The 72,089-nt window shown below is 42.3% G+C and overlaps 2 protein-coding genes across 2 annotated transcripts; one reads left to right on the plus strand and one right to left on the minus strand.

Annotated features, from left to right (window-relative positions):
• Positions 1-7,819: 7,819 nt before the first annotated feature.
• Positions 7,820-37,274, minus strand: LOC124272000. The gene is given in 13 exon segments (XM_046707171.1): positions 7,820-8,566; positions 10,442-10,606; positions 11,548-13,348; positions 13,350-13,725; positions 13,941-14,495; positions 17,007-17,250; positions 18,252-18,419; positions 21,727-21,783; positions 22,264-22,383; positions 29,807-29,906; positions 31,233-31,374; positions 33,888-34,313; positions 37,190-37,274. Coding segments are annotated over 12 exon segments (4,308 nt in total). The 5' UTR covers positions 34,294-34,313; positions 37,190-37,274; the 3' UTR covers positions 7,820-8,392.
• Positions 37,275-47,690: 10,416 nt separating this feature from the next.
• Positions 47,691-57,702, plus strand: LOC124272001 (E3 ubiquitin-protein ligase TRIM56-like). Its single transcript, XM_046707172.1, has 6 exons — positions 47,691-47,741; positions 50,712-51,769; positions 52,035-52,093; positions 52,273-52,321; positions 52,824-52,883; positions 56,988-57,702. The coding sequence occupies exons 2-6, from the start codon at positions 50,713-50,715 to the stop codon at positions 57,671-57,673; spliced, it is 1,911 nt and encodes a 636-aa protein (XP_046563128.1). The 5' UTR covers positions 47,691-47,741; position 50,712; the 3' UTR covers positions 57,674-57,702.
• Positions 57,703-72,089: the final 14,387 nt, after the last annotated feature.

Here is a 72,089-nt window from a genome sequence, read left to right on the forward strand (position 1 = left end):
TCGAATATAAGGGTCCTTTATATGTAATTCACATACTGAAAGTATACACTACGGCAACCATAAGGCTTGGATACAGAGGTTAAATATAATGCACAGGTGACAAAACCATACTATCTAAAACACAAAATCAACACAGGAAAAGATGACTAAAATAAAATGAATACAAAATAGAAGCATGTAGATGAAAGGCATATGTGATCACATTCAAACTGCAAACAAAATAGTGTAACCATGGTAACATAACAAAAATAGTCTAAGCGAAGGTGTACTACATATAAACAGTAACAGGTTTAACAGAGCTACTAATAGGTCTGTCCTGGTGTGACAACATGTGATACAGCCTATAGCACGGCTTGCAGTGATGCAGGATATGTTTCCTTTCCTCTGACTAGGCAATATATTTGGGGGATCCCTCAGTTCAGATGACCTCAGGGCTACCCTCTGTTCAGATGACCTCAGGGACATCCTTCAGTTCAGATGACCTTCGGCACAAACCTCAGTTCAGATGACCTCGGGGACATCCCTCAGTTTAGATGACCTCGGGGACATCCTTCAGTTCAGATTACCTTCGGCACAAACCTCAGTTCAGATGACTTCGGGGACATCCCTTGGTTCAGATGACCTTGGGGACATCCCTCAGTTTAGATGACCTCGGGGACATCCTTCAGTTCAGATGACCTCAGGGACATCCCTCAGTTCAGATGACCTCGGGGACATCCCTCAGTTTAGATGACCTCGGGGACATCCTTCAGTTCAGATGACCTCAGGGACATCCCTCAGTTCAGATGACCTCGGGGACATCCTTCAGTTCAGATGACCTCGGGGACATCCTTCAGTTCAGATGACCTCGGGGACATCCCTCAGTTTAGATGACCTCTGGGACATCCTCAGTTCAGATGACCTCTGGGACATCCCTCAGTTCAGATGACCTGGGGACATCCCTCAGTTCAGATGACCTCTGGGACATCCTTCCGTTCAGATGACCTCAGGGACATCCCTCAGTTCAGATGACCTCGGGGACATCACTCAGTTTAGATGATGACCTTCAGTTCAGAGGACCTCGGGGACATCCCTCAGTTCAGATGACCTCGGGGACATCCCTCAGTTCAGATGACTTCAGGGGGCATCTTTATATATTTTTATTATAGGATATTTATATAGCGCACGTATCCACGCAACTAGTGCATGCTCAAGGCGCTGGTATTTTTCCCTCGATCACTGGATGTCAATCTCAACGGCACCATCATATTATCAATCTCAACTCCCTAGGCCCACCGAGTTATTGTGGCTTTCTCATTCTAACGAGGTACCCATTCACAGCTGGGTGGACTGGGACACATAGTCACAGTACTTTGTCCATGTTCACTGCACGTTGCTGTACCCGCAACTAGGTGTTTGTACGTATTCATGTGGCCACCATCTGGTCATATACCAACGGATTCGTGGGTTCTTTTAAGTGCACAGGGTTGTGTACTGTACACTGGGGGTTGTGACAACACTGAAAGAGTCTGCACACAAAGTTGACTCTAAGGTTTTCACACCCGGTCACAGGTGGGCTTGATCCCGACACTTCAAGCTCGCTGGATCACTAGCCTGGCACCTTAGCCAGCTCGCCCACCGCGCATCCTTCAAGTCAGATGACCTCAGGGACATCCCTCAGTTCAGATGACCTTGAGGACACCCCTCAGTTTAGCATATAGAAAAATCTACTCCGCAATAAAGCTGATGAAAGCAAATAAGCTTCTTCTTAGAAATGGAAACAAGTTCGACTGACTGACTGACTGAGTTTGGTTTTACGCCGCTTTTAGCAATATTCCAGCAACATCATGGCAGGGGACACCAGAAATGGGCTTCACATATTGTACCCATGTGGGGATTTGAACCCGGGTTTTCGGCGTGACGAGCCAACGCTTTAACCATTAGGCTACCCCTACGCCCCAGAAACGAGTTCGATGTTACATCAATTAAAGTGTGATGTTACACTGATGTGTAATGTTTTAAGTTTGATGTTACATTGATTCAAGTTTCATACTTGTGTGATGTTACACTGAGAGAGTGATGTTACTTTCATGTGTGTGATGTTACATTTTTAAAGGTGAATGTAATGTTTTAAGTTTGATGTCACATTGATGTGGGCATGATGTTACATTGATTCAAGTTTCATACTACATTGATGTGTGATGTTACACTGAGAGAGTGATGTTACACTGAAGAGAGTGATGTCACTTTCATGTGTGTGATGTTACATTTTTAAAGGTGAATGTAATGTTTTAAGTTTGATGTCACATTGATGTGGGCATGATGTTACATTGATTCAAGTTTCATACTACATTGATGTGTGATGTTACACTGAGAGAGTGATGTTACTTTCATGTGTGTGATGTTACTTTCATGTGTGATGTTACATTAATGAAAGCATGAAGTTACATGGATATGAATGATGTTACATGGATGTGAATTATGTTACATGGATGTGCATGTGTTGTGATTCAGTTTTCCTAAACAAGGCCCGACTGTCTCAAGCCTTAGTACTGGTTGTGTGATACTGTAAATAATTGCTCTATGAAGGATGACATCAAGAGTTACCCCCCTTGATAGAAACAGCTTAATAGGCAACTACAATGCTATTTATAATAAAACAAACAAAATAACAACAATAACAAAAATAGCTTACAGTGCAGAACAAAAAGATCATCATAAATTAAACGACTTAGTCAACATAGGCATTATTGTATGACTCAAATACTATTTGTCTGAAAACATGTACAAGCAATCACGTTCATCATGTTCCAACCCCACCGGGATAGTTCCTAACCTTGTCAAAAGTTGAGTAGTGTATACAATGAGAAGTAAGTATCGTCTTGTTGTGGCCTTGCTCCATGCGCACCAATACCAATGACCACTTGTACAAAGCTTGTGTCTAACATGACTAAACTAAGACCTGGAGTCTTCCAACTCTACGCCCAATTTGAGGAAATACGGAATGTCAGGGACACTTGGAGTAAGAAATTACTAAATTGAAAGATACAAAATCATCAAAATACAGAATATTTTCTGCTAAAATGGATCCAGATTTAATTAGAGTTATATATATTTACATCAAACAGCAACATTAGTTTGAAGAAATTATTGGCTTTAATTTATGACAGCCTCTTTCTATCTTTCTTACTGGAGTTATTCTCAATTCTAATTTCCTCTACAAAACCAACTCATACATATCAAACAAAACAAGTTGTTCGTGAGTAGTTGGGGGGAATTTTTTATGAAACTGTATTCTCAGTCTTCACTACAAAGAAATTTCCCCCAAACTATCACTAACTTTATATGCTCAGAATAAATACTTAAACTAGTTAGTAGTAACTGTTGTCATCAAACCAGGTTGAGTTATCTAAGCTGAGAGTATAATACAACAGGTGACAGGAAAGTCCACAGTAATAGACACTGGACAGATTTGAGAATCAACAGCCTGTCAAGAACACTTTATTCTGAAAACTGTCCTGTCTGAGTGTTGACCTTGCTAAATCAGCTGAACAGAATCAACAAGGAGGTTAACTAGCGTGTAAATGTACAGGTAAGGCTGTAAGAAGGTTCTGCCACAGCTGACGGAGGCACTGGGAAATCTGGTTCCAGGCAATGAATTGGGCATGACAATATTATCACAAATATCACAATTAGGGCATCACTTTTTTTCATGTGTTTCAAGTATCCACCAAATTCTGAATATGGGTCGGTTGGGCAGGAAATTTTTTTTTAATAAAGATAAAATTATCTGAATAAGGTTCTTGATTCTCATTTAGAGTAATTCTTATTACAAGTTCTTGCGTTCTTTGGACTTGTGGCAGCCACTGATTATAAGATAAACATTTTATATGACAAGGCGGTACGGTTTAGGTTCAAGTCAGTGGCGTTGGAATGAAAAAAAAACGTTGGGGGTCGGCAATAAATATTAGAAGGGTCGGTCGGGCGATGAGAAACACAAAAAATAAAAATGCTGTCCTTATTATAAGGCAATGTGGACATGATTGAGTCTGGACCTGACAAACCACTGGGCGATGGGAAAACAAAGTATGTCCAGTAGGCATGACTGGGAGAGCAAGATGATTTTCTACATGGAATAAAGCTGAGATTTTGTTACCGAAAATACTGTATTCCAGTACTACAGCATACTGACTGAGAAAAGCCAGCAAACATGCAGGTTGTAAACAGCTTTCATCAACCACAATTAACTTCCACATAAAATCTCACTCAAACCAGCAAGGTAATCAGCCAATTCACAGAGCATGTCCACCCTGTCCAAATGGTTGCCCATTATGGCCAGCATAGATAGCTGTAGATCACTTAGCACTTTTGTGCTAAAGAGGTAATACCGGGAATTCCCATATTTAAGCCCCATTGTTCTAGTGATGAAATATTTTAACCATATTTAAGCCCAGGGCTTAAATTCGAAAATGTGCAATATATTGATAAAATAAAAAGAATCGTTTTTTTCAAAAACTCTTTTATCAGGAAACTGGTCTATAAATTCAAAATTGAATGACCACATGGTTCAATTTAACTGCAACTGCATGCACATCATAGGGGTTAAGATGATCAATTTCTGTCTCTAATAACTGCCCTGTAACCGGTGTCCAAAATGTTCTGTAAACGTGAGAACCTAGCAGAGACACTACTAATGTTAACAATGTCGAGGTTCACCATGCACTTGGAAAGGGGTGTCACTCTCAACACCAAAGAATTAATCCAAATTTAAGCCCAATTTAATTTTGTGTGGGCCTAAATACGGGAATTCCCGGTAGGTAGGAGATATGGAGGTCATTGCATCACTTCCCAAACAAAGCTAACATGGCAGACATGCCAATGGTATTGAACATTCTAGAAAAGAGATGGACACACTGGATAATCAAGGCTGGGCATCAACTGCTATGTCCATGTGTAAACTGCTATGACCCTCCTTGGTATGATCCTGACAATTTTATACTACCAGGATGGCTTGCATTTCATCGACAAAACACACTGTCAAAGAAAAGACTTTAGATAATTAATAATGTGTCAGACTGTTGGGACGAAAAACAAATGTCAGCTTCAAATGCTTTAAGATTTAAAAAAAGCAATAATTCAATCTTATTGTTGTAATGCAAAAGAATTTGGTTAAGCAGAGTAGATGAAAAAATATACAGCCTCCATACAACTTGACACAAAATCCCAAGCCTCCAATCCATGTCTTTGGAGTCAAGCATCTTCTGAATCTGTGAAGTCTTCACATAATGTATAACAGGTAAAGCATGTCCTCCCACAATCACAAAATATACTTTCCAAATCTCATGAAATAGTACAAGAATGGTCAGTTCAATCTTCAAGGCAGGCAAATCATTTGTTGACAAAATGCAGTAATTTCCATTAAACATGAAACATACATTTTCAAAAGTTTTCTTTTGCTAATGATCAAGGCTACACAGCAAGAACTCACATGGATATGATCATAGGAGGGACAGAAATATAGATAATACAAAGAAAGATGTGAAGTGAGTGAGTGGGTGAGAATGGTTTTACGCTGCTTTTAGCAATAATCCAGCAACATCACATCAGGGAACACAATAAATGGTCTTCACACATTGTACCCAAGTGGGGAATCGAACCTGGGCCTTTAACATGACGAGCAAACCCTTTGACCACAAGGCTACCTGACCACCCAGAAGATGAGCAGAATGATAGAGTAAGTAAATACTGCTGAGTGATACATGGGCAAAAGCAAATCAAAATCAAAATCAGAATGGGAGCCTTTGAGCCATATTTAAACACTTCCTGGGCTGGCATCCTACTTGTCCATATACTCAGTGACAAAACAGCTGTACACATTCATATCACAAAACACTTGTTAAACATCAGGCTCTGCACATTGTCTACCATCTACCAACCTAGGGGAACCAAAATCATGCTGAAAAATTATTCCCAAACTCTATTCAAGGGAAGTTTCATATTCAAGGGAAGTTTCAAAGTCATATTGATGTCAAGACCCCATTGGTCACAAACACAGATAATTTCATGAACCAGTCGTGTGACAGAACGTTTCAACAACAATGATCATTCCTTCCCAATTAAAATCTTCCGATCCAAAAAGCACAAGCAGATAAAACTATAAGTGGTAAAACTCTAACCATGGACTTTCAATTCATTTCCTAAAAGATTCATCAACCTAGTTCCAACTGGAGATTCCTATTAAAAAGGTTGCAGAGAGTTGACACTTATGTTTATGGCCTCTCAACCAATGAAAAGAAAATCTTCTGAACATGGCTAAACACACTTTCCTATACATAGTTCCATTCAGTCATCCTAGTGCCTCTGCCACAGGGCAATTTGTCACTTCTTACTTAGTCAATTCAACAAGCTGAAAAAACTGCAATGTTTCCTTTCGAGACAAATTTTTGCTAAAGATAAAGATAAAGAAAATATCCTACACACAAAAAAATATTTCCATTTGTGCATTTATGTTTTGTTGACGATGACTGTATTGCTCTACATTCTGTCATTGAAGACATACAGACAGCTTGCAATACAGTTATTTTGATGTACAAGATAAAGAGTCTACATGGTTGTGTCAAAGTTACTGAGGCCTACATAATTACTTTGATGATAACAAGGTGTACATCGCACAAACTGATTGCATTACACCAATCTTTACTGATTCCAGGAAAAAGCGTAATTGCATACAAATAAGAGAAAATGTGGTGATGTAATATGCAAATTTGCCTGTGGCAATGGTGTAAAGCTAAGTCATCACCAGGGTTTTACGTGAGGCGCAAATGGGAAAACAATTCACTGCATCCAGACTGACTGAGTTTGGTTTTACGCCGCTTTTAGCAATATTCCAGCAACATCAAGGGTGAAAACCAGAAATGGGCTTCACACAATGTACCCATGTGGGGATTCGAACCCGGGTCTTTGGCGCACTGTGTCCAGAGAGCTGCAAAATAATATTCTGTGTACCCACAACACATCTATGACTATGCTAAGTCTTTGGTTGTTTCTTTCAGAGCAGTTTCAAGCATAATTTCATCCACCAGTCCATCAATGATTCACTCAATGTTCTAGAGAGTTATCGACATGTACAGTTCTCTACACTGCTTACTACACAGGACCCTCACATTGCCTGCTAGGACCCTAAAACTAATAATTGGGGTCTCCCGGACCCCATGTTTGTGAGTTGAGGGAAAACCCTGCATCACTGTGTCGCAGTGAGGGCAACACAAAGATTTCAAAACCCTTTCAAGCTTACATTACTGTACTAATTACTCAGATGACACACACTTGCAAACGTAACCACTATTTTAAGCATATGTCTAGTAAAATCAGCTATTGTCTATCCTTATGTAGGTTGGTTTGTTGTTTAATGCCGCACTCAGCAATATTCTAGCTAGATGGCAGCAGTTTGTAAATAATCGAGTCTGGACCAGACAAGCTAGTGATCAACATAAAGAGCATGCATCTGCGCAATTGGGATACGATGACATGTGTCAACCCAGTCAGCAAGCCTGACCAACCAATCCTGTTAGTCACCTCTTATGACAAGCATGGGTTGTTGAAGATCAATTCTAACCCGGATCTTCACGGATTCTATCCTTAAGTTTAAATTCTACCTAAACTGATGTTGAAAGACAAGTCAGGTGTAGCAGACCCAAAACATTTTGGCGCAGAATGTTTGCATTAAATATATTATTATTATTTTATGAACAACCACAAGAGCACCTTGGAGTGGTTACAAGGTAAGCAGGAACAAAATATGTCCACAATTACGTGAAATAAACAAACAACACACCATCAATCCAGGTGTTTTGTTTAATGTCTCTGGAGACAAGAAAGGCTCATCACAGACTGATATGAAATCATCGGACTCCATAATGTGCCTGGTTTGACAGCACAACAATCATAGCAGGGGCACGAGGAACCAACAATGGGATTCAAACCCACGACAGCAGGAAAGAACATTAACCACTGGACTACCCGACACCTCTTAATAAGAGACAAATCTCAAATTGGTTTTACAGCAGAAGTACACAGGCATTTGTGTGTCCCCAATAGTTTTAGAGAATGTTTGGCAATTGAGTAAACGATTTGAGTAAACAATTTGAGTAAACAATGTGTGTAAACAGATCATCATTCCACCACTTGTACACACATTTCAGTTAAAAATAAACTATTTATTCTTTGATCAGGAACTAGCTGTAACATCAAGAATTTGATCAACGATCGAACAGCAACATACTTGAGTCGACATTAGCAGTCTGGTTACAAATTTGGTATAAAAAACGTAAAAACTGTGAGGTTGCATTGCTTTGCCGCCCAGTACAAAATCAAGGAGAAAAGACAGGGTATTGTGTTTGTCATGGGCAATGATTCACATGTATATGTTTGAGACAATATATTCGAACAGGGTTATTGACGGATAGCCGTCGGTATCACCACGTTTCTCCATCTCCTCGCTTATCATATTGCAGTAACCTTTGACCTCTGACATCAGTCGCCCAACCGTCCAGCCCAGTGACTGGATGACGGCCACGATCTCATCAAACTGTGGGCAGAGACAAAAAGGAAAACATTAAATCGACACAAACCTTTTTTCATAAAACAAGAAAATCATTCAAACAGTGTTTCCGTTATCTGGTATATACGGGACTTAGTAAGGTACAAAGTTAGAATGTCCGGTAATTTCAAAGGCTGTCGGTCATAGTGTCCGGCAAATTTGAAAATCAATTTTCTAATTACCTCTGTCAATTTTATTTCTCCTCGAAAAAGATTATGTTTTCACATTGACATCGAGGTGTTGTCAAATAAAAAATAGCAGTTTCTGAAAAACCCAGGCTAAAAATTGTGGCATTGACGCATTGTGGTACCCTCTACATTTGTCATTGGTTGTTAGAGTGGAAGATCTCGCGCACAATGAAAAGAGAGATGACTTGACCGATAACATTTACAAATGACCTGTATTTGAAATGCAAGCCTTGCCACAATGTCCAGCTGTAAAAAAGCCAGCGGAAACACTCATTAGAAATGGTCAGTGCACAAAGAAATAGAGGTTGAGTGTGTTCCTTTCTAAATATCACACAGCAAAATGGATAATACGTATTTTCCAGACTTGTTTGTCTACACAAACAACACCACTAGCTGGGCTTAAGGAACTTATTTAACTAGCACCAGGTGTGTGTGGACATGAAAAACAGATTACACCCTGTGCCCATAAATATACCCGAAAACAGGCACCGATTCATACCACAATTGAGGTGAGGTGAGGTGAAATTGGGTTTAACGTCGTGCTTGAGAATATTTCACTCATATGACGACGTGCATGCGTGTGTATGTGTATGTGCGGCTGCTTGCACTAGCCCAGACTGAAGCTGGTTTTATAGTGCTAGCCCACTGAGATACCATGCCGCAGTGAAGCATGAATACCCCACTCAGACACATTATACTGACTCCGAGCCGACCAGTCCTTGTTGTACCTATTAATGCCGAAGCGCCAGGCAGGGACCAACAAGTACCATATTTTAACGTCATTTGGTATGACGCGGCCGAGGATCGAACCTGTGACCTTCCGCTCTCCCGGCGGACGCTCTAACCACTACACCACAGAGGTGGCCGATACCACAATTGAGATGATCAAGGATGCCTCCTGTTGAGATTTGCATGTGAGTATGTTGTTTACACTGGAGTTTTACGAGTCAGGAAACTGCCTCAATTGTTTATATATTGATTTAACAAACAAAACAATAACAAATATACTTTCTAAAGTTGTTTTGATGTTTCATTTTTCCTGAATATCTATCAGTCTCCCAAGCCTATCAATAATCACTGATGCAAGCGAGATTGATCGACTCAATTCACGTCAACTGGGTTCAAATACACGTGATCAACCGAGCCTGACCACCTGGTCGCCTCTTGTAACCACATGCTTTATGTGACCAGAGTTACAGATAACTTTTGGGGTCCTTTGAGTAACCAAATAAATTGTACCCACCTCACTCAAACTTAATTGGGTATTTTGCCATTTTCCTTTCATTTTACTGTAAAAATGTAAGAAAGTTTAAATGTTGAGTTACGTGTTTGTTATTTATATTTGATCTGTAATATGAGAAACGAAAAGAAAGACTGCAAGTTGCCAAGTTCATGTGCTGAAATAGAACCTCTCAATATACCTCAGTTACTTTCTCTTTCCTCAGTAACATCTAAACTAACATTTGACATTTTTGTGTGTACGCATGCAAGATCAAATTTATTGAGCATTTACAAAAATTCAAGCGTACTTGAGTTTTCACATAAATGTTTGCGTAATTTACGCAGATACACAGCTTATCTGTAACTGTATGACTGATCAATACTGTTAACACAATCAATTGAAAGATAAAACATTATTCTGGCTGCTATTTTAATTGACGAATTTTTGTCTCACCTGTATCAAGCGCCCATCGTTAAAGGTGTAGTAGTGCAGTCCAGGAGCCTTGACAAGGCTAGCTGCCATCCACTGGAGGAGGGACTTGAGTTGCGGGTCGCCACCAAATGCCCCACAACCCCAGTTGCCAGTAGAGATTGGCAGTCCTCGGGATTTGAGCCGACTCTGTAACCGGTGAGCTTACATTAATTCCAGTTTTGTTTGAATGTCACAGGTTGATGCATTGTTACTAAAGGACATTTGTTTTTTAGATGGTTTACTAATTTCCATCCCTCGAGGATAGTTCAGTTCAGTTCAGTTCAGTTGGACTGACTGACTGACTGACTGAGTTTGGTTTTACGCCGCTTTTAGCAATATTCCAGCAACATCACGGTGGGGGGGACACCAGAAATGGGCTTCACACATTGTACCCATGTGGGGATTCGAACCTGGGTCTTTGGCGTGACCAGCCAACGCTTTGACCACTAGGCTACCCCACCGCCCCCAGTTCAGTTGGAGATATTATTTGTTGAAAAATTCTGACATGAAAAGAATATGTTGCTAGAGTTACTTCCCTTACTGTCCTCACTGCATTGTCAAGTAAATCATTGCAGACGCAAGTAAATATTGCTTAACGTGTCATCAGCAGTTTTGCAGATATTCCTGGTAACTTGCAGAAGCAATTCCTTTTGCCAAGTAGTAAAGTCTGGTGGCTAAAAAGTAATCTTGTTACCAATGATTACTTCAAACTTTTTCCAAGTCAGCAGTGACCATGGTGATAAATGTCTTTTCAAAATATAATGATTAAGAGTTAGATTCTTTTCTTTTCCTCATTATATTTGACCGAATTAGCTAATCAACTCTGTATCATGTTGCAGTGATGGCAGGCCTTGCTGACCCTTTTCAAGTACATAATCAAGTTTGGCTTGGGATAAAATTCATATTGTGACAGAAAGACTTGGTGTTTTGATTTCCGAGTAGTGTTGGTGTGTCTTTCATAACTGTGAAGCGGAACCAAATATTGATGGCATCTCTGTACAAAAATGACAAATATCTTGAAGAGTTTTTGCTTAACAATCAGTTAATATTATAAAATAACCATGAGAACCTTGACTGAGTCACCTTACCTTGCATTTGGCATGCTTCTGCAGCACGTCCATGGCTTCCTTCATGAGCTGTCCAGATAGAGTGTCAGCAAAGTGCTCCACATGCGTAAACGGGACATCCAGGGCGTCAGTGAAGTCAGGATTATCAGCCGAACTGTCCCCCATAGCCTTCGAGGAGTTGGAGATGACACTGGAGGCCTCGTCAAAAGACATCCCTTGTAAACTTTCCAGTGCTGAACGTATCACAGCTGTAGCCAGCTCCTCTGCATAAGAGTGAACACGTTGTGACCCGGCCAGCTCCTCCCGTTCCATGTCGATACAGGCATCTCTGTAGATGATGTTCACAGCCTGGTTGAGGATGTCATTAGCAAACATGTCCGCGAAGTCTTCAATCTCATCAACGCTGTGATAATACCCTGACCGGTAAAGCTCTTCTTGACACTCAGTCCCAACCTTCTTCGGAAGTGGAAACCAATATTCCGTTTCTGAACTTTCTGAATGAGTCAGTTTGTCACGACCCTTACGGGACCCCTTGGACCTAATACTATGGCGAGGGCTGGACGGCTGGCAGAAGCTGCTATTGAGGAGCTCATTTTCCAGATTAGCCAGAGTCGTGTCCCTGAAACCACTCAAGCTGCTCCGTCGAGACCCTGTTGTGCTGGTGCTGGTCTGAGCGCCCATGAACAACAACGGCGGCACGGTGGTGTCAGCCTTCATCAGCTCCTCTGCAAACTTTGACAAGATGGGATCTTTGAACCCACAGGAACTCCTTCTGCGAGATGTTGGAAAGCTGCTCCAGGAACCCCTCCGTGATGACTCTCCTCTCACCCTTTCCAGATCATCATCCGTCCGAGAGATCTTCCTCCTCTTGTCCTCGTCCCTGGAAACTAGTTGATTGGAATTGTAAGCTTGAAGGGAAAGTTCAACACTTATATGACAGGGCTCACTGCTGCGACGTTCATAGCTCTTGATGTGTCTTCGGTCCTCAACGTTCAGGAATGCATTAGTTAACATCTCGCGACTCAGTTTCTTCGTAAGAACCCCGACATTCGGCAGACCAGCACGAGACATTTTCTCTGATTCCTCGGGTTTGACTACTTTCATGGAATCCTTCCCATCACTCACACTTGACAAAGTATCACTCAATCCTTTGAAAGACCCTCTGGTGCTAAGACTACGAATGCTTGTGTTCCTCCCATTGATGCTGTGGTTGCCTGTACTTGTAGCTGCTAGAGATTCGAGGTGGGTGGGAAGGGTTTGGAACACATGGTCAACAATTATTGCAGCAGCTGCATGATAATCAACCTTGATCTCAAAGTCATTTGGAATAATCTTGTCTAGTTTACTTGGAATGCCGGAGTCTGTTTCCTCCCCGTGGTCCGGTTTCTGGGTGGAGGACCGAGTATCACAGGACAATGACTGAATGTTTTGTACCTCTATCACAGAACCAGATATACAACCTTCAGAGGGACTGATTTCCAGATTGCAACCTTCAGATGACCTCCTTCCAGAAACACAATCATCAGGAGGATCTTCTTCATGTAGACCTTCAGAGCACCTCTTATCATTAGAACAGCCTTCAGAGAGCCTCCTGTCGGATGTACACCCGTCAGAGGACTTCCTATCAGAATATGAGTCTTCAGGGGTCCTCCTATCAAAGGTACAACCCTCAGAGGTTCTCCTGTCAGAAGAGGAGTCTTCAGAGGTCCTTCTGCCTGACAATGACAAGGAGCAGCTGGAGGAGAAAGAGGCTGAGGAATTGTTGTGGGATGAGCTTGAGGAGGAGGCATCAGCAGATTGAGTAGCAATGGCGGCAGTGGGCGGGTCGTCGAGCAGGAGAGTTGGGCAGCTCCTCCCCAGCCAGTTCCTGAGACACATGGAGGAAGACCTGCTGTACGATCTGGTCAGCATACCACTCGTACATACGGTCAGTTGGAAGATCTTGATGGGAAGGTACTGGGCTAGGTAGGGGAGATAAGGCAAGTTGGACCACATCCTGGAAGGCGTCAGGGAGAGTTGCATCCAGTAGGGATTGGGCATAGTGTTGTAGGTGTGGTAGAGGTTCTGTTGTGTCATCTTCACTGTCTGACACTGATGCAGGCACGTCATCTGCTTCAGTGTCTATAGATGGATCAGGGTGTAGAGCACATGGCTTCACAGCATTATCAGGAGGAGAAAGATGGCTGAACATCTGCATCCCTGAAACAGGAGGTTTGAGTGAGTGAGTGACCTTGTGATTGTGAAGTATGTGAAGTGTGAAGTGAGTGTGAAGTGAGTGTGAAGTGAGTGAGTGTGGTGTGTGAAGTGAGTTTGTGAGTGTGAAGTGAAAGTGTGAGTGAGTAAGCTAGCTTTAACCACAAGGTTACCCCATCACCCCATCGCCCCAAAGGGAAAAGAAGAAGGATAGAACATACCTGGCATCATCTGAGCTGCCGTGGATGTGCCTTCCTGCATCAAACAGGCCACCAACTTGGTAGCAAAATCTGATATCCCAGGCTGGGCTGTCTCCTCTTCAATAGTGCCATGACGTTTCTTTTCATTCTTCAGGTATGACTCATAAATTTCTTCTAAATCTGAACTCAAGTCGGAACTATGTTTTGTACTCGAACTACTTCTCCGGGATACGTCACTCAAGTTGGAGCTCCGCCTCCGGAAATTGGACAGCCAGTCAGCATAGTCTACATCCAACAGATCGCTGCTTCCATTAGGAGGCTGGGATGGGATAGTTCGGGAAAACTGGTTATGGTTTCTATCACAGGACCTGCCAGGATCATTGACACCCTCTGATTGGTTCACTTCAGGAATGCTTATATCTGATTGGCTGACACTGCCACTACTGGATTTTGATTGGTCAGAGTCTTTGGTTTCTTCTCTGGACTTGTGTTTGTCCACCGATTCTTTCACAGCCTGGTGCATAGCTTGTGATAGTAATGTCACCACAAAATTAGACAAGAGCCTTTTTCCTCCATCTGAAAGCAGACAAGACATAACTGACAGCTTGTTGATTTTATACATTAGATCCTAAAAGTAGTTGAATTTCCAGTAAACATGGTAAACTGTGTTACATTTTTTAAATGAAACAATATGTTAACCGAGTAAATTGTATGTAAAGAATTTATAGTGAAACCTAAAAACAACAATAAATGTCCTAAATTAACAAATGTATTACGATATTGATGTTTACAAATCAATACATATTTCTGCAGAGTAAGTATGATGGCAGTATACAACAGAACCATAATATACAACAGAACCACGGTACACTGGAGAGCCACAATACACTATGGAGCAGCAGTACACCAGAGAGCAGCAGTACACTGGAGAGCAGTAGTACACTGGAGAGCCACTATACACTGGAGAGCCACTATACACTGGAGAGCAGTAGTACACTGGAGAGCAGCAGTACACTGGAGAGCAGTAGTACACTGGAGAGCCACTATACACTGGAGAGCCACTATACACTGGAGAGCCACTATACACTGGAGAGCAGCAGTACACTATCGAGCAGCAGTACACTATAGAGCAGTAGTACACTGGAGAGCAGTAGTACACTGGAGAGCAGTAGTACACTGGAGAGCCACTATACACTGGAGAGCCACTATACACTGGAGAGCAGCAGTACACTGGAGAGCCACAATACACTATAGAGCAGCAGTACACTGGAGAGCCACAATACACTATAGAGCAGTAGTACACTGGAGAGCCACAATACACTATAGAGCAGCAGTACACTGGAGAGCCACAATACACTATAGAGCAGTAGTACACTGGAGAGCCACTATACAGTGGAGAGCAACAGTGCACTGGAGAGCAGCAGTACACTATACAGCAGCAGTACACTGGAGAGCCACAGTACACTGGAGAGCAGCAGTACACTATAGAGTCACAGTACACTGGAGAGCCACAGTACACTATAGTGAGTGAGTGAGTTTGGTTTTACGCCGCTTTTAGCAATATTCCAGCAACATCACGGCGGGGGACACCAGAAATGGGCTTCACACAATATACCCATGTGGGGATTCGAACCTGGGTCCTCGGCGTGACGAGCCAACGCTTTAACCACTAGGCTACCCCACTGTCCCAGTACACTATAGAGCTACAGTACACTGTACAGCAGCAGTACAAATACAATTGTAATACAATAACAATGGCAGTATGAGTGAGTTAGTCAGTCAGTTGGGTTTTATGCCGCTTTTAGCAACATTCCTGGAATATCACTGTGGGGGACACCAGAAGTGTGCTTCACACATTATACCTATTTGGGGAATCAACCCGGGTCTTCAGCATGACGAGCGAACACCTTAACCACTAGTCTACCCCACCACCCCAATGGCCGTACGAATAAGATAGCAGCAGTAATAGCAATATTCACATGCAGCTAAGTGGTCAAGTTTCTAAAATCGGTTTAGGCCAGATATCCAGACTGATAGTATGACCTTCACCCAACAGCTAGTCTTTATGGAATGCAGGTTAATAAAGGCATGCAGTTTCCCCCTTGTATAGTCTTAAAATATTCCAGAAATTTCAATACTATCCTGGATCAATCTCTGCTTTTCTAGAATATTCCACACCACCCTTGACCCCTGAAGCTTCAAAATATAGCAGGGTGGTGGGGTAGCCTTGTGGTTAAAGCGTTCGCTCATCACGCTGACTGACTGACTGACTGAGTTTGGTTTTACGCCGCTTTTAGCAATATTCCAGCAACATCACGGCGGGGGACACCAGAGATGGGCTTCACACATTGTACCCATGTGGGGATTCGAACCCGGGTCTTCGGCTAACAAGCCAACGCTTTAACCACTAGGCTAACCCACCGCCCCTCCATCACGCTGAAGACCTGTGTTCGATTACCCATTTCTGGTGTCCTCGCAGTGATATTGCTGGAATATAAAAGCGGGTAAAACCATACTCACTCACTCTAAATATAGCATCCAGCAAACCACTGCCCCTACTGAATAATTACAGTGCAAGATCAATACAATTACAACATTGTTTAACAAAACATTGCCACATCACAACTGTCAGACTCAGTATTTCACGGGGGCTGTGATCCACAGTTAGAGACTCATTTTCAATCCAAATTTGTAAATGTGTTTGTGCTCATCTCAATTTATTCTTTGTAAATCATGTTTGTCTGTCTATCTGTCTTTTCTCTTGTCTCTCTGTCTGTCTCTCATTTAAAACTGTTTGAAAATATTCCAATGAACGAAGCCTGTAAAAACATCAAGTCAGTACCAGACAATACGGTGATTGTTATCATGAAAATCCCCCTTCCCCAACCCAAACAAAATGGGTGAACGACATCCCCCCCCTCAAATAAAAAAAAAAAAAAAAATCACCATCGGCCCCACTAGCCATAAATTATGAACGGTCCCTAATGGTCAATTTTAATTCAGAATCCCCACGGTTCCAAATATGTGCAATACTTTTATTTCCCCCCGAAATTTAATGCCGCATAGTGATGCCCGAATTTCTCCTACCTTCTTCTGTGGGGCTCTGGACCGCGGTGTGATATTCCTCATCTGTTGATGTGTTCAGGCCGTGTGATGACGACATGCTGAGTCGAGACGACGTGTCCAGGTCAGCAACATCACAGAAGCCGACAAGAGCCTTGTTCAATTCCCTCAAGACACAGGTCTCCTTGTACTGACGGAACTTGTTGTGCTTGAAGGGAGTCGCATCTATTGCACATAGCGTCCTTTTCATGTTGCCCCACTCGTCTACCTGCGAAAGGGGGAAAGTATTATCAGGACAACTGCCTTGAGCATTGGACATCTTCAGCCAATAATATAGTTGGCTGTTTCGCTGCTTTGAACGACATTTCAGGTATAACACAGAGAGAGGCACCTTTATGTCTGACAGAAGAGCAAAGTCTGCTTGAGGCAGGTCTTACAAGTTTACCAAAAGATTGAGTGAGTGAGTTTAGTTTTCGCAAATTTTAGCAATATTCCAGCTATATCATGGCAGGGGACACCAGAAACGGGCTTCACACATTATACCCATGTGGACAATCGAACCTGGCCCTTTGGCGTGACAAGCAAATGCTTTAAACACTAGGCTCTTCCACCGCCCCGTCTACCACAAGAGTACAACCGCCTCCATGGTGTAGTGGTTAGAGTGTCCGCCCGGAGAGCGGAAGGTCGCGGGTTCGATCCCCGACCGTGTCAAACCAAAAAACGTTAAAATATGGTACTTGTTGGTCCCTACCTGGCGCTCGGCATTAATGGGTACAACAAGCACTGGTCGGCTCGGAGTCAGTATATTGTGTCTGAGTGGGGTATTCATGCTTCACTGCGGCAGGTATCTCAGTGGGCTAGCACTATAAAACCAGCTTCAGTCTTGGCTAGTACAAGCAGCCGAACATACACATACACATGCATGCATGTCGTCATGTGAGAGAAATATTCTCAAGCACGACGTAAAACCCAATTTCACCTCACCTCACCTCACCTCACCTCACCACAAGAGTACAAGCTAATGTACCTGGACAAAAAATCAGGGCTAACCAGATTTTAAGCCCCTATCAGAGTCTTCTGGTAGAGACTCTGTTTAACAAACCCCTGCAAGTCTGATGACAGATTGATAAGAAATCACAACAACGAAGTCTTACTGTGGAAATTCCCTGTCAACTAAAGGGAGGTAACTTGTCTGAAATTGCTAAACCTTGCTTCCTATGAAAGGCACAATATTCACAACAATATGAGTGTTATTTGTGGACAACTCACCTCTGTATCATCCCTGTAATCACTGACATATTCAAGTCCTGAGGCGTAGCCGCTGTGTTGGGAGAACTGCTCAAAGCCGCTGATCAAGATGGCCTCGTTGTCCAGCATGTTTTCCATGAACAGCATGGATGCTATCAGCTCCGGACACGTACAGAACCGGATCTCCTCCTACATGACAAAACATGACGTGACATGACGTGACGTGACGTGAAATGGAGTGAAGTGACATGACGTGACACAATACTAAAGAGAATATAATATACTGTATACAGGGTTCCAGATAACTTTTGAGGGTGCAAGTGTACTTACACATCATATTGCAAGTGGAGGTGTACTGAGAATTTTGAAGGAGTACTGACATGTTTTTGTGTGAGCGAGTTGGTGATGTGGTTTGTCTGGACGATTCATCGATCACTATTTCCAACCATGAATTTGTATTTGAAGACGCGTGAGAAATAACTGAGCGACCGTGTGATGCGCGAAATGTCAGGTCTATATAAATAGGAACAGTGTAGTTTTTAGCCAATCGAAAAATAGTGATGCATATCGTTGCATGGCAACGCAAGTGATTCCTACTGTCAGGGTTTCCTCATGTGTCAAATCGTGTTTCGCAAAAGAAACTTGACAAGTATTTATCCGAAATAGATTTCCATTTGCACGATATGCACGGAAACTAAATGTTAGACGTACAAAGGTATTTATGTGCGTATACGATACGCTTGAAATCTTATATTATGTCGTACTTAATTGATTTTGAGGCGTACATTACACCCATATGCCCCTAATCTGTAGCCCTGCTGTATATCACCACTCTAACTCGGTAATCACATCCTAAAAGAAAAGATGTACCAACAACAAACAACACAATACTGATATTTACTACCCACAGAGTCTGTCCATTAAAACTGTAAATGCACAAGTGCAATCATCACTCAAAACACGAGGGCTGAGTATTGGCAAATAAATTTATTGGAATATATTGCAAGTATGGTACCAGTATTCCGATACGCATTGCGATATATATTGGGAGTGAGTGAGTGAGTTTAGTTTTAAGCCGCACTCAGCACTATTCCAGCTAGGCGGCGGTCTGTAAATAATTGAGTCTGGACCAGACAATCCAATGATCAACAGCATGAACATTGATCTGCGCAATTGGGAACCAATGACACGTGTCAACCAAGTCAGCAAGCCTGACCACCCGATCCCGTTAGTTGCCTCTTATGACAAGCATAGACGCCTTTTGTGGCAAGCATGGGTTGCTGAAGACCTATTCTACCCTGGATCTTCACGGGTCCGATATATTGGGAGGTTCAATGTTTGACAGTGAGTGACTCTCATTGTACATGCATAGCTTATTTTCAACATACAAAATTTAGATTTGACTTTGAGGGGTTGTATGTTTCTTTTTTATAAAATTTATTGTAAGTAAAGTATGCAGTTTTGTCAATTACAATGGACAGAGTGAATGAAAGTATGTGTACATTTTAATTTGAACCATAGAGATAATCACAAAACTTCTATATTTTTATTACCCAATATACTGGTTCTGATGAAAAACATTGCAATACATATCGTTTGAAAGGTGTTTGTGATATACCCAGAGGCCCAGATAAGCTGCGTATCTGGGTAAAATATGCATAGAATTACGCATTAAAAAATAATTGTTGCGTACCAATTACGCATTTAAAATGTTAGATACCCAAAAAGTTTAAAACAAATGCGAACGGAATATATTTATAAAAAACGCTTGCATAATGAAAAAGGCATCGATTGCTATCAAGTTGTACTGTTAGCATAGGACTAGTGTTGTACTGTCAGTATAGGATGAGTGATTTTTATGAAATAATTTCCATTATATTTAAGTTGGTTTTGATTAGGTATGACATAAGGCAGAACATACCTGCTTAGTAAACTTACTCAATGGCGTAATACTTAGGTGAAGGAAATATATTTTTATATGTTTAATATTTCACTGAATCTTAAAAGGTCACATGCAACCAAAAAATCAAACATAATTAAAACACAATTATCACTTCTTCATGACATATTATATGCATTGCTGATTATGAAAAACAAATAAACAAAATTATGGGTACATTATACCAAACATGAGCTAAATGGGTTTATCCCTGGAGCTCGGGATACCGAACCCAGTGTACGGTGGGTGTGCATTCAGTGCTACCAGTTCACAACAATGCTCATTGTGTATTATTATAGAGCTGTTGGGTCATTTACTTGCATCTTGTGTAAATGACAGTGTATCCCTTCATGAATTCAATTCAAGTATCAATGCCCATGTCTGTGTAATCAACAGAGAGAATCGGGCCATAAATCATGATTTCTTTTAAATAGGATTGGTGTTTGGTTCAAATTGCATGTGTCAATTATGCGAGTTGTGTAAAATATGAAAAATGGAATATATCCAGAACACAGGTGGGATATAAAACACTGGTCACATTCAATTTGAAAGTGTGTGTCACATGTTATATATACCTCTGTCAGACATTGACAAAACAGATCAAAGAATACAGGGATCGAGACTGAGAAAGTGACTCGGTAAGAAGAGCGTGCCTTAGGGCACCACACAAACATTTTAGATTATATAAACAGTTTATTTACATGTTTTTAGAATAAATGACTGTAGCTGTGATGATGATCAACAAAACATTATGATTGTTAGAAAACAACAAATGTAACCTGTTTTCTGTTTTCACTGATATGTTTTCACCAGACAGATGGCTTTCTTAAGCTTCAGTTCGCGAACCCATTTCACTCATAGCAAACGAATTTTATGACAGGTTCACTTGTTCAGCCCAGCTAGCTTGAACAATTTTGTGTTCATTCCCCAGAAAAGTCTGGGAAAAATTAGTGAAATTTCTTTGAACTCCGATTCTGGGCTGGGGTTTTCATCGCGTTATTTTTCAACTTTATAAGTTGAATTTGCATTTGCACAGCTTTGTTTTGGTAAGTCCATACGAAGGTATCAGAATCTGCAAAGTTGTGTTTTAGGTTGCATGTGACCTTTAATACAAAAATACATCGAACCCTGGACCTATTTTTATATATGTTTAAATTTCCTGAATATTCGTATCTGTTAACCAATATTTGTGATTTGTATCTTATCTCATTGTAGTTTTCTTCCTGACCTATTGTTTACACATTCATTTTCAACGTTTTTTGTATATTATTGTGAGGTAAGGCAAGAAATGACATCTCCCATATAAAATGATGTCAGAGCTGAAGTGAGTAAAAGATTGAGTTGGGTCTTGGCAATATTGCAGCAATATCACGGAGGGGACACCAAAGAATGGGCTTCAAGCCTTAGGGATACAATGTGGATGCAATTGGGATACATGACATGTGTCAACCAAGTCAACCATCCTGACCACCCGATCCCGTTAGTCGCCTTTTACGACAAGCATTGGTTGCTGGTGACCAATTCTAACCTGCATCTTCAAGGGTAAATAAAGCATACCTGTACACGACCTCGGCCAAGCACTCCACCTCCTATCGACCTGTTAGCAAAATCAACCTGGAAGAAAACATACACATTTGTATGGCATATACTTCCCATCTATTTTGTCAGATAAAAACTCAATTATAGCTCCAGATTTAAGGAATTATGTTTGTCATCCTACATGAACTTCCAGGCTTGTCCCTTACTGAAACTGTTTTGTATCCAGTTAACTGTTTTCAGATCAAATTATTCAAAATATCTACAGGACTAAATAGATAAGTGAGTATGGTTTTACACCATTTTTAGCAGTATTCAGCATTATCACAGTGGGACACAAGAAATGGGCTTCACACACTGTACTCATGTGGGGAATCAAACCCGGGCCTTCAGCTTGACAAGCGAACGCTTCAATCACTTGGCTACTCCACCGCCCCTCTACAGGACTAAATTCGACCGTTCAAACCGTACAATTCCCGCCACCATGGTTCCTGTTTTGCATACATGTATATATTGATGTAATCACTAAAGATGTTAGGACTGCATGTAAGCTGATACCTCAATCGCTTCACTACCAAGATCTTCAATGAAGCCGTCAGTGTGAATGAACATAGAGCAGAGCTCAGCATCTGATGACATCACGTCTTCCATCGTCAGCAGCATCTCAGTGTCTATCACCTGCACAAAACAACATTACATATTGCAGACTCACAAACAAGTTACATCATACAGCAGTTTTGAAATTAACCATGAATGTAAGAAGGTCCACCTCATAACCTTATTGGACCGCCTCCGTGGTGTAGTGGTTAGAGCGTCCGCCTGAGATTTGAAGGTCGCGGGTTCGATCCCCGACCGCGTCATACCAAAAGACATTAAAATATGGTACTTGTTGGTACCTGCCTGGCACTCGGCATTAATGGGTACAACAAGGACTGGTCGGCTCGGAGTCAGTATGTGTCTGAGTGGGGTATTCATGCTTCACTGCGGCATGGTATCTCAGTGGACTAGCACTATAAAACCAGATTAAGTCTGGGCTAGTACAAGCAGCCGCACATACACATACACACGCATGCACGTCGTCATATGAGCGAAATATTCTCAAGCACGACGTAAAACCCAATTTCACCTCACCTCACCTCATAACCTTATTTGTTTGTTTGTTTGCTCTCAGCAATATTCCGGCTATATGACAGCCAGGGCTCTAAATAACTATTGGGGTTGTGAGTGTACTTACACATCATATTGCAAGTGGAGGTGTACTGAGGATTTTGAAGGAGTACTGACATGTTTTTGTGTGAGCGAGTTGGTGATGTGGTTTGTCTGGACGATTCATCGATCACTATTTCCAACCATGTATTTGTATTTGAAGAGGCGTGAGAAATAACTGAGCGACCGTGTGATGCGCGAAATGTCAGGTCAGACTGGATATAAATAGGAACAGTGTAGTTTTTAGCCAATCGAAAAATAGTGATGCATATCGTTGCATGGCAACGCAAGTGATTCCTACTGTCGGGGTTTCCTCATGTGTCAAATCGTGTTTCGCAAAAGAAACTTGACAAGTATTTATCCAAAATAGATTTTCATTTGCACGGAAATTAAATGTTAGACGTACATAGGTATTTATGTGCGTACACAATACGCTTGAAATCTTATATTATGTCGTACTTAATTGATTTTGAGGCGTATACATTATGCCTGTATGCCCCTTATCTGTAGCCCTGAACAGCGATCTGTAAATAATCGAGACTGGACCAGACAATACAGGGAATCACATCATGAGCATCTACCTAAGCAACTGGGATATGATGATATGCGTCAACCAAGTCAGAGACTCTGACCACCCGATCCTGTTAGTCGACTCTTACAACAAGCATGAGCTGCTGACTCGTAACCCTGTTGTTAAAAGTTACTGACAAATGGTAGCTATGTTCCAGTGTCTGGTGCACTTTCCCAGTCAAGATAAAGTGAGGCGAAATCAGGTTTAGTGCAGAGTTCTAGGTTTCAGTATCTGCACCAGATGCAGTTCCACTTAGACTTCCCTTCCACACCTCAACGACTCTATTTCATCCATGTATGTGTGTGTGAGTGTCTAAGTATCAGTGTGTGTATGTCTCTGTGTTTGTGTCTCTGTCTGTGAGAGAGAGAGGGAGAGAGAGAAAGAGAGAGAGTGTGTGTGTGTATGTGGGGGGGGGAGGTTGTCTTTTTGTTCCTGTAAATGTGTGTTTTTGTGCCTTTCTTTCTTTGTCAGTAATGTCACTCTCCATGATTGTCTATTATTATTTTATTATTATTATCATTATAGGATGTTTATATAGCGCACATATCCATGCAACCATTGCTTGCTCAAGGCGCTAGTATTTGTTCCCCGCGATCATTAGATGTCAATCTCAACGTCACATAGTGTTATCAATCTCAACTCCCTGAGGAGTATGCAACTCTTGCTGCCACTAGGCGCACCGAGTTTATTGTGGCTCTCTCATCCTAACGAGGTACCCAATTCACAGCTGGGTGGACTGGGACTAGATGTGTGCTTGATTCTGAGCTGACCAGTTCCTGTCAAAATGTCAAGAGCCAGACAGGGTACGGCCACTTAACATTTCTGTGTATGAAGGCAGCCAGGATTGAACCATCAACCGCCTGCTCTCGGGGCAAGACTCAGTCCATTAAACCATGCAGGTGACCTCCCAGCTAGGATACTAAACATGTACTCAGTGTCTGAGTCAGAAACACAGGGCAGACTGTCAAATCGTTATTATCATCAAGCCAAAGAATGGTGGACAACGGGGGAATGGTAAACATCCGGTCCGGTTGCCCTGGCAGTTGGTTTTACGCAATGAAGTCCCAGCGGAGACCCAGGAAAGCCTTGCCATGCTTCTTCCGCTCGAACCGCACCCGATTGACATCAAGCGCATGCAGTTCAGATATACGAGCAGCGGTAGCCAACGGCGCAGAGCAGAACGTCAGTGGCGTAAGACACGCCTGGAAATTCACAGGCAGATATATCAACAGTGCCGAAATGCTACCACCTCTTTAATCATCTCCGCTAAAAGGAAATATTGTCTTCACAGTATACAGAATAGTATGGGGAAACCTGCTTCCCTTTACAGGTTTATGAATAAACTGCTTGGTAAAGGAGGTGATAGTGATAGAGTACCTCCCGGACAAAGTCACATGGAACTCGCAGACTCCTTCAACTCATTTTTCATTTCAAAGATTGATACCATTCGACAAGGACTTTCAGCCAAGGAAGTTGATAGGTGTTTCAGTGAACCTCTCTTCACAGGCGATCCACTAACACAGTTTGTGCCCTTCACCCCCAAGGACATTGAATCAATTATCCGCTTCTTCAAAGCCTACCACTCTACATGACTCCGACCCCATACCAACTAAACTTCTGTTTCAATATCTTGACTTGTTGCTGCCAAGCATTACTAAAATTGTCAACTCAAGTTTGGAAAGTAGTGTATTTCCATCCAGATTCAAACATGCTGTAGTCAAACCTCTGCTAAAGAAACCTGATCTTGACTCTCAGAATCTTCAGAACTTTCGACCTGTCTCAAATTTATCCTTCATTTCCAAGATAATTGAGAAGGCCCATGCATGTCGAACTCAAAGACCATCTCTAAACATCTTCTGCTTGATGAATTCCAGTCAGCGATCGGCAATACTATAGTACGGAGACTGCCTTACTGCAAGTGACGAATGAGCTTCGTTGTGCTGTTGACGATGGTAGGATTGCTGCTCTAGTGTTGTTGGACCTCTCTGCAGCCTTCGACACAATCGATCACCATAGACTCTTGTCCTGGCTCACACAACAGTACCGACTTGAAGGTCATGCCCTTCAATGGGTGACGTCTTATCTGTCTGACCGACAGCAATCTGTTGTTGTTGGCACTGAGAGATCAAAAGGCACTGTAATCACATGTGGGGTGCCACAGGGATCAGTCCTCGGTCCAGTCCTGTTTGTGTTGTATACCGGATATGTCGGAAGGATAACTACAGACCACACAGTTTCTCATCATGCCTACGCTGATGACACCCAGCTCCTGAAAGCATTTCATCTGTCAGATCTATCTCACGTCTCTTCAGTGCATCGCTGAATGTGCATGAGGACATCAAGTGCTGGATGACAGGAAACATGCTTAAACTTAATGACACAAAACAGAAGCAGTTCTCATTGGTACAAAGCAACAACTCAGCAAGGTCAAAACCGACACCCTTACAGTCGCCAGACTCTGACGCCAGATTCTCTGATGTGGTTAAGGACTTGGGTGTCCACATCGACTCTTCCTTGACTCTGGATGCTCATGTTAACCCGTCTGAGCAGGACCTGCTACTTTCACCTAAGATCCATTGGTAACATTCGGCAATACCTGACAACTGCTGCAACTCAAGCCCTTGTTCGAGCTCTTGTTACATCTAGGCTTGATTACTGTAACAGCATCCTTTCGGCCTCAGTTCTAAACTCCTTGATAAGCTTCAGAAGATCCAAAATACTTCGCCCAGCATCATCAGCAAGACTTCTAAACGTTCATATAACACCAGTGTTGAAAGAACTGCATTGGCTACCAGTTAGGGCCAGAATTGACTTTAAGATCCTCTGTCTGACGTGCACAAGTGCCTTCATGGTTTGCTCCCTCTCCCTACTTGTCTGAACTCCTACATCCGTATGTCCCCGCACGCAACTTGCGCTCAAACACACAAAACCGACTGGTCATCCCATCCTACAAACTGAAATCCTTCGGACACCGATCATTCTCTTACTCCGCGCCTGTGCTCTGGAACTCTCTCCCATGTGCCCTTAAAAGCTCTGCCACAATTGACATTTTTAAGTCCCGACTTAAAACCCACCTTTTCTCAGTATATTATGTATAACTTCATCTGTAAATACTCCAGTGTAAATATTCTGTAGCGCTTTGAGCATGCCTTAGGGTGTGGAAGGGGCGCATTATAAATATGCATTTATTATTATTATTATAGCCAAAGCTACCAGGAAGAATGTCTTGAATGTCACTTGTTCAAAGTTCTTGTCTTCTAAAGGTTCATAATCTGTAGAAATCATATGACGAAGGACGACGGACAGATCCCAGGCCGGAGGTCTGAACTTCCTGGACTGGTCCGAGAGTCTATAGGAGCATAGTAGACTCTGCAACTCGGGCACAGTGGAAATCTTCGAGTTAATGGCGGCTAAGTAGGTAGCTAACGTAGTACCCTTGAGTTTCTTAGTAGTGCGGAGATGCTGGAGAAACTCAGCAACGACCTGAGCCGAGGTGGAAGTGGGAGATGCAATTCCCCTAACCTTGCAATAGTCTTCAAACTTCTTCCACTTGTTGTCGTATTTGGAACGGGTCGAAGTACGATGCGCTGAAGTGATAGCTGTGGCTACTCGGCGAGAGTAGCCCTTAGCTATGAGAGGCCTCTGAAGATGCGCTAAACGTGTAGATTGAGGGTCTGATATCTGGGAGCAGAGAATCCGTCCTTAATTCGTTTCAGGCTCTTGAAACCATCATTTAGTGTACTGGTTAATTTCAGAATACAAGGTCGAGGTGGTAGGGTGATGGTAGACCAATCCCAGTTCCTAAGAGTATAAGAGTGATCCAGGTCATCTGCTGAAGTACTCAAGGGAAGTTGGAGCTTCTCAACAATCCAAAGGAGTACCTGAGGTGTCTCAACTGCTGCAAAGCTACCCCCAGGGGTAGATAACTCAGAGTGAGTGGGAGATGCAGGCATGGCTATTTGGACTGGATCAATCTCAGGAGGTGGACCAGTTGGCTGGATGAAGAGCCAGGGGCTACCCAAGCCGGATGGGCTGGAGTAGAAGGCTGTATTTGGTTCCAGGCTGAGGTTATGGCCCTGATCATCATATTTAGATCCAGCCGCTGTAGAAGTGGGATTGTTATCAGGTTCCCATGACTCAGCGATGATCCTAGAGTGAGTTGAAGGATTCTCAGAGCGTGTAGACGGAACATCATAAGAGACTGTAGGCCTATTGGTGGTATCAGAGCAATGATCACCCCAACGTCGGTCAGAGGAACTGTATCGAGATCTCGACGTGGTAAGTACCAAAGTAGGTTGGTAAGCCGGTGATCTAGATTTCCTTAGTATGGCTAGGTGATCCAGTATGATATGAAGAACTAGTCCGGGTCACTGTAGTTCTAGTTGGTGATCCGGTTCTGATTGGAGCTCTGGTTCGACCATCTGAATAGGATCGGCCATGAGATGTGGATCTGTACTGTGATCCCGATTGGTCAATGGCTCTGTAAGGTGATCTAGATCGTATAGGTGACCTGGATTGGTAAGATGATCTGGATTTGTAAAGTGATCTAGATCGATTCGATGCACTAACTGGAACTGTGATCGTGATCTGGATCTATAAGGTGATCTGGATCGAACAGGTGATCTTGTTTGCAGTTGCGATCTGGCTTGATTTGGTGATCTGGATCGGTTAGGTGATCTACTTCGATGTTGTGATCTGGATTGGTTCGGTGATCTGGATCGGTCTGGCGATCTACTTCGATGTTATGATCTGGATCGGTTGAGTGACCTAGATCGGTCCGGTGATCTGATCCGAGGTTGTGATCTGGATCCATTCGGTTATCTGGATCTGTCCAGTGATCTGATTCGAAGTTGTGATCTGGATCCAATCGGTGATCTGGATCAATTAGGTGATCTGGATCGGTCCGATGATCTACTTCGATGTTGTGATCTGGATCGGCTAGGTGATCTGGATTGATCAGGTGATGTGGATCGTAGTTGTGCTCTGGATCATGACTGTGAGCTGGATCGATCCATTGATCTTGATCGGCACAGTGATCTAGATCGTTGTGGTGATCTAGAATGATGTGGCGATCTGGATCGGCGATTAGGTGACGAAACCTGAAGTGTTGATTCATGATGAACATCCCCCCGGTGACGCTGTTGTAGCCAGCTCCGTCCGGTTCAATGAACTGTGGGGAGACAGTTGGCTGGTTGAACGTGGTTGGCCAGGCTCCAAACAAACTGAGACAGTCGAGGGGATATGTACCGATGATCTGGATGATAGTGTCGATCTAAGGTCCCCTGGTAGTGTAGATGGGACAGGCAATGATGAATTATCGATCACAACCACCCGCGAGTGATCTGACGCTATGGAAGGAGGTGATTGATGGGTACGTAATAGGTGCCGAACGTCCTCAGATAAGTAAGAATCTGATGAAGCGTAAAAAAATCCTCTTGAACCACAGACATCGCTCTCTTGCGTGAAGGTACGATTTTCTGTCACTGTAACTTGATACGCTTGGCGGGAGTGGGATCAGATTCTGTTGATTTCCTGTCCTTATTGGCGATTCTCTGGGAGCAAACACAATCCTCATCTTTTAGTGAATTACACTTGCCACATTGTTTGTTCCAGTTACATTGTCCAATACAGTCACTGCAAGACGAGTGAGGGTCGAGGGACGAATAATTTGTCTTGCATTGAGCACAAACTTTCCTTTCCTTGACTGATTATTAGTTTTCTCCATGATGTTAGTGTGAAATAATGTCCTTTATATACAGCACGTCCACACAGTCCTGTGACAAGAAAGAGAATGATCATTCAAGGTAGTCACGTGGGCAATTAGTGGAGCATGCTGCAAGCTTTATTAGGAACTAAGAAGCTAATTAAGGAGAGCAGCATGGAGTGCACAGGTGAATGGACAAGGAGGCCTATGGGAAAAAGTTTACAGTCGTTCCACTAAAAGTCGAAGCAAGAGAGAGAGGTGCAAGTCGTGAGATAGGATAAGTTTAAAAATTTAAATTTTTAAACTTTTTACCCCCAAAAATAAGACTTACCATCATATTTCAAGGGAGGACTTTTTAATACTCATCAGTTATAATTTAAACATGTTGAAAACACTCAAATCATTTCTGTACCAATAATTTGGAGGTTTTGTCAGATTTTTACTGGACTATTAACCAGCAGATCATCACCAGCTAAGGGAGGCAACTCTACACACCTGCAACAGATGAAATGGGTGCAAATAGGCCTCTTATTAGCCCACGTCGCCCTAAAACTATAAAACCAACCAACCAACAGATGAAAGGTTCAAAGTAAGAACAATAACAGTAAAACTAACTATACCTGTCTGGCATAGGTAATATTTCCTGACAAGGCCACACCTGGCTCTGTCACTCTTTCAAAGTAGTTCAAGATGCACCGCATCTTAGCATTCTGTGATGACCTGAAATAATTCAAAATCATATCTTACATGCCTTCAAAACTTACCAAACTAAATGGGAGACACAACCATTACTATATTTGACATTCTTATTGCCATATTCAGCGCATGGGCGCTTAAGAAAATAAAAAAGGGCGCTTATTAGTATACCCCTGGAAAGGGCACTAATTAGGAAGATATTCATAACAACACAAAGGAGTCAACAGTATATGTGGTTAAAGGATCAGACACACATTTTGTGTGACTAAAAGCGTTGCTAAACAAAAGTATTCACTGCATAGGATAGGGGTTGGGGGGGCATGGAAATGATATTTTCTAAGGGTGCCATGGGGCACCGGACAGTTAACTTAGGGGTTCGTTTATGAAAATAAGTGTGCTCAATCCTTTTGTGGATTCAATTAAACTTCAAACATCACAACAATTATGTCATTTCACTTTATTTTTAAATAAATCAGTAAACATAATGTAAACCTGTAAACTTGAGAGCTAGATTTCCTGAAAACTGTCATAACCTATAAACTAACCCACAAACTGTGTTATCATCCAAAACAGGATTTCCTATCATGCATATTGGCATTTAAAATGCTCACGCCCATGTTAAGCTGTGAGATTGAGAGTGCCAGCGATAAACAGTTTTGAATAATTTGAATTGGACAAATATATAGCATTTCCATATATCATGGTGTACTGCCAGGGCACATTGAACATATTTCATCCATGCCATTTCAATATTTTCGTAAATTATTTCAATCCCTGCAGCAGTCAGCAGTACACCAGTATTCACCCTGTAACCAAGCAAGTCTGGACCAGTCAAACCAGTGGTTGATAGCATGAGCACCAACACATGTGATCAGGTAAACGTGACCAACCAATCCATGCTATCTGCCTGTCACTACAAGGTTACCAGTTCTACACAGGGCTCCAAGTTCATATTTTGACATTGTTATTAGGTATGTTAAAATTAAAATTTACTAGCCAAACTTGAATGATAGTTGCCTTATAGATTTTCAGTTATTGTTCACATATTGTCAAATTTACTAAGTTCCACTATTAGAGATTACTGTTAATAAATATTTTGTAAATACTCTCTTAGACTCTAGCTGATCGCTAAATCACTTGTCGCTAAAATTGGCAATCATTATCAATAAATTCTTAAATAAATCAAAGTCGGAATTATTTATGATGAAAACTGGAATAAATGCCTTAATCTAATTGAATTTTTACCTGTTTCATATTATTTTGTTGCATCTCTCAAATTTTAATCGCACATGCGACCAATTCACAAGCAACTTGGAGCCATGCTACCTAATGTGGCAAGACACGACTTACATTGGGAGGTGTTTAAAGAAGTTGGTGAAGTTGATGACATTGAGCTTGGTCCATCGACTCCTCTCTCTCTCTGGGAACAGGCACAGGAAGGAGCAGGCCAAGATGGCTGCCACACATCTTTTAGAGAGAACACTACTGCCACCTGAAGCACACAAACACAACACGGTCAATACTTTCAAAAAAAATTTAAGTGTGTTGATTTTATATATAATTTTAATTCTGTAGTTGACGTGACATATATGCTCTTCTAAGAGCTGACTTCCATTGGAACAAAAGACATCATGGCCTGACACAACCCCTGTTCTGGTGCGACATGGAAATGGATTTCTCTACTTATTCCCTACTTGGGTTCCATGCCACTGGATCGATATCTTCAGCTCAGTGAAGAAACACAGAATGCTGTTCAGTAGGGCTGCAACAAATACACTATGTGGCGAATATGATACGTATCATGAATATGGGGTAACGAATACGAATAGTTATTCACGAATACAGTATTGTAGTTAAGTGATTGATGTACAATATGGAACGCCCATGTTGACAGTTTAGATTCGTCACAGCAATAACCAGTGATCTCATGACACTCAAATTTGGTATGTAATAGTTATAGTCGACAGTACCATGTGCGGCCTTGGCAAACTAACATGACATGCGCTACTGCAAGGCTTGTACGTATTCAATCCTTGCATATCTCACTTTCCAAAAGTACACAAGGGTTCAAGTAAAACATGCTCCCTTAAAAAATTGTAAATATTCATTAATATTCGGTTCTGGTGACCACGAATAACAAATTGAATTCATGAAGGGCTACGGTTCAAATAAACCGAATATGCGAGTGAATCATTACAGCCTTACTGTTCAGTATTTTCAAACATCCCACACCATTAAAAGGCACCGTTTTACCACTGAACTGATCTACACAGTATGTTTCTTCTAGAAAAATGGTGAAGTTCAGCTCTCTAAATGAACAACACACTCATTCTCCATACAAGACCAACTTGTCTTTGAAATGTTTACAAATTTAGATCCTAAATCATCAAAGGGCACATTCAACACTTGACTGACAATATATGAATTAGGTTTAAACAAGACGTCGTAAACAATTTAAGAATTTGGGTCTGGACAGACAGACATGTTATTCTTTATAAACTCATGATTTCATAAAACACAGTGGAAAGACCGCTATTAAGGCCAGGTCTAAAGGAAGGGGATTTGAATGAAGAACCAGCCACTCAAAACTTAAACATATCTCACTATATCTTTTGCATTAAACGTAAGTGCCATGTTCATGATAAATAAAGTACACTGCCAAAACCGCCAAGACTTTAATGTGCTAACATTCCATATCAGTTTGTAACAAACATGTTTCTCGCCATGTGCAGTCTTATACCACTAGTTGCAAACTTTATTTAGGACGCAATTTCTTTACTTTTGAACCACTGACATCAAAGATTTTGAGTACCCTTGGCCCACAAATATATATAATATACGAAAATCACTGTTCCACTGATATGAACACAGCTTGGTTCTAAACATGAATTAAATTTGGTTTTACTACATAGGACATAAGTAGGATTAGAAAACGAAACGTTTTTAACAACACAGGTACTGAGGGTGAGAGGGATTTACTTTGATCCCGCACTGAGTTGAGTTGAGTTGAGTTGAGTTGAGTTGAGCTGAGTTGTGTTTTACGTCGCATCAGCATTATTCCAGCCATATAGCGACGAGATCAAGTCTGCATTCACACACATATTAGATCCGACATTGAGCAACATATCAGCAGTATCATTGCAAGTCAGCCCAATGCTACAGAAAAGCATCAAGCAACACTAGCCCACTAATGGCTTGGTCAGCCAAGGAATCACTTGCAATGACTTTATTACATGCTGAATGGACAAAAATGAGTGAGTGAGTTTAGTTGTACGCCGTACTCAGCAATATTCCAGCTATATGATGGTGGTCTGTAAATAATTGAGTCTGGACCAGACAATCCAGTGATCAACAGCATGAGCATCAATCTACAATACAATGACATGTTTCACAGTTTGTATCCTTGATTTTTGGACACTAAACTTGCTGAGGAACATTCATTGTTTTGTTGCTGAACAACTGTAAAATGAGTCACTAACCCATACAAAACAAATGTATCTGAAACACAGTCATCATAGAAGTATTTACAATGTCTATGTAACACTGCCGTCCAAAAACTTATGATATCTGTTATAATCTGATGATAATTATAAGCGTCAAATTTGGAACACTATCACAATTTCCCTATTTCCTGCAAACACACAGTTTGATATCCTAGATAAATCCCTTGCAATATTCACAGGCTTCCCGATGATAAATGTCTTCCCTAGGTCCGGGGTAGCCTAGTGGTAAAAGCGTTTGCTTGTTGAACCAAAGGCCCCGGTTTGATTCTCCACACGGTCACAATTGATGCAGCCCATTTCTGGTGTCCCCCGCCATGATATTACTGGAATATTGCTAAAAGCGGTGTAGAACTCACATCCCTAGGTCAGTAGAGTCTGCCAGTTTGCTATTATTTTTCAGGCAAGTATTGAGATGTGCAAGATCCCAACAATGTTTGTAGATACAACACTAACATCCACACACACAACTACCATGACCAAATAGCGTAACTGACAAACTCACATTTCTGTTGTTCGCTGAATGTGAAATCTGGCGGCACCAAGTTCTCCGACTCCAGGACTAGATCACAGATTCCAGGAATCACTGTATACAGAAACTTGTCATTTTCTTCTTCTGTTGCCTTCCTTATAAATTTCCAAACACCAAACCATAAATAGGACTGGTCAATCTTGCTGCGTTTGTCTCTTTTGGACCTGGTCTTGTTCACCAAGCTGTTTGATGAGTTGGGAAGTCCGCCATCATACAGAACTGTATCATGGTTCGTTACGTATATAAGCTGCACGTGTCGCACAATGTCTTCAGCATCAAAGGCCTCTGATAAACAGTTCTCTTTCAGTTCGTTCAGAAGGACCTTGACCTCCTGCCAGTTTGGGAGGTCAGATGGAAAGATCGGACGGCTGAGATTCATGCTTTTGCTGTTAACAGCCTCTGGAATTAATGATAAAAAAATATTACTCATGATGTTATAGTCTGTTTGACTAGAAAGTGTCCCCATTTGAAATTGAAGCAGGTAACTGGTCTCGTGATGGTCTCCAACAAGCAACTATCGCATCAGCTCTGACTGTGATGCCACTGATGACAAAGTCACAGATGATACAGAATAGATTTTGAGATGCTCCCCTCCGCACCTGGCTATTTCAGTGGCTGCCGTGCACCCCTCCATCCCAACTGTCAACAATCATGTGTATAATGATGACAGTTTGTTAAACAACTTTTTCTGTGATGCATGACAATTCTAACAGCTGAAGAGGTGTTTGGGTATAGGTTATTCAAGAACATCTTGCCACGTAATATTTATTAACTACCTTTCTAAACTGATATATTTAGCAATTCATGGGGACACTTACTAGTCAAACAGACTGTAGTATTTGTTACGATATACCACTGCAGTTATCAATGTTTGTTTCCATTTATGATTGTTAGTGTCAATAACTCTAAAATAAAATAAAAAATTCAATGTTTATTGTAGAAAATTTCATACTTTATTGTGAGAGCTAATGTCACCTATGTCCGTCAATAAATGACATTAGTAACATTTAGGTCTGTCATAAAAGTGACATTAGCAACAATAATCATATGACAATTAAAAAGAGATAAATATCATTAGTTACAGCATAACCATCTCAACATGAACTCTCAGAAGTTGACCGCCTCCGTGGTGTAGTGGTTAGAGCGTCCGCCCGGAGAGCGGAAGGTCATGGGTTCGATCCCCAACCGTGTCATACCAAAAGACGTTAAAATACGGTACTTGTTGGTCCCTCCCTGGCGCTCGGCATTAATGGGTACAACAAGGACTGGTCGGCTTGGAGTCAGTATAATGTGTCTGAGTGGGGTATTCATGCTTCACTGGGGCATGGTATCTCAGTGAGCTAGCACTATAAAACCAGCTTAAGTCTGGGCTACTACAAGCAGCCTCACATACACACACACACGCATGCACATCGTCATATGAGCGAAATATTCTCAAGTGCGATGTAAACCCAATTTCACCTCACCTCACCGCACTCTCAGAAGTCAAGCTGCCAAACACGGTCACCCATCCAAGGATTCTCCGAGGTTGACCTTGCTTAACTTCAACTGATTCGTGACCTGACCTCTCCGCACAGGACCACACACCACCACCAAGCTAAATTAACTTTGCTTTGACAGTTGGTGTATATATATACATATGTCTTTCTTAAATCAAAATTCAATTTGTCGCAATTGGAGACACCTAAAACATATTCAGCGAAAAACATATCAATACGCTCAAGGCCTTTCAAACACAGAGCTGTTACAGTGTAAGCTCAGTGCAAGGACAAACTACGTTAACAAACATCATCCTCCCCTCGTAGTGTGTCAAATTTAACATAAGCCTGGAAGTCAGAGATATGTAAAATTCAAGATGGACTAGTGATGCTTCCATATCATCTAAGCTACTGGTCAATCACAACTCTGAAGCAGATCAGTTCTGCAGACTCTTCAAAATAGTCATTAATTTTTATCATCATTCTGATCATTGTCACACATGCACAAATAATTAACATTATAAATCACTTACAAATAGGGCTGGATAAAAAAGACTGATAATTGGAAATATCATCGATGGGAAGAATTATCAATGATCACGATATGTATCCACAATACCGTACATAAACTATTGTGATGACAGATAGTGTTTACTCCACAACTATGTACTAACACAATACACAGAAGCTACGTCTATATTCATGGGCTACTTCTGAATGTTCATGGCGCTGTCTCGTTAGTATCTATACATGATCCATGTATAAATGAGGCACCACTGATGTGAAATTCTTGGCACTTTGCCTTCTCCGATATCCATAGATAATCAATAATTAGTTATTAAGTTAACGATAATCAATCTCTATGTTCTACATCAACAGCCAGCCCTACTTACAAACACCTCAAAGTTTCTAATGCATAATCATGAAAACTTGAAGTGATATGTGAAGTATTTAAGGTAAGATGTCAGTCCGTGTACCCCTTTAATTTCATTCTAGTCAAATCCTATCACATGAATATATATTCCTCATCTGATAAGGACGACTTTAACATGTTTCTTTAATTGTATCTGAACATACTGAAAGACATATCCAACTTTTATAAGTGCCACTCAAAGAATTTTTCCCTTATTGTTAAAATTTTGGGGGGGATACGGGCGGAAGTCTTACCGTAGTTACGGACATGTTTACAATGAAGGGCATATAAACCACGTATAAAGTAAATAACAAACTATAATACACATTAGAAATGCCAAACCATGTTCTGGGCGTTCCGAAATAGCGGAAAGACCCTGAGGCCTCCGTATCCCTTTGTTTTTCCGGCGGTTGTTCATAATTGAACTTGACCCAATGAACAACTAAATCATTAAGCAGGATCTTGATTGATCTATCTTATCAATGTGTAGACTGTCCGCATGTTGTGCAACACAACTGAAATGTCAACGACTAACGAAAGACTTATTTTGAGAGCTTAGCCTGGCGACTGTAACTCACAAGGTCAAAGTTAACATTCACAGCAAACACAAGTCTGGGAATCCATGGGTCATAAATAGGGCCACCGCTGAAGACCACTTCGTTGTCTCGGATATTGAAAATCAAAATGACGATCTCAATAAGATGGGTGTAAGAATGATTGCGTTCTGTTTTTTGTCAGTCGATAAAAATGTGTCAACAACATGGGGCGTGTGAACAAATCTGCCTATCTAATCATGTTCATATTTGACAAATGTGTTTTGCATTGTTAGAAAGAAATTTCTGTGCCTAACTCGTAACATTGTCGTTTCGATATCTGATCATTACCCTCAATTAATGTTGATCATGTAAAACAGGAACTTTCAGCCTTTTTCGTCCATGTTTGTTGTCATATGCGCACGCACTTGTTCCCCGGAAGGGAGGTAACTCTAATGATACGCCAAACAACAAGCGCAGCGGACGATGTATTCAAAGGTTCAAATGAATGTCCGAAATCAACCAAAATATATGTGTAGCTATCAGGGAATGAATTTAACAATGTCGCCGAGTATCACCGAGTACCGCACATACCAAATGGATGAACATTTCTTCATGTGTCCAGCTGTTGAGAAATTAATCCAATATCTATCTATATGAACCCAGAATAGATTGGTGGAAACTATTAGGCACAAACTGTACTTGCGAAATCGCCACATTTTAATATGTATTGACATTTTTTTGTTTGAATCAAATTTAAAATATATACGGATTTCATCAATTTTGAACAAAAATATGAAGCATACCTGAAGCATATCATATAGGAATTTTATAAAAGTATCACTATTTAGCAGCGGAACTTAATTACTGTCTTTAAACACATTTGTTTTAAGATTTTACTCGTCCCAAAATACACATGCTCGCTGAAGTATACTGAGGGGTAACATAAACTAACGTACAACTGTATGTATTTTACTGATTTCAAACATGCAGAATATGTTTCACCTTTCACTCAAAGATATAATGAAAAATAAAATTTAATTCTTCGTTTTGTTGTTTAACGTTGCACTCCGCAATATCAAATCTGTATGGCGTCGGTCTGTGAATAATCGAGGTTGAATGGGTACCTCGTTACGATGAGAAAGTCACTATATAACGGTGTCCTCCCATTTGTGAGAACTCCCAGTTGTGAGACACGTTAATTAATGATTCAGTGCACATAGGTGGTGTTTCCACATCCCTACAATGAAAGTGGGATCAGCCCAGCCCAGCACCCACAGGAGGCATAGTTCATTGATGAGTTGGCTAATGAAATAGATTATCAAAGATTTTATTTAAATAGTTCATTGAATATTTTATTTATTCAGAAGAAAATGTAATTATGATAACACATTTTTATTGACTATTATGAAATTTGAAAGTCATTTTGGTTTAAACATATTATTATTTATGAAAATGAATTGAGATTGATGAAGTATTCCTGTTTATGTTAACACCGCTCCCATGCAACATAAAATATGAAATGAAATGGAGGATGTGACGTCATCGATATTGACTATTGCATCAATATATTTTTGAGTACATATAAATAAATTATATACAGATTACATCAAATACAACTATTCTCTAAGTAGTCATAATTAAAGACTTACAATTGTGTGTGTCTAACAATCTATTGTAGGAATGTAAATCAATCAAGTAAATTCTTTGTTTTCGTTCAAAAAATTGTCCAGGTTATAACGGGTAGTTGATATCCACAAGAGCAACATGCACTGTCTATTAAATGTTGTTATACTTATCGGCGTTTGGGTCGCTAGATCCGAGCCTGAAGCAGCAATGAACGATTTGAAAAAAACAAGAGACATAATTAAGATCAATATAAATCTTGTTTTCGGTTTTTGTAATTAGGTTCTAAAATTCTTTGATCCTGCATGATTCTTTGGAATTTGGTAGGGCATTCCATAAATTTGTTGTGTCGGGTAGAAAGGGTTTTGCATTAGGGGCATTTCGACTGTAAATTTCAGAGTTATTTCTTAAATTATAGCTTGTACTAGTTTCGGAGACGGAGTAAATCTGAGTAAATTAATTTCTCTTTGATCACGAAGATACCTACACAAAGTGTTTAATTATTAAAGACATTTACCTGAGTATGTTAATCAATTTATCTTATAAAGTTTCATTACGTTACCTCCAAAAGATTCACTTACATAGCAAATCAGTAATTAGCTAGGGTGAATCCATTCTATCAGACAGGGGAGTATGGTGTGTTTTCGTTGTTAATTACCGACTCCACTGTTGCATAACTGGGAGTGTCACAACTGGGAGTTCTCACAAATGGGAGTAGACCCATTATAACTCGGTGCGCCTAGTGGCTGCAAGAGTTGTATACTCCCCAGGGAGTTGAGATTGATAATACGTTGTCCCATTGAGATTGGCATCCATTGATAGAGGGGAAAATACTAGCGCCTTGAGCATGCTATCATGGAATACATATTTATACAAAAATCCATTATTAATTATAACCACTACAAGAGATATATTAGGATTCAGATATTAGGAAAATATAAATATAGAATATTAGTTTCATCATGTATCAGTAATAGCTTAGAGAAAGACTCCAGTCAAAAGTAGTAAAACTCATCTTACAGACATACTATTGAAACAGGTGTAAATTACGTCTGCACAATTTCACAGATGTTCAAATTTAAATCCTAGCCTAAGGTATCACAGACTCAAGCTGTTAGACAAACAGTAAGAAAAAGTTATGACTAGACGATTTAAAGAACTGCTTTAATAAAGTAAACATGTCATTGCCCATATTACAATAACATTAAGCAAACACCAATTTAGGGTCATTAAGACATGGCCCAAAGTAAACACATCTATTGTAATCCAAGCACCTATAATGGACACCTCAACTAAGGCTCGTTAAAGGTCACATGCAACCAAAAAATCAAACATAATTAAAACACAATTATCACTAATTCATGACATATAATATACATTGCTGGTTATGAAAAAACATATAGACATAATTATAAGCGTACAATCGCAAATCAAAAGTGCAATATTGTGTGCTTGGGTTTACTTCCCAAGAAACGAAGCAGCCGGGATACCGAACCCAGTCAGAGCGGGTGGGTGTGCACTCAAGTGTAACGGCTGGTTCGTTTGCAGATGCCCTCACGGCTCATTGTGTGTGTATATATAGAGATGTTGGGTTTTGTAAATACATGCTCATTTTTTTGTGTATAACATTTTGCAGTCAACAGACATCATAACATGTCATGTGTTCAAGTATCACACCTGCCTGTCTGTGTAATTACATAATGTGACAGAGACCGAACTCGGGCCATAAATCAGTGCGTTTTGTTTATGGTGTATAGCCTGATTGGTGTTAAGTTCAAATTGCATGTGGTCAGTGATCCCAGTTGTGTATTGAATATTGTCATTAGCAGACAGGCAGGCAGACACACAGGTGTCAATAAAACAAGACATTGAGTTTTGTCTGTGACAACGACATATCTATATCACAGTTAGAAATTCTGTCAATGCTAAATAATGACATTGCTTTGAAGTATCGAACTGAGAAAGTGACTCGGTAAGAAGAACGTGTGGTGAAATAGACAAATGAAATTATATAAACAGTTTATTTACTGTCATAACATATAAAAAGCTCGCCCCTGTGAGATATCAACAAAACATTAGGAAAATAGCTCACACCAAAGCCTTCACCGAGTATTCACCGGACAGACCTCTTCCAAGTTGCGCGAACCTATTTCACTGCGCACGTGCTATGAGCGCAGCCCAGCTGTTGAAACCAGTTTTCCCCGAAAAGTCGGTATGGTCGCACAATTTTGTGAGACTTATTATCTGGCATACTAAAGTATTGTCTGTTAGCTGTGAGCGGTATTCCAGCTTTATGACGACCGTTTGGGAATGGTCGAGCCTGGACCAGAAAATCCATTGATTCACATCATGAGAATCGATCTGTGCAATTGGCAACCCGATCCCGTTAGTTGCCTCTTACGACAAGTAATGGTTGATGAAGACCAATTCTATCCCGGATCTAGACGGGCTGATATAGTAAGTACATCCAGACTGTACCCTTATTTACCAAGAGTTCATTTTTATGATGAATACATTCACTTGAGAGGAAGACATTTCATGCGCTTTCTCATATATCCCTTGTTTAAATGTTTCTATTTGAAGTTGGCAAAAATAGTACTGACTACTGACAAAGAAAACATTGTATCATTCTCTTCATTTAATGAGTGAGTGAATTCAGTTTTACGGCGCATTTAGCAATATTCCAGCAACATTCCAGGGACACCAGCAATTGTAACACTTTTTCTCGGACATATGTCAAGGTCGTCAATATATGGCCACCTGGGCAGAGTATGTCCATGAGAACTGCCCACCTACGCAGATTATGTCCGTGAGAACTGCAGACCGATGCAGACTGATTATAGTCGCTTATCTGCCTTTAAAATCAGACAGGACAGACAAACAGGGGACAGCCGGCAGACAGCAAAGAGAGCGCGGACAGACGAAAAGAAAGGCAGGGAAAGGACAGGAACGGACGAACTGACAAGTCAACCCATCCCACCTGCTACCCAAATGACAGCCTCACATCGCCGCCTTCCTCTAGTAGCCTCCGCCAGACTCTGTAAGCTGTGTGTAAAGTGACAGCCTCACATCGCCGCCTTCCTCTAGTAGCCTCCGCCGGACTCTGTAAGCTGTGTGTAAAGTGACAGCCTCACATCGCCGCCTTCCTCTAGTAGCCTCCGCCGGACTCTGTAAGCTGTGTGTAAAGTGTTCGTCATGCACCGACAGTTGTACTGCACATGTAAGCGCGTTTATGTGTGTCGCCAGGGGAACTAGCTCATAATTGGACGAACAATGCGTTGATGAAGACGAACGAATAGGTTGAGTTCAGACTTCTTTAGTAGACTATACAGTACATGATAAACAAGTATACATAAATGAGGTGAGCGGAGTTCCAGCTCAATACCAGGGCGTTTCCTACGAGCGGCATTATCCTGCTCGCGGTCGTCCCTATACACAGACAGTCGGAATACCGGACTCCTTGACAATATAGATGTGAGCTTATTCTAGTATACATTTTTTTCTCTCACAACAATGGACATACAGAGAAACAATAGCACTTGACCAGTTGATGTGATGGCAGACACGACCAAGGGGGTGACCAATAAAGGCCGTAAATGTCATGTGAAAGTGACAGTGGTACAGGGTGGCTGACAAGACGGTGAACACTGCGGTAGTGATAAGGATTAAAAATACAGATTAGCGTCATATAAATAATTACAATTAAGTCTCACATGACTTGCAATGGCTACAATTTTTTGGTTTTAGAAATATTTGGACGATGGCTGTCCTGAAGTAGACGCTATGGCAGTACAGTGAGAAATAAAACACTCATTTTGATAATGGCCGTGAGTTGCTATATGTTAGCATCTGATGGGCATGTGTGTCTGGGAGCCATGAGGTGTACCTGTATGTTAGCATCTAATGGACATGTGTGTCTGGGAGCCATGAGGTGGAGCTGTATGTTAGCATCTGATGGGCATGTGTGTCTGGGAGCCATGAGGTGTAGCTGTATGTTACCATCTGATAGGGATGTGTGTCTGGGGGCTGTGAGGTGTAGCTGTATGTTAGCATCTGATGGGCATGTGTGTCTGGGGGCTGCGAGGTGTAGCTGTATGTTAGCATCTGTTGGGCATGTGTGTCTGGGAGCCATGAGGTGCAGCTGTATGTTAGCATCTGATGGGCATGTGTGTCTGGGAGCCATGAGGTGCAGCTGTATGTTAGCATCTGATGGGCATGTGTGTCTGGGAGCCATGATGTGTACCTGTATGTTAGCATCTGATGGGCATGTGTGTCTGGGAGCCATGAGGTGTAGCTGTATGTTAGCATCTGATGGGGCATGTGTGTCTGGGAGCCATGAGATGTGGCTTTATGTTAGCATCTAATGGACATGTGTGTCTGGGGGCTGTGAGGTGTAGCTGTATGTTAGCATCTGATGGGCATGTGTGTCTGGGGGCTTTGAGGTGTAGCTGTATGTTAGCATCTGATGGGCATGTGTGTCTGGGGGCTGTGAGGTGTAGCTGTATGTTAGCATCTGATGGGCATGTGTGTCTTGGAGCCATGAGGTGTAGCTGTATGTTAGCATCTGATGGGCATGTGTGTCTGGGAGCCATGATGTGTACCTGTATGTTAGCATCTGATGGGCATGTGTGTCTGGGTGCCATGAGGTGGAGCTGTATGTTAGCATCTGATGGGCGTGTGTGTCTGGGAGCCATGAGGTGCAGCTGTATGTTAGCATCTGATGGACATGTGTGTATGGAAGCCATGAGGTAGAGCTGTATGTTAGCATCTGATGGGCATGTGTGTCTGGGAGCCATGAGGTGTACCTGTATGTTAGCATCTGATGGGCATGTGTGTCTGGGAGCCATGAGGTGTACCTGTATGTTAGCATCTGATGGGCATGTGTGTCTGGGAGCCATGAGGTGCAGCTGTATGTTAGCATCTGATGGGCATGTGTGTCTGGGAGCCATGAGGTGTACCTGTATGTTAGCATCTGATGGACATGTGTGTATGGAAGCCATGAGGTAGAGCTGTATGTTAGCATCTGATGGGCATGTGTGTCTGGGTGCCATGAGGTGTACCTGTATGTTAGCATCTGATGGGCATGTGTGTCTGGGAGCCATGAGGTGTACCTGTATGTTAGCATCTGATGGGCATGTGTGTCTGGGAGCCATGAGGTGCAGCTGTATGTTAGCATCTGATGGGCATGTGTGTCTGGGGGCTGTGAGGTGTAGCTGTATGTTAGCATCTGATGGGCATGTGTGTCTGGGGGCTGTGAGGTGTAGCTGTATGTTAGCATCTGTTGGGCATGTGTGTCTGGGAGCCATGAGGTGCAGCTGTATGTTAGCATCTGATGGGCATGTGTGTCTGGGGGCTGTGAGGTGTAGCTGTATGTTAGCATCTGATGGGGCATGTGTGTCTGGGAGCCATGAGATGTGGCTTTATGTTAGCATCTAATGGACATGTGTGTCTGGGGGCTGTGAGGTGTACCTGTATGTTAGCATCTGATGGGCATGTGTGTCTGTGAGCCATGAGGTGTACCTGTATGTTAGCATCTGATGGGCATGTGTGTCTGGGGGCTGTGAGGTGTAGCTGTATGTTAGCATCTGATGGGCATGTGTGTCTGTGAGCCATGAGGTGCAGCTGTATGTTAGCATCTGATGGGCATGTGTGTCTGGGGGCTGTGAGGTGTAGCTGTATGTTAGCATCTGATGGGCATGTGTGTCTGGGGGCTGTGAGGTGCAGCTGTATGTTAGCATCTGATGGGCATGTGTGTCTGTGAGCCATGAGGTGCAGCTGTATGTTAGCATCTGATGGGGCATGTGTGTCTGGGGGCTGTGAGGTGTAGCTGTATGTTAGCATCTGATGGGGCATGTGTGTCTGGGGGCTGTGAGGTGTGGCTTTATGTTAGCATCTAATGGGCATGTGTGTCTGGGAGCAATGAGGTGTAGCTGTATGTTAGCATCTGATGGGCATGTGTGTCTGGGGACTGTGAGGTGTAGCTGTATGTTAGCATCTGATGGGGCATGTGTGTCTGGGGGCTGTGAGGTGTGGCTTTATGTTAGCATCTAATGGGCATGTGTGTCTGGGGGCTGTGAGGTGTAGCTGTATGTTAGCATCTGATGGACGTGTGTGTCTGGGGGCTGTGAGGTGTAGCTGTATGTTAGCTTCTGATGGACGTGTGTGTCTGGGAGCTGTGAGGTGTAGCTGTATGTTAGCATCTGATGGACATGTGTGTCTGGGAGCCATGAGGTGCAGCTGTATGTTAGCATCTGATGGGCATGTGTGTCTGGGGGCTGTGAGGTGTAGGTGTATGTTAACATCTGATGGGCATGTGTGTCTGGGGACTGTGAGGTGTAGCTGTATGTTAGCATCTGATGGGCATGTGTGTCTGTGAGCCATGAGGTGTAGCTGTATGTTAGCATCTGATGGGCATGTGTGTCTGGGGACTGTGAGGTGTAGCTGTATGTTAGCATCTGATGGGGCATGTGTGTCGGGGAGCCATGAGATGTGGCTTTATGTTAGCATCTGATGGGCATGTGTGTCTGGGGGCTGGAGGTGTAGCTGTATGTTAGCATCTGATGGGCGTGTGTGTCTGGGGGCTGTGAGGTAGAGCTGTATGTTAGCATCTGATGGGCATGTGTGTCTGTGAGCCATGAGGTGCAGCTGTATGTTAGTATCTGATGGGCATGTGTGTCTTGGAGCCATGAGGTGGAGCTGTATGTTAGCTTCTGATAGGGTTGTGTTTCTGGGAGCCATGAGGTAGAGCTGTATGTTAGCATCTGATGGGCATGTGTGTCTGGGAGCCATTAGGTGCAGCTGTATGTTAGCATCTGATGGGCATGTGTGTCTGGGTGCCATGAGGTGGAGCTGTATGTTAGCTTCTGATAGGGTTGTGTGTCTGGGAGCCATGAGGTAGAGCTGTATGTTAGCATCTAATGGGCATGTGTGTCTGGTGGCTGTGAGGTGTAGCTGTATGTTAGCTTCTGATAGGGTTGTTTTTCTGGGAACCATGTGGTGGAGCTGTATGTTAGGATCTGATGGGCATGTGTGTCTGGGTGCCATGAGGTGGAGCTGTATGTTAGCTTCTGATAGGGTTGTGTTTCTGGGAGCCATGAGGTAGAGCTGTATGTTAGCATCTGATGGGCATGTGTGTCTGGGAGCCATGAGGTGCAGCTGTATGTTAGCATCTGATGGGCATGTGTGTCTGGGTGCCATGAGGTGGAGCTGTATGTTAGCTTCTGATAGGGTTGTGTGTCTGGGAGCCATGAGGTAGAGCTGTATGTTAGCATCTAATGGGCATGTGTGTCTGGTGGCTGTGAGGTGTAGCTGTATGTTAGCTTCTGATAGGGTTGTTTTTCTGGGAACCATGTGGTGGAGCTGTATGTTAGGATCTGATGGGCATGTGTGTCTGGGTGCCATGAGGTGGAGCTGTATGTTAGCTTCTGATAGGGTTGTGTTTCTGGGAGCCATGAGGTAGAGCTGTATGTTAGCATCTAATGGGCATGTGTGTCTTGGGTCTGTGAGGTGTAGCTGTATGTTAGCTTCTGATAGGGTTGTTTTTCTGGGAACCATGTGGTGGAGCTGTATGTTAGCATCTGATGGGCATGTGTGTCTGGGTGCCATGAGGTGTAGCTGTATGTTAGCTTCTGATAGGGTTGTTTTTCTGGGAACCATGTGGTGGAGCTGTATGTTAGCATCTGATGGGCATGTGTGTCTGGGTGCCATGAGGTGTAGCTGTATGTTAGCTTCTGATAGGGTTGTGTTTCTGGGAGCCATGAGGTGTAGCTGTATGTTAGCATCTGATGGGGTTGTGTGTCTGTGAGCCATGAGGTGTAGCTGTATGTTAGCATCTGATGGGGTTGTGTGTCTGGGTGCCATGAGGTGTAGCTGTATGTTAGCATCTGATGGGGTTGTGTTTCTGGGAGCCATGAGGTGTAGCTGTATGTTAGCATCTGATGGGCATGTGTGTCTGGGAGCCATGAGGTGCAGCTGTATGTTAGCTTCTGATAGGGTTGTGTTTCTGGGAGCCATGAGGTGTAGCTGTATGTTAGCATCTGATGGGCATGTGTTTTGGATGGTCGTGAAGTGTGTTTCTTGGTTCTGTATTCCTAAGTACAATGTTCTAGGGCAACCAGACAATGTCTATATGTTAAAGTATGTCCGTACTGAAATACGTCATAGGTTGCAATTCAATATATCTCTGTAAACAGACAAGGGAAGAGAAGTTGGAGATTGACAAATGAGAGCCTTGCTATGTTTTTAATGATGTAGGTTTTTTTTAATTTCACCAAGATGATCCTCTCAGACAGAAGGTGGTTAAAGTCCGTGAGGATGCCGGGTTCTTCAATGATGGCTGCCGGGCTGGCAGAGGTACTCACAGTACTACTCAGTACCTCAATGTACCGCAGGTAGACATGTCAATGTACCTTATAATTAGTATGACTGAAACATCGTAGTGCTAAAGGGAGACTGGACGTGTGCCAGTAAGGTCTAGCCAGTTCAAGACTGTTTTCAAGCTCACATTATAATGTGTATCGGCTCTGCAGTTTATGATAATCATAACTGAGGCTTGCAACAAGACCTGGAATGAGGTCCTCTTTGAGATGATTTTCTTAACCTTTGTCATTTTAAGACATCATTATATGTTTCACAAGAAATGCATGGTCTTCACTTCAAGTGTTTTTTATCTCAGTACTTATGAAGTTTAATCATGACTTTGTTAAATGTTGATTTTCTTTCCATGCTTTATTGTGTAATGAATATAAGCTCTGTTTGTAGGGATGTTTATCTACATATTTGACAACGTTATTTACTGGTAAGTGAGACTCAGGTCCAGCTTACAGGAGTGAGGTCAGAGGTCCACGTAATCATGTCGCCACTTGGTTGTGGCAAGTATAGATGTGAGTGAGTGAGTTTAGTTTTACGCCGGTTTCAGCAATATCCCGGCAATATCACGTCGAGGGACACAAGAAATGGGCTTCACACATTGAAACCATATTGGGAATCGAACCCGGGTCTTCGGAGTGAGGAGCAAACGCTTTAACCACTAGGCTACCCCACCGTCCCTACACATGTACAGATGTGCAAGTGCAGATGAGATATCTCCCTACAGTACCTGGACTTTGTGTTTAGGTGTCGTGTGACAGTCTTTATCACCATCACGTGACGCCGGCATATGACCTATATAACAAGGAAGCCAAACCTCCAGGCAGGTGTGTGCTGTACCGTCGCGACATATTCTAGTAAAGCTGTCTTCTCCAGATATATTTTACAGGAAAATCTGCGAAATATATACGTGAGTATCGTAGATTATGTAATATCTATACTGGCCTTGATTTAAGTTTACACAATCAGGCGTCAGGACAAACAGGTAAACCCTTCATTGTCACTCCCACCTCAGACCCCATTCCTCGAAGTGTGTTGTGTGTGATGCATATGATATTGTACTTACAAACAAGGAACTACTCTACCTAACGTTGTGACAGTGAATCGGGGTGTTAATTGTCAGATATTAGGGTGAGATAGATTCCGTTTCTTTCTAAACATCAAGCTGGAAGGTTCCAGACTTGACAGCGAATGACATTGAGGTGTACAATATCGTCAATTGTAGTGCATGAAGTGGGCGTTACCGTCGTCACGTGACATGTACATGTTATCTTAGACACGTAACTGTGCAGGGATCAGTTAGACATATCTCTACATTCAGCGTATGTCGGGTATGTAGATCAAGGAACAAGAGTTGCGGGTGGATATATAGTTAGTGGTTTTAGGTGAATCATTTTGTGGGAAATAGAGTGGTATTGTTATAGGTAGAACGAGGGGCATGACATGGCGGTAGATAGTTTATCGTGTGCCCGTACACGCCTCTACATCCTCCCGATTCACACGCCCACCTCCTCCCACCCATCCTACTCATATCCGCCTCTCCCTCAACTTTTGTGTTCTCTCCTACCCGTACCCGCCTCCTACCCGTACATGTCTTTCCCATCTACCCGTACCTCCCTCTGACTCTACCCATACCCACCTCTCACACTTCACCTGTTCTCCCACCTACCCGTAGATGCGTCTCTCCCTCCTCCTGAAGTTTCCTTCCCACCCGTACATCTTCTACCTCCTCCCCGCCCTACTTTCCTCCCCACCTCTCTCCTACAAGTACCAGCCCCTTCCTCTTCCAAACCTCAAGCCTAATATAAGTACCCGCCTCTCACCATCCCCTGCTCTCCCTCCTACCAGTACCCGACTCTCACCATCCCCTGCTCTCCCTCCTATCAGTACCCGCCTCTCACCATCTCCCTGCTCTCCCTCCTACCAGTACCTGCTTTCCCTCCTACCAGTACCCGCCTCTCACCATTCCCCTGCTCTCCCTCCTACCAGTACCCGCCTCTCACCATCCCCCTGCTCTCCCTCCTACCAGTACCCGCCTCTCACCATCCCCCTGCTCTCCCTCCTACCAGTACCCGCCTCTCACCATTCCCCTGCTCTCCCTCCTACCAGTACCCGCCTCTCACCATCCCCCTGCTCTCCCTCCTACCAGTACCCGCCTCTCACCATCCCTCTGTCTCTCCCTCCTACCAGTAGCTGACTCTCACCATCCCCCCTGCTTTCCCCTCCTACCAGTACCCGCCTCTCATCATCCCCATGCTCTCTCCCTCCTACCACAACCCGCTCTCTCACCATTCCCCTGCTCTCTCCCTCCTACTCAGTACCTGCCTCTCACCATTCCCTGCTCTCCTCCTACCAGTACCCTGCCTCTGACCATTCCCCCTGCTCTCCTCCCTACCAGTACCCGCCTCTCACCATTCCCCTGTTTCTCCCCAACCAGTACCTGCCTCTCACCATTCCCCTGCTCTCCCTCTCCACTCAGTACCTGCCTCTCACCATTCCCCCCTCTCTTCCTCCTACCAGTACCTGCCTCCTCTCACCATTCCCCCTGCTCTCCCTCCTACCAGTACCCGCCTCACCATTCCCCATGCTCTCCCTCCCACCAGTACCTGCCTCTCACCATTCCCCCATGTTTCTCTCCCTCCTACCAGTACCTGCCTCTCACCATTCCCCCTGTTTCTCCCCAACCAGTACCTGCCTCTCACTCATTCCCCTGCTCTCCTCCCACCAGTACCCGCCTCTCACCATTCCCCTGCTCTCCCTCCTACCAGTACCTGCCTCTCACCATTCCCCTGCTCTCCCTCCTACCAGTACCCGCCTCTCACCATTCCCCTGCTCTCCCTCCTACCAGTACCCGCCTCTCACCATTCCTATGCTCTCCCTCCTACCAGTACCCGCCTCTCACCATCCCCCTGCTCTCCCTCCTACCAGTACCCGCCTCTCACCATCCCCATGCTCTCCCTCCTACAAGTACCCGCCTCACTATCCTGTCCTTCTTAATCGTACACACCTTTCCCTCTTCCAGTTCTCCTCGACCCCGCCCTCCCTCCTCCCGACCATCCCTCCTCCTCCTACCTTCCCTCCCTCCCTCCCCCTCCTCCTCCCACCTGCTACTCCCTCCTCCTCCTACTCTACCCTTATACCCTGTACCTGGTTTCTGCCCCTCTTCCTCCCCCCCTACTCAGTACCCGACTCTCACTCATCCTATGCATTCCCTCCTACCCATACCCACAGTTCACTGATCACCTGGTCGTCCCTTTCCCGTACCCTCAACTCTTGCTCCAACACATCTCTCTCTCCTTCCGGTACCCACATCGCCCTCCTCCCAGTCTTTCCACCTTCTCTATCCTACTGGTACCGCCCTCTCCCTCCTCCCAGTCTATCCACCTTCTCTGTCCTACCGGTACCCACCTCCCCCTCCTCCCAGTCTCTCCACCCTGTCTTTCTTACTGGTACACGCCTCTCCGTCTTTCCCACCTCTCCCTCTTTCCATCCTTCTCGTACCCGCCTCTCCCCCTTCTCGTATCCGCCTCACCCTCAAACTTACCTCCTAGCACCACCACACACACACACACCCACACACCCACACACCCCCCCCCATCCCTCGTCTCTTACTCCTCTCCGTGTCTATTTTATCCTCTTCTGTTTTCATGACATAGTCAACTCAATCTAAGATGAGGTTTTGTACTCAGAAATTCGAAATTGAAAGATTGCTTACCTTTCACTCTTCCCCGATTTGTTGTAATGTACTTACAGGTGTAAAATTGAAATTCATCGTTGATCAACTTAATTTTAGCATATATTTGGAATCGATATGTTTTTCTCGATAAGATATTTATATTTTGAGTGAACTGGTGTAGGGACAGTGGTGTTTTTGTTTCAGAATGGACGACTTCCCCAAATGTTCTGTCTGTCAGCAGCAGTTTACTCTGCAAGGCCCCACCCCCTACCTACTGCCCTGTCTACACGCCGTGTGTGAGACGTGTGTGACATCTGCAGCTGGTGGTGTGATATCATGCTCTACATGTCAGAGGGAGGTCAACCTCACAGACACAAGCCTCCAGAAGGATGCAGTGAGACAGAAGGAAATATTCCATCTGACAGTCAAACATCGCCCCACAGAGCTTCTCTGTACAAATGAAGATGACGGCAACCAGGCTGTGTGTTGGTGTCCAGAGTGTGAAGACTTCCTCTGTGAATACTGCCAGAACATGCACAACAGCGTTAAAGCTACCAGACGACATGTTGTTGAAACCATTGTAGACACAGCACCAGGAAGCATGCAGGCTGAACCAGTTTGCAAACTTCACAATCCTTATCCTCTTGAATATTTTGATAAAAGCTGCAACATTTTAATCTGTTACAAATGCAGACTTGGCGACCATGGTGAGCACGATGTTGGAGATGCAGTTGTGGTTGCTGATGCTGCTCAAGTGCGGATAGAACAACATGGGAAGAACGTGACTGCACATCATACGTCTCACCAAGCATATCTGAAGAGCATCAACAAAGCCGTGAATGACACCAAGAAGACAAGCAGTGCTGTGAAGGAGACCATCCACCACACTTTCCATTCCCTGAGGACACAACTCGATCAAAGAGAGAAGGAGCTGATCATCGATCTTGACAATCAGACGAAGCAGAAACTGTCAAATCTCCACACAGAGCAAGTTACCTCTGAAGGCGAGAGTGAACGATGCAAGTGGACCTCAGACTACATCAAGACAGTGCTCAGATATGCTTCAAACTCGGGCTTCCTGACACTGGAGAGTTCAATACAAGAAACAGCAAAGACCCACCTCAGATCAGTTCCACCAGAGCTGCACCATTCATCTGCAGTCACCTTCAACATGAGAGGACTGGAGAAATTGAAATCCGACATTTCTAAGTTTGGGTCTCTCGTTGGAGATGGATCAGCATCTGATGAACACACACTGAGGGGTACTTACTTCTTGCTCTGGCAATATATGTTACTTCTGACTCAATATGTCTCACATTTGATTTTTCTTTCAGTATTTCCTAGCATACTGTCAAGTATTTCTTATCAGGCTTTATCAGAAAAAATGATATCTTGTTGATGTTTCTCTTGACCATTCATTTAATTTGATTTTAAGATGGTGTGCTGATGCTAGTTCTATTCCGTTCTAACAAAAACTCGGTGAAACATAAACTGATCGATCTGTAACAATTGTGGGTTATTTTACAGACAGAGGTACACAGACAGATGACATCCATCTACCTGACCCGGAGAACACACTCAAGCATGTAAGTACTTCTTAGTAAGCATACATATATACGTCTCGTTGTCTCTGAAGTAATAATTATTGTCACCTGCGTACATATGATGTTCATATTGAACTTATGCTTGTATGTCAGAAGTGAAACAAGCCTACTGTTTTGTAAATCTTGGATTGCGACATTGAAATACATCCTTTTGTTTCAAGTTGAAGCTTCCAGAGGCCTCTAAGGATCCAACACCACTACCACAGTTTGGTGAGGTTACTTTCATTACTTTGCAAAACGTAAGAATGGAAAATCACGTTACTGTATGTGTCCCTTTATTTTTCATGTCATAATATCAGAAGCACATACTTCTAACTCCTGTATGATTTAAACAGAAATAGTTATGAATGGGCAGAAGATGGACCCATAAGCTATTTATCCAAAGGATATCTTAGTGATTAATATTTGAACAGATCTTGGTCTTTTCATGTTGATATGATACTGTGAAACTTGTACACTTAAAGGGCAAAAATCTGATACGTTATCAATACCCGTTTGTAATGGACAGAAGCTGAGGCTAAACAATGTTGAAATGTGACTATACTGAATTTACAGGGACCCAGGTCTGTCTTAGCCGATACTTTGCTGTGTACAAAGTTGGAATACCTCTCATTTTGAAACAAAGAAAGTCCCAAATATCGAAGTTACTGTTATGTCTTAATGTGTATGAGCACCGTTAATTTTGTTCTTCATGCCAGAGAATATTTTGCAGATGCAGGGACGAACACCTACAGTCTGGAATCAGGAACAGGGACCACGTTGACACTGCAGTGTGAGTATAATCAGTTCCTTGCTTGGTGATGCTGAGCAACTTGCTGTAACACCGATAGGTTATTGGCTGAAGCGCTCTTTCCTGACGTGTGACAATGCTGTCCAGGTTTGCTGCTGAAACCCTATGACATTGTGGACCTTGTGCACCATTGGAGTCCGATAGGGGTCTTGTTTTAGTGATTCCCATAGTCTGAACAAAGGATATGGTACTGGGTGTATTCAGGTTTCCGTATCTTCTGAACAAAGGATATGGTACTGGGTGTATTCAGGTTTTCATATATTCTGACCACAGGCTGTGGTACTGGATTTGGTCTTAAGGTTTGATCGTTAGAACACAGACTGTATTAGATGTCGTGATGGTGCCCGCCCTTTAATCATTCATTATAGCGCTGGGTGTAATGATGTCCGCCTTTAAACACTCATTATAGCGCTAGGTGTAGTGATACCCACCCTTTAAGCATTCATTATAGCGCTGGGTGTAGTGATGCCCGCCCTCTAAACATTCATTATAGCGCTGGGTGTAGTGATGTCCGCTTTTAAACACTCATTATAGCGCTAGGTGTAGCGATGTCAGCCTTTAAACACTCATTATAGCGCTAGGTTTAGTGATGCCCGCCCTTTAAACACTCATTATAGCGCTGGGTGTAGTGATGCCCGCCTTTAAACACTCATTATAGTGCTGGGTGTAGTGATGCCTGCCTTTAAACACTCATTAAAGCGGTAGGTGTAGTGATGCCCGCCTTTAAACACTCATTATAGCGCTGGGTGTAGCGATGTCCTCCTTTAAACATTCATTATAGCTCTTGGTGTAGTGATGTCCTCCTCTAAACACTCATTATAGCGCTAGGTGTAGTGATGCCCGCCTATGAACACTCATTATAGTGCTGGGTGTAGCGATGTCCTCCTTTAAACATTCATTATAGCGCTAGGTGTAGCGATGTCCTCCTTTAAACACTCATTATAGCGCTAGGTGTAGTGATGCCCGCCCTTTAAACACTCATTATAGCGTTGGGTATAGCGATGTCCGCCTTTAAACACTCATTATAGCGCTGGGTGTAGCGATGTCCGCCTTTGAACACTCATTATAGCGCTAGGTGTAGCGATGTCCTCCTTTAAACACTCTTTATAGGGTTGGGTGTAGCGATGTCCTCCTTTAAACACTCATTATAGCGCTAGGTGTAGTGATGTCCTCCTTTAAACACTCTTTATAGCGCTGGGTGTAGCGATGTCCTCCTTTAAACACTCATTATAGCGCTGGGTGTAGCGATGTCCTCCTTTAAACACTCTCTATAGCGTTGGGTGTAGCGATGTCCGCCTTTAAACACTCTTTATAGGGCTGGGTGTAGTGGTGGCCGCCTTTAAACACTAATTATAGCGCCGGGTGTAGTGATGTCCTCCTTTAAACACCCATTATAGCGCTGGGAGTAGTGATGTCCTCCTTTAAACACTCATTATAGCGCTGGGTGTAGCGATGTCCTCCTTTAAACACTCATTATAGCGCTGGGTGTAGTGATGTCCGCCCTTTAAACACTCATTATAGCGTTGGGTATAGCGATGTCCGCCTTTAAACATTCATTATAGCGCAGGGTGTAGTGATGCCTGCCTTTAAACACTCATTAAAGCGGTAGGTGTAGTGATGCCCGCCTTTAAACTCTCATTATAGCGCTGGGTGTAGCGATGTCCTCCTTTAAACACTCATTATAGCGCTTAAGTTATATTACATGCTCAACTGAGTTCCTGAGTTCCTTATGTGTATATTTTTAAAGAATTATATAGTCATTTCTTAACTTTAACAAGCAAAGAGATCTCAGTGATCAGCAAACTTATAATATAAAACAATCAAAATTCCACCTATATGGTGGCGGTCTGTAAATAATCGTGTCTGGCCCAGACAATCTTGTGATCAGCAGCATGAGTATCGATCTACGCAATCGGAATACGATGACATGTGTCAACTAAGTCAGCGAGCCTGACCTCCCAATCCCGTTAGTCGCCTCTTACGGCAAGCGTGGGGTATTATCAATTCTAACCCGGACCTTCACGGGTGTGTAAGCACTGGACATGGTGTTACCCGCCCTTTAAACTATAGGCATGCCACCGGTTCTAGTTTTTGGTAAGCCTGTGCAGTTTTATCGTCATGAGGTTTGTGGTGAAGAATTATTGGCTTTGAATATTGAGAGTTTTAGCGTCTTGTCATTTCCGATACTGTTTCTAGAAGATGTAACTTTCGTATGTATCAACAGAATCCATATTCCCTTATGTCATTCGAAAGCCTCGGAAGTATCGTTATAGACAGTAAACCATCAGCTTGAGGAAGCATGGGTCTAAAATTACATGTGTTTATTTTGTGTTGGCGCTTAGAGTAGGTGGTAAATATATTTGTAACTGAAGCTAGGACTATGGACACTCCACTAGGGTGTTGCCGAGGTGACCACTGCAGGTTAGCCAGACTGGGCGTCACGGAGGACATGGGATGTAATATGAATGTGTCTACAATAGGCCACCGAAATGCGTGTTTACACAATGAGATGTGTATTCGCAGCGACTGACTTACTCATGAATAGATGTACTTGATTTATTCTGACCCACAGAATTCAGTGTACTTGTAGGGACTCCAGTTGGAATTTGCCCCCAAAACTATATTACGAATATAAAGGGGCGACATATGGATGTGCAATCAAAAGCCGACGCAATCAATAAGGTCTACCTGGTTCTCACTAACTTGATCTGACTGGTCTACTGTCCCGTTGTCTAATGTCTAAACCAAGGGCCTAAATCACCACAAATTTGTTTCATTATCTTTGTTAACATTTAGAACAAATTCTTGGCTTTTGTTTATTGTGAAATAGCCCATTGTTGGTGTCAGTTTGTGTCAATCAGTGAGATGAAAGTCTAACGTTATAACAGGAAGATCTGACTGACTGAGTTTAGTTTTACGCCGCTTTTAGCAATATTCCAGCAATATCACGGCGGGGGACACCAGAAATGGGCTTAACACATTGTGCCCATGTGGGGAATCGAACCCGGGTCTTCGGCGTGACGAGCCAACGCTTTAACCACTAGGCTACCCCACCGCCCCCAAGGAAGATCTGAGGATTTGATGAGCTGTAATAAATATTATACTTTAGAAACATTTATACTTTGCGAAAATCGCTTTCATATAATAAATGAGTCATTTCAGACAGGACCTAAAGCAGATATTTCAATTTAGTTTTGAGAAATTAAACTGAAATACTTGATAATTATTAAAGGGTCAGAGTTTATACACATATTTGGATATTGACTAAAATGGGCATAACGCAGACTAAAAGTTGAGTGACGACTGTTGAACTATTTTCATATGAAATAAATGTTTTTCATATCACAAAATGTTCGCCCATTAATTAAATGTCAAATACCTGTGATATCGATCGGCCAGGGCGTCAGTCCTGCTGGTGAAATTGTATTTGATTCTTTCTTAGTAAAATCTTAAACGAACAGCCTTGAGATATACAACATTGGTTAATTCAAACCCATCTTTAAAACATTCATCTGCCCCAGTCAATACACATGACTCGACCACCTCCCCACATACAGCGAGTGTGTTGAAACTGGACACAGTGATTGAAGCGGACGTAGAAGTTACCTGTTGACACTGTGTCTGGTGAACACTCAGATGTAAAAATATCATCAAACAACTGCTTTTTATGTCTTATTGTTTAGTATACTGTATAAGAAGAGTTTAGAATACCAACAGTAATAGTTTTATCATGAAATGATGTTTATACATATGAGTTTTCATACGGAAATGTCTATTTCTGACTTCTGACAGCAAACCAGCTCAACTGACAGTGTCTGACAAAATGTTTCATGGAGTGTTTATTTCATTGTCAGTCAATATAAAACTGTATGAAAAACATTTAGAATACCCATACAAATATTTTCACAGTATAATTGTGTGTATTTAAGTGACAGTGGTGATACAATTCACACACAGACGAAAATGGCGGCCGATCATTCAGTGCGCTGTTTTGTAAACATTGAAACGAGGTTGACAATAACTTGACTAATTTGTTGTCTGAAGTCGGGAAATTTGTTAAACTGTAAACAAAATGTATATTTCCAGGTCCTAAACTACAACTGAACGCTACTCGAGCGAACACAGACATGTGCCACGTAACTAAAGTCGGTGAGCTGGTGAACTCGCCGTCCGTCATACAACACAGACACAGCGGCAGGTTACGGGAATATTGGGGTACATGTGCCTCCACCCCCATCCCCCTTCCTCCATCCCTCTCTACTGTCACCCCTGTCCCCCACACACCACGATACTGGGAGACCCACTCTAGGGTGCGTGTGATGAGTGGAGGGTGGTGGCGGTATCTTGTCCTGGAGATGGGTGTGGTGGGGGAGAGCCAGGTAGACAGTGAGAGGTGTGTTTGTTACCAGCGCAGCTCCTGGTGTGTCAGTGTAGAGAGATGTGACACACACCGGGGGAGACTCTGTACCAGGGTGTGGCAGCAGGGGGAGGAGGGGGAGTGTTACAGTAACACAATGTCTGACACACGCGGCACACAGGCCACCCTCCACTATGGCGTTGTGCTGGATGTGGGGAGGGGGAGACTCGCCTTCATCGACCTCGACAGAGAAGTTGTTTTAGCCAAGGTGGATGTTGAGTGGAGCGAGTCTCTTCTTCCCATGTTTGGTGTTGGGGAGCCAGGTGTCTACAAAGTCAACATGAAGGTGATAAGTGGGGCAGATATCACCATGACTGACACCAAGAAGTCACTTATTTATGACGCCCTGAATTAGACAATGAAATAAACATGACATTGTGTAAACTTGTAAGTGTGACTTATTTATTTCAACTGTCAAATGTAATTGTAGTGATTGAGGCGGACGTATAAGTTGTCTGTCTATGTGCTGTTTGTTGTGGACAAGAATGTAACGAAGTCAGTTAAATGTGTTGTTTTACTGCTTGACTGGATTCTCTTGTGAATGAGAAAGATTTTACATCCACACATGACTATTGTTATGATTATTATTCTGCAGTAGTTGACCAGTTTATCACACATTTCATACATGTCTGGGAAATATCACAACAAATAACTGAATCACAAATTCATCTAAAGTTGTTTCAAATCATGAATTTATCGCCATGTTTCGTTTCTTCTCTGTAATACAAATGTTTTAAATCCCCACATGAATATTGTTGTGATGAAATTATTGTAGTTGTGAATCCACATACGCCACAGTTGATGTCAGTGAAGAAATATGATGAAAGTGATTGAAGCGGACATAGAATGTCCCCGTTTACATGTTGTGACGTATATTCAGAAATACAATCAAGTTCGCAGAATCTTTTGTTTTCCTAATTAGTTGGATTCTATTGTCACTTAAATGTATTTCTAATCCACACGTGACTAGTTTATGGATTAACTGAAGCAGAAATGTCAGACTTAGAGGGGTACTGGCTTCTTCCCAGTTGTCAAACACTGTCCGCTAAAGTTCATCAGCTGCCATGGGTCGATTTGCCGGATAAAGTAACTGAGTGTGACGTGAGACTGGGCTGCCGTCTGTAAGGACAGCGGAAATATACTTGTACATTTTATCTGTACACATTTCTGAACACTGAAAGTGGTCAAATGTAATATATTTTATATTTAGGATTACATTTTCTCAGTTTCTTTGGGGGACTGAGTCCCAAGTGGTATTGTCATAAGGTAAAAATGCATCCCTAAATCAGTAGAGAATTACATCAGATTCCGTATATAGATTTGCAGTTTGGCTCATGAGTGATAACGGCTAGAGACTGTTTGGAGACAGAAAGTCTAGAGAGAATGGCGTTTAGCCATAAGTTAGAAATATATCCGTCGTGAGAAACAGAATACAATAACAAATCAATAAAGAGGGGAGAGTGACCGAACGTTACTTCCCGATAATTTTCTATCATAATATTCATGAGTGCTAGGACGGATACAGGATTAACGAATCAAAACAATGAGTTGAAACATGTGATCAATATCAGGCCAGGCTCGAACCATATAAATAGACAGGTTGGGCACTGAGAGAGTGGTGCTCGCTTTTAAGTTACGGAAGCCAGTCCACGCCACTCAGTCGCCCCGTGTGGTACGAGCCTACCCTTACTGTTGGTGAAGTTGTATTTAGAAATGGACTAAGGCAGAGAAAAAAACTATGTGAGTATAACTTGGTGTTGCGTTTATCTACCAATGTATGTGTGCCAGAATGTAATGCGGTTACTTAGGAGTCTAGAGCCTCGTTTCACAAAGCACTCAGATGATCGTAAGTTACTGAGCTAACCTCAGTGCAACGTTAAAGAACAGGAGTTAAGTTTAACCTTAGTAAAGGTTGCTTCGTGAAAGGAGGCCCTGGTCGCCCGACCCCTCACTCCTGGACTTAGCATCGTGCAACGGACAAAGCGAGTGGAGCGCCAGGGCTACAATATCCCCCTGACAACGGACCAAGCGAGTGGAGCGCCAGGGCTACAATATCCCCCTGACAACGGACCAAGCGAGTGGAGCGCCAGGGCTACAATATCCCCCTGACAACGGACCAAGCGAGTGGAGCGCCAGGGCTACAATATCCCCCTGACAACGGGAACGGCCACAAGGAGTAAGTAACTGTGGTAGGGTTTACTAACGCCCAAACGTTAGTTACGACAGTATTCAAAACCGCACTCTCAGACTGAGGCACGTAATCGCTAGCACGTGTGGTCGATGAAGATTACAAAGGGAGCGTGTTAATTTAACCAGTTCTCAGCTTGGGGTAAAGTGAATTTATCAATTCTATTTCAGAACCTCACAAAAGTATATTTACATTCAGTCCGTGCACGACGACAGGTGAAGACATAGATGACCTTGGAAACAATGTCAAAATAGCATCGGGAACTTGTCATTATTATTTTAGTTGAATGCATATTATACTACATAATATACTTTACGATGGGGGGATGATAGATCAATTACGGGGTGGGGGTTAAGGGGCAACTGTTGATTTAAATTATGTTGGTATGTGTGACGGGTTTTTATAATAACTTTGAAGAGCATCTAATTTAAAGAATTTTGGAGGGTGGGCCCTTAAGCATCCTTAGGGGACTTGGTCGCTTCGGTTTATTTCTTCGAAATGGATTTACTTACATTTATAAGAACCCTAGTTGTGTCCCTGCAATGTGAACCGCTATATATAGAAAAATAGAGGCCATTAATCTGTCACCAGTGACAATTCCTGTGTCATAGGAAAATAGGACTCACTATTTAAAAGTCACGTCAATCCATAAGGCTTATCAAATACAAAAAGACATTATTCCCGCTATATGGCGGTGATCTGTAAATAATCAAGTCCGGACCAGACAATCCAGTGATCAACAGCATGAGCATCGATCTACGCAATTGGGATACGACGATATGTGTTACCATGTCAGCGAGTCTGACCACCCGATCCCGTTACTCGACTTTTACGACAAGCATGGGTTGCTGAAGACCAATTCTAACCCGGATCTTAACAGATCCGATTATTTACAGTATGACGTCATACAGCTGGAATATCGATAGTGCTGCGCAACCCTCCTAGATTCCTGGGAACAGAATAATGAAAGCTTCTTCTGTTTCGATTGTTTTACACTTGAAACTTGCTCTTTGTTTGATATGTTATCATCGGTCGTGGTTGAATCAGTAACAGCCTATTTTCAGAATCACTGATTCTCCATCTACTCGATAAATACAACATAACTTTATCTCTTATAAAACCTTAACTGTCTTCACACATATTTCAACAAAGTGACAAAGGTCACCGACCTGTATCCCGTCTCGCTCACTTGCCTTGATATAATATAAAGGCTGTGTTAACTCTGTTGTTGTTTTTGTTAACATCTACATAATCCCTGAGCGTACAGTCAGTATGTAAAGTTATGCATAAGTATTTTCAGTATCATGTCAGTTAGCTCGCTTGAGCATCGGATAATATACCCTATGAGAACATGTTGTTATCATTAAGACATACATGTCTACAACAAGATTTCAGTATGTATTCACTCACTTATACACCGAGGCTTCTGCGTGAATCACGTTAATGAATTTATGATGATGATACTTTATATACAATTGTACATTGAAATGTTAACTGGAATGCATGGAATCAATGTTTGGGAAATGATATAACGTCAACGCCACACAATAACCAGATTCGATGATCTGCCAACACAGATTCCATCGGAATATGAGGTAAAAGATTAATAATAATTATATGAATACTTCGGTGTTCATGGAAACAAAGTAAGTGGGTTTAGTTTTACGCCGCTTTTAGCAATATTCCAGCAATATCACATCGGATAACACCAGAAATGGACTTCACTCATTGTACCCAAGTAGGAAATCGAACCCGGGTCTTTGGCGTGACGAGCGTACCCTTTAACCACTAGGCTAGCCCACCGTCTCGACAACAAAAAGCATGTCCTAAGCTATAGGTAGTACCCATCACTTACTCAATTTACATACACACATGGCCTTCAAACAGTGGAGCCCAGAACGCAGGTGTTAAAATGTCAATGTATTCTACGTTCATGCTGGGAGTACATTAAGACTTTCAACGTGAATGATGAGTGAGTGAGTATGGTTTTACGCCTCTTTAAACAATATTCCAGCAATGTCGCGGCGGGACCACCAGAAATGGGCTTCACACATTGTACCCATGTGCGGAGTCGAACCCGGATCTTCGGCGTAACGAGCGAACGCTTTAACCACTAAGCTACACCACCGCCCCAACTTGAATTGTGAGGTCACATGAGGTGGAATACCCAGATCAAAAAGTATTAGTTCAAATACGTTTTACATCGCCCATTTGGGGGTGGTGCGTGGTCAGTTACAATTAATGACTGTCGATTCCCAACAAGGATGCCCGTTTGTTGTACCTGATATTCCTGGAAAATTATGAAAAGCAGAACAAAACCATGCTTACTCTCTTATCTTCACTGACAATGTTGTACGCTTCTTCTGTTAGAATGATGATCTGGATCTGTTTATTGTGCCTCTTTGTCAAGTGTCTAGAAACCAGCAACCATGGAGAGACAGCTGGTGTGTGCAACAAATCTCGATTCCTGCATTATTGATGAGTCCGTCCAAGAGGTGCTGATACTACAGAGGACACGTGTCGGAATGAGATCAGAGCCCCATGAAACAAGGTACAGAGATGGCGTCTACGACGATAGGAAGTGGAAATTGTGTTTCGGATTTTCCTTCTCTCTCGATGCGATGTCAAGGAACACATGGAATGTCCTATTTAATACTTTTACCTTTTATGAACTTGCAAAAAATAAAATATTTAAGTCTTTATTAAACGTGGATATGATTATATACACTATCAACTTGAAAAATATTTACATACCTGCTACAACGATACAAGAATCTGTATCAACACGTCGCATCACCTGAATACAGAAGTTGTTCATCCATAAAATTTGCCCTAATTTGAAAAAATTCTTGAAAGCTATCGACCTCATGATGGTCATGTAACAAACTATGAAAATAAAAGTCTCTATTCACGAATTTAATAAAATATTAACCAACAGCGGATACAGTTTTTGAAGAGGGCGTAGGATTTCTATAATGGCTGGAGTACATAAGTGATAAAATATCTGTGCTGACATTTGAGGGTCAAATGTGGTATTGATAACCTAACCAGACAACCAGACCAACACAAACACAAACTATGATTTTGTTTGTCAAAATGTGCCGATCAGCGGTAATTTCTGCATGCATATATTAATATTTTAGAGCGATAGCGATACTAATATATTGCAGAAAGTCCACTATAGTGGTATCCATTACAAGATACGAACGATTAAAATGAAGTAACTTATAGGGTTGTAACTATTGCCAATAAATCGTCCTGTCAATGTTACTCAACACTAAAACTACGTCGATCTTTACCCCCAAAATAAATAAACCCTCAGCAGCTCCTACACGTACACGTGAGCGTGGTCTGACCTTACTGCAGCTATAGAAACAACAATGAATGACATGATCAACCAGTTCTATATCCACGACAGGAAACTAAACAGAACAACCACAGTTCAGAACAAAAAGTCAACCACTTGAAAATATCTATGGTGGCATTCAGTAAGTCATTATGTTCAAAACGAGAGCATACAATATTGAAAAATATTGTCAGTTTTAATCACTGGATGGATGTACATGTAACAATCTTACACAAAATGGACCAGTCACAGCTGATTCAATCTGCACGGAGGTCTCCCCTGTGAAAACTGCTTGTTAAACTAATGATTCTGATTCGGTGTAGAAGAACCTTATGTTCACTCCAATGAAATATCATGTGTTATTACATTTACAAAACATATCTTTATTTCACTGGTTGCTAAAGGTTTGCATGAGCTCTATAACAATGGTGTTGACCCAAGACCTTTCCTGCCATATAGTATCAAAGTGGTGTTGCCCAATTATTAGTCAATAAACAAATGAGGGGGGAGCAACCTTTTTAAAAAACTCAAATTGAGATATGCTTGTTTCATTCATCACAACTGGTCTTCAGTTTGTTTTCCTGTCATAGCCTTTATGTGATCAGACCTCAACATTCCCTAATTTCAACACTAATTCATTAAAACACATATAATTAGTTTACCAGCTGCTTCATAATCTCATGAAGTTACGAAGTACGGTTATTACCACAAATCATGGTGTTCGCTTGCGTCTACAGATATAAGTGGTTCCGTCGTCTGAGGGCAACAATTTGCTGTCCGTATGACATGACAGAAATCTAGGTGTGTTTGATTGTTCATTAACGCCGCTTTCAGCAATATTCCTGCCATATGCTAAGTGTGCTTGCTAATTAGGCTTTAAATTGTCTTCGTCCCAATACTATGTATATGTGTCGACATACACATCTCTCATATCTGCCTGACTGAGCTTATCTGTAGATTTCTCTGTAAATAATCTGGACCAGACAATCCAGTGATCAAAAGCATCCGCAACTGCAATATGATGACATGTGTCAACCAAGACTACGAGCCTGACCACGCGATCCCGTTAGTCGCCTCTTACAAGCATGTGTTCCTGAAGACCAGTTCTAACCCGGTTCTGTACAGGCTGTCAGGAATCTTGTATTGCAACATGTTGGAATGTTCATGTATCATAGCCCGTCAGAACCATAGACAGGGAATTGGTGTCACGGAAGTGATAAAACATTCCTCCAACATTAAGTTGATAGGCTGTCGTGTAACTGGAATACAGTTAGATTCACTCCTTCACTCCTTCACTCCTTCACTCACTCACTCACTCACTCACTCACTCACTCGCAAGACAAGTAAGCGTTACTCTGTCACTTTGCAGCTAACAATAACTGTAGAATTTGTGAAACTGCACATTCGTGTATGTGTATTGAATATGCTTGAAGTTAATAACCGCACGTGGCAAAGTAGTTCATTGCTTAAACTGAATCCAATCCACGCCTTCACTTTGAATGATGTTGTGAAGAAACATGAGGCTTTTCTGAAAATAAATTGGGTAAAGGCAAAGGTTTCTGTTGATCAACACGTCGGCATTAACAACGTAGATCAGTGCCTTATGTTATGTAACAGAAGATACAGAACGATCTGGATAGAGTTCAGAAAGAAGGGTAATGGAATCGGTTAAACACTCTGAATGGAGATGTCCAACAGTGCCTATCATGACACCTGAGGGTACAGTGAGATTGTAAGGAGCATAGAATTTGACTGTAAATAAAGTGTCCAAACTTGAACAGTATCCACTAACTGCATTGGAAGACCTGTGTAGCAAGTAAGCTAGGTTTACAAAACTTGACATGAGTCATGCTTACCAAAAACTTGCTCTAGATGAAAACTCCAGAAAATATGTGGTTGTCATCACACACAAAGATAAGTTTCATTACACCAGACTGCCGTTTGGTGCATCATCGTCACCTGCAATCTTTCATGGAGTCGTTGAAACCTTACTTCATGAGATTGACTGATTGACTAATGCATATATGATATCATCAACCCTGACAAAGATCATCCCCGACACATCATGACTTTGGATAAAATTATGCAAATACTTTCTGATGAAGGTTTGAATTTGAAACCTAAAATATGTGTGTTTATAGCTGAAGAGGTTGATTGCCTGCGTCGCAATCTGGATATAAATGGGCTACAACCAATGTGCAGAAACGTTGAGGCCATAAACAAGGCTTGTCATCCAAGAATACTGAGTGAGTTGCGTGCTTGTCTTTGCATTTTGAACTATTATCACCGATGTATTCCTTATATGACCAAGACCGCCTCCCCGGAGTAGTTAGAGCATGCGGCCGGAGAGCGGAAGGTCGCGGGTTCGATCCCCGACCGCGTCATACCAAAAGACGTTAAAATATGGTACTTGTTAGTTGAGGACTAGTTCATATGGGTTGGTCACTTACGTGATCAACTCAACAGGCCATCTCTACGGCTCCAACAACACCAGGATTACGTAGGATTATAGCCCAGAAAGTGAGGAACAGTCAATACGCCGCAGGTAATCGCTAGAGACAACCAGTTCAAGGCGTCATTCTGTCTGATCAGCATCGTCAGCTGTGAGACCTGTGGAAGACCTTTGCAAGTATTTGTCCAATACATTGGACAATTCTCCCATTCAATACATCTGTGAACAGACGGAAGACGTCGTGTTTGCAGAGTTGGTGGGGAACGTTATGCTCGAAACTGTACAAATAAAGTGGACAGGTTTTGTGATGATGTGTAATAATGTGGGCTGCGCTCTCCCATACCGATAGAACAGATATGGCCCAGGGCACTTGAATGGTACAACATTACACCGGTGAAATTCTTCAGCCACATGTCCTTCAAGTTATGCAACAAACTGACGTCATTTATCAACACAACGCCCGACCTCACACAGTGAAACTGTACTTGTCAGGGCCCTCAAGGTCTCCAGATCTAAACCCCATCGAACATTTATGGGATTTTCATGTTTTCGCACACTATGTGTATGGGCACATGTTTGAGATTGGTACAGACCATAAATCACTACTGTCACAAAACAAACCAGTTCCTGATAAGCCTTTTCATGCATTCTACAAGACTACAACAGCTAGGCATTCTATAGTATGACCAGAAATTATTGAGAATTTTAGGAATATGTTCAATTGGATTTCTAGTATCAACAACCTTGACCAGCTACCAAGTGCTTGGTTCCAATCCTTTTTCATTAGTTTGTGAAGAGTTATCCCCCTTTGTTTACTTGCTAGCAGACGACATTATCAGTGATCCTCAGTATGGATGATTTAGAGAAGAGGAAGTTGATTTTAGAGTATTATAACAAGGACATCAGCTCAGCTAAAGTGATTTCAAGTAGAACAGGCATCCCTTTGTCCACTGTTTATCGTGTTTTAAAAAAAAATATTGCAAATGGATATGGCATTGAGCACCAGGGAGGCGCAGGTAGGCCCAGAACATTGTCTGTCGGTCACAGGAGGCGGCTTGGTATTCTTGTTTCTAAAAACAAACGAGGGAGTTTAGAAAACATAAGGCTGGATATGATTGATAGAGGAACTGTGGCTGTCTGTAAGGAGACAATTAGAACTGAGCTGCATGCAATGGGTTGGCAGAAAGGTCGAGGAATTCCATCACCGATCATGAAACCTGAACAAAAGGAGCAAAAGTTGAACTGGTGCTTACAGCATAGAAATTTAACTGTGACAGTGTGATTTTCTCAGATGAAAGTTCTGTGTGGCTGTTTCCTAATACAGTGAAATTCTGGACCAAACAAACTGAAAAACCTTTGTATCAGCGCCCAAAGTACAGTCCGAAATTTAACGTGTGGGGTGGCATATCAGTGTTAGGGGCAACGCCCCTCTGTGTATTTGAAGGGAATATGAACAGTGAGCGGGACACAGATATTCTCGAGGGACATTTACTTCCATCTGCTCACGTGTTCTATGGAAAATTTTGGATTGTCCAGCAGGACAACGACCCAAAAACATCGTTCAAAGCATTCACAGGCCTGGTTTCGGACCCAAAATATGACATTATTAGATTGGCCAAGCTATAGCCGTGACCTAAATCCAATAGAAATGTTTGGGGACTTATGAAAGAAAGTGTCAATAAGAAAAATCTGACAAATATTGCTGAAATGAAAGAAGAGGTGGTCCGATATTGGGACAGCATGGACCACGACCTTCTAACTTCTTTGATCAGTAGTATGCCCCGCCGCATTGAAGCCTGCATTGCTGCCCATGGTGACTTGACAAAATACTAACTGTTCACCTGTCTTTCAATCTGGAGTTATGTTCTGCTAATATTCACATTTAATACGTGAGTAATGAGTGAAAAAAATATAAAATATTACAATCTTAAATTCTCAATAATTTTTGGTGGTACTGTAACTGTGTGACATCCCAATTCCTTTCTGCTGTAAGGTGATAGCGACCACCATAACAGATTACACGTTCTCTGCCATATGAATCAGTTGGGCTATTTCAGAATGGATATGAGTATCACTTGTGAGTATGAAGGGTTTGGTTTGGACAGGGTATGCCAGGATAGGCGCAGTTGTGAGGGCTTCAAACAATGGATGGACAATTCAAAAGATGCTACGGGTTTTTTTTGTTTTAGAACGGTGTACAGTAGGGTGGGATTGGGTCACACACGTGCGACAGTAGGAGGCCAAACATGAGAAATGATGCAGAGAAATAAACTAGAGGCTTGGTATGTGGCGTCCTTAATCTAAGCAAAACGATGTCTTTACCATGACAACTGCGTTTTGCCTGTAAAAAGCTTAAGGGTGTCAACTCCGTCTAGCATCAACTGTTTCTATTCTATGTAGGGCAATGGCATAGCCTAATGGTTAAAGTGATATTGATATTGCTGGAATATTGCTAAAAGCGGTGTAAAACCATACTCACTCACTCAATCTATGTTGATGTAAGTAGGTGTGTCCTAACTCGGATCTGTCTAAGGCAACATCTTGTCTTTGTTCTTGCAGAAATGCATGTGAATATCTTCTTTGTTCTTGTGGAAGAGGGAGGATCAGGATCGGACAAATGTCGAGGACAGATGTGGGGTTAGTTTCTGAGGCAACAGCTATAACTGTTTCCGAAATCAGTTGAAGCACCCCAGGTCACCATGACATATGCAGCATGTGGACCATGTACCTGGGGGATATCTGGCTGATGCTTGTTACATGCATGTGAGCCATGTGTATCAGGCCAGGTGCGACAGTGATATGATAACATACTCAGGATATTTCTATCTGATGACCCATATTTTATCTATGACTTGCCTTTATAAGTATGCAATATGTAGACAGTCGTACACTTGCCATGGAAGTAGGTGATTGCACAATTAACTTCATGAAATACATATATCCATGCCATAACAGTGCGCGCATCAGAAAGATGAAAAGGCAAACACACATAATTGAAGATATTTGCTTTGTTAATAGGATCAAAATGTACACAGCGAGAAAACAGCAAAGTTTGGATTTTTATTGTGTTGTGTGACAGTAGTTTAATATTGGAGGGATAAGCTAGTACTTTGAGTATATAGGGGCATTAAATCATAACATGGCGTATAAACAGGGCGCATGGTTGAGATCTCCCACCCAATTCTCCTACTTCGATATCTATGATTGAATATTCCTGTGTAATTCCACCATCAGATCAACCGTGACTTATCATGAATGATCACAATGTGTCTCAGATTATCTACCAGTCACCACAAACAGCAGCAATTCTCCAATAATACCATAAATCGACTTTGACTACAGTATAGATTCCAACACTTTTCAGTCGATGAAGCGTTGACATTAAGAAACAAAATTTAGCCATAACTGCCCAAACTAACTTGATTCGTGATATTCAAGGGAAATTAGAAATCAAATAGTGTCCAAAATAGAACAATCTGTAGTCAGATGTGATGAACTCGAACAATACACCAGCAGAAACTCTTTATGGTTCATGAATGTTGCTGTCACCAGTGATTACGCGCACACCGACCACATGGGCATTGATAGTTGTGAAACTGATCTAGGAGTTAAAGTTTTACATGTTGTTATCAATATCAGTAATGGGCACATGTCCTTGTAAACTGTGTTCCTCAAAATACCCCAAACCGAGTCTACATGGAGGAACAGAAACTAAAATAACATTCTTCTAGAATGTTCATAATGAAGGACCTCATACAGTGTTGACATGCTATGGAATAAAACTTTAAGGATAACAACTTCTTTTATTCGTGAGTGCGACGTTTCGATACAGATTTTTGTTGTCAAGCAGGAATGAAGAACCGTTCTTTCCTAATGACTGCGTTTTGCCTGTGAAAAGCTTAAGGGAGTCAACTCGTCCAGCATCAACTGTTTCTATTCTATGTAGGTCAACCGGGTAGCCGAATTGTTAAAGTGTCCGCTTGTCACGCTGAAGATTCGGGTTCCATTAACCACGTGGGTAGTGCAATTCCTGTTTGACAACTATCTAGCTGGTTAAAGTAAAGATGTTATAAGTACCTTGCTGTTCCACTAGCTGTAGTCTTGTTCAAATATATCTATGTTTAACAGACAGACAGACGGGTTTACTTCATAAATGTGGCCATGAGGCCAATAGTACAAAATGACAACTTAGGTTAAACTTTTTCTGAGCGCATGGACATGATTTTGTTTACGAAAGTTGCTAGACGGAGTATTTTATTATGTTTCTTAGCATTTAGAAGATGTACAAAATTTTGTTTATTTGGGTTCATAATCTAGATACTTGGTATGTAGTGAGTTCTTACCGCTGCATATAAAGGACATTTCATTAACACATGATACTCGTCTTCTGGTACACGTTTACAATAATCCTACATAGCTACACTAATGTCAATTTCTGATCTTCTATACGAAACTATTTTCAAATTGGTAGAGCCGCATCTGAATTTTGTTAAGACTCTATGTTTAACACAGTCTTTCAATGAGTCCAATATAATACCAATCCTCGTCTAACTTCTCGTTATTGCTGGAGACGTGGAACCAAATCCTGATTCCGTTTAAGTGAACTCGCTCCATAAGGAGCTATTCATATGGCACTTAAACTACCTCTATTTCTAATCAAATCTCTGAATAAGATAAATAATGTTTGACACAAATCATTAGAAAATAGTCTAAGACAAAATATTATGGATGTCAACTTCTTCTTTATGTATACCCAATGTTCCTGGGCTTTTCCTTGTCCCTTGGTCAGGTGAATGTCGGCTTGTTTCATCTCCATGTAGAGAAGATGTGATGAGGTTCTTGGGAGGTTCTAGAAAACAAGACTTTATACTTCTCCTTATAGGGGGATAGGTGAGGTGAGGTGAGGTGAAATTGGGTTTAACGTCGTGCTTGAGAATATTTCGCTCATATGACGACGTGCATGCGTGTGTATGTGTATGTGCGGCTGCTTGTACTAGCCCAGACTGAAGCTGGTCTTATAGTGCTAGCCCACTGAGATAACATGCCGCAGTGAAGCATGAATACCCCACTCAGACACATTATACTGACTCCGAGCGGACCAGTCCTTGTTGAACCCATTAATGCCGAGCGCCAGGCAGGGACCAACAAGTACCATATTTTAACGTCATTTGGTATGACGCGGTCGGGGATCGAACCCGCGACCTTCCGCTCTCCGGGCGGACGCTCTAACCACTACACCACGGAGGCGGAATTGATTTGGTGGGACGGTATAACTGTATACTTCTCGTCATTGTTGTATGTTAAACGGAGAGAAGATTTAGGGTCATACAATAATGAAAATATGTACCTCGAGGTTATCCTGACACAGAAGGGATTATTATTAAGCGCTTCCTATAGACCACCTAACACCCCTGTGTTACATTGTGATCAACTAGGACGTTCACTTGAAACTGCAATAGGTTACGCGCCTTATGTCGTTCAGTCGGTGATTTCAGTAAAGCTTTGCTCGACAGTAATCAGCATCATTTACACACTATTTCAGTCGGGAAGATGTAAAGTAATTAAAGAGTCGATTCGAGACACTCAGCACTTGACCCTGTTGTTATCAGTTACGACTGTGATTGCATAGAGTCGAGTGTGGTCGACGTCAGCACACAAATTGACCACACAGGGGTAGTTGTTTCTCTAACGAACTACATTGATATGAAAAAGTCCTTAGTGAGAGAGGTCCTGAATTACAAAAATAGTGAGTATGCTCAGCTAGATGATTTAACTGAATAAACTGATTGGACGTGTTTGATAAATAGTTACGAGTCTACTGATGCAAGATGTGATATTTTCTGTCCACATTTAAAAACTACACAAGATTGTGAATTCCAAGGCATACAGTAACAATAAGGCTCAGTGATATGGTTTATTAGTGAACTACGTACAGAAGAAAAAGAGAGAAAGCAGACATAATTCAAGATATTTACTTTGTTTAAATGATCCAAACGTAAATGGAGAGACAGGAGCATGGAGAAGGGACGCAACTCTGTACATCGGCTTGCCACACCCGAGGCTGCTGTACATAGGCCCTGGTTGATAGAGACGACTGGTGGGTGGTGTGATGGAGCATTTGGTTTGGGAACCCGTGAAATATGGCAATTTGGACAATATAGGTGAATGCAGTACATGTAAAATACATCATTGGTTGCAAATCAATATATCTGTGAACAGGCTAAGGGTGAGAGATAATAAACCCAAAACGACAGTCATGTGTGTAAGAGGGCTGTAAGGTGTGGCTCTATGTTAGCATCTAATGAGGATGTGTGTCTAGGGGCTGTGAGATGTACCTGTATGTTAGCATCTGATGGGGATGTGTTTCTGGGGGCTATGAGGTGTAGCTGCATGTCAGCATCTGATGGGGATGTGTGTCTAGGGGCTGTGAGGTGTAGCTGTATGTTAGCATCTGATGGGGATGTGTGTCTAGGGGCTGTGAGGTGTAGCTGTATGTTAGCATCTGATGGGGATGTGTGTCTAGGGGCTGTGAGGTGTAGCTGTATGTTAGCATCTGATGGGGATGTGTGGCTAGGGGCTGTGAGATGTAGCTGTATGTTAGCATCTGATGGGGATGTGTTCTGGGGGCTATGAGGTGTAGCTGTATGTCAGCATCTGATGGGGATGTGTGTCTAGGGGCTGTGAGATGTAGCTGTATGTGAGCATCTGATGGGCATGTGTGTCTAGGGGCTGTGAGGTGTAGCTGTATGTTAGCATCTGATGGGGATGTGTTTCTGGGGGCTATG

The sequence above is a fragment of the Haliotis rubra genome, unplaced genomic scaffold (assembly GCF_003918875.1).
Source record: "Haliotis rubra isolate DU_JTF1 unplaced genomic scaffold, ASM391887v1 Scf1650, whole genome shotgun sequence".
NCBI classification, from domain to species: domain Eukaryota; kingdom Metazoa; phylum Mollusca; class Gastropoda; order Lepetellida; family Haliotidae; genus Haliotis; species Haliotis rubra.

Coding starts and splice junctions, on each gene's coding strand:
- LOC124272001 (XM_046707172.1), top strand. CDS start 50,713: ATGGACGACTTCCCCAAATGTTCTGTCTGTCAGCAGCAGTTTACTCTG. Junction 51,770..52,034: donor TGATGAACACACACTGAGGG/GTACTTACTTCT, acceptor GTTATTTTACAG/ACAGAGGTACACAGACAGAT. Junction 52,094..52,272: donor CGGAGAACACACTCAAGCAT/GTAAGTACTTCT, acceptor TTTTGTTTCAAG/TTGAAGCTTCCAGAGGCCTC.